Genomic DNA, 72089 nt, shown 5'->3' with positions numbered 1-72089 from the left:
AATATAGCGCTTCTTCCCTTCTGAGCTTTCCACTGTGCCTCAAAAGTAGTTTTTGACCACATATGGGGTATTGGTGTACTCAGGAGAAGTTGCGTTACAAATTGAATCATTCATGTTCTCCTATTACCCCTTTTGAAAACTAAAATCTTGGGCCCAAAGCAACATTTTAGTGGAAAAAATGGTAATTTTTTATTGACTCAGCCCAATGTTATACAATTCTGTAAATCACCTGAGGGTTTAAAATGCTCACTACAACACTAGTTGAATTCCTCAAAAGGTTTTGTTTCCAAAATAGGGTCACTTTTGGGGGATACCCTCAAAGTCACTTCCAATGGGATGTGGTTCCTAAAAATATTGATTTTGTAACTTCTGCTCTAGACAGCACTAGTATCAAGCTTCACTAACTCTGCTGGAGATATCTTAATTAACACAAAGTTAATAAAATAATACTGTAGCCTTAAAAGATAATGAAAGAAATCAATTCACTAGTAAAATTAAATTAACACAAATAATTTGCTGGTGACAGAACTACTAGAAATCATGAATTGCATTAACAATTAAACATTTCAAAATGTCACTGTGGGAAAAGTATGCTTATTGCAATTTCCATGAATACATCACTGGCAAGCAAGAATATCAATATCTTAATTCAGTGTTGAAGTTTTCATACTAATCCATGAATGGATGATAATAACGCAATTTCTTCACCAGCAGATAGATGTTAATCATTCCTTGAAGCTTTAAGAGCATCTTGTTTAAACCTCTTCATGACCGACAATTTTCCGTTTTTGTGCTTTACATTCGTCCAAGATCCATAATTGGCTGTTTTTTTTGTGAGACAAGTTGTAGTTTTGAGTAGCAGATTCATTTTACTATATAATGTATGGAAAAACAGAGAATTTTTTTGTGGGGAGTGTAGCGACCGTACAACTGAAATTATGGCATTTTTTTTTCAGCATTTATTGTATGGTATAAATAATTTTATATTTTGATAGATCAGACTATTTCGGCTGTGGTAATTCCAAATATGTTTATTTTTTATTTCTATATTTTTTGAATATGAAAACAGGATGATTGAAAGTTTTATATTTTTAAACTTTTTTTTTGTTATTATTTTTTAAGCAACAAAATATAAGGCATTCCTGCTTTGCGAGTTTACAAGTAGGGTTCTAACCCAAATTCAAATAGTACGAGGGACATATATTTGCTCTGTATAATGTGGAGAAAGATTTTATTGTGATAATCAGACATTCATCAGATATTGAAAATAATACCTAAAGAAAAAACTGCTATGAATACATGTATGTGACATTTAACTATGAATGCCAAAGAACAATACAACAAAGAGTAATTCAGACATGATTTATAGGCATGATGGTAACTGGACAGTAGTGTGGTGATATGAATTTAGAGTCATATATAAAAAACATGATCATAAATTGAGCAATAGAACAATAGAAGCAACTAATAAGGAGCAATACATTTAGGATTTATTAATAGGCATATTTATAACTAAATTGTAATCTAGTGGTGTACAAATGGAGGCATATATAAAAAGAATAATGTATAGAACAATAGAACAGTAGTAGACCTACTAATGTAGCATGCATAGAAGTTAGGTAAGGATCACAGAGTAGTTTTCATATCCATGGAACATTAGGGCATATAGAAATAATATCTTGTACATGATGATGAGTGCTTATAATGGGAAGCGGGAATAGATTAAAACTGAGGCACTTATCGTTGGATGGCGCAGTTGAAATACTTCCGGTGGCCAGAATTGCCCTCTAACCTGTGGCTCTCCACCTGCTCCTGCATGGCATGCAGCTTTAAGGGTACATTCATAATAGCAGGTTTACACTACAAGAGATTGGGTCAGAGTCAGTCTGTTGCTGTTAATGTACAAGTGAATGTTCTGAAACAAAAGAAAATCAGAGTCTATAAAAGCCCCAGTTAAAGTTGCTAGATTTTTTATTTTTATTTTAATTAACATAGTGATGTGTAAAAAAAATTGATACAAATAAAAAAAAACATTGATTTAACACAAAAACCTAACTGAGACAAAAATTCATTTTTTAATCATTTAAATTCCATTTAAAGGCAATCTATTAGCAGGTTTTTGCTATTTATTCTGCAAGTGAGCCTGATTCCAACTATGTATCACTTAGTTTACTGGGTGCTGCAGTTGTGACACAGAGTTTTTAGATGTAGCATGAAGCAGAGCTGAGAAAGCTGACCAAGCCCATACCACAGCTTTCTATGTACATTGTATATTGACAGTGAGCTGCTTATCAGAGGAGGGGGTGTGGTGAGACCAGGGCTCAGGCAAGCTGAAAACTAGTCAGTGATAATCTCCTGGTGATAAAATATTCATTGTATTGAAACAACAGCACACAGCCTAATAAGTAACACACCCCTAAAATCTGTGTCTCTGCCCCTACCTTATGCTGTCAACAGATTAAATAGAAAAAAATCTGTTGACAGATTCCTTTTACTCATGTGAGTTTGCTAGGAAATCAAGAATCTTACAAAAAGGATCGAAAGTGAACACTTTTGTCCACTTTTATCTATCCAGCCAAGGTAAAATGAAAGGACACCTATCACATGATTTCTGCTACCCAGCATGAATTAGAGCCTGATGATTGCTGCCAGGTATAGTTTGCTCTGAAATGCTTTTGCGTTTTAGAGAAAATATTGTTAGGGGATCCAGCCAGGAACCATATGAATAGACTAGATTGGCAGATCACTCCCATAGTGAGACTTGTCAATCACCTCTAGCAGCACTGGGAGAAGGCGGCCAGAGGCAGCGCTGGAGTAGTCTCTTCTATTCCTAAGGTCCTTGGTCAGATCTTCTAACTATATTTAGTCTGAAGTTCTGGAGCATGAAGCCAGACTGTAATTCATGCTGTCTGTGGTGTGGTGACAGTTTCCCTTTAAATGTTCTTAGAAAGAATTGTAAAAAAATTCTTTATTTAACTACAATGATGCAAATTTAAGAATAGCTATTTTAGATAACAGATTACAGTTCCAGTGAAACAATTAGTTCTTACAATGTAGCCTTGCAAGAGGATGCTCTGCTTCACTTCCATGTCTGCCTGTGGTCTGAATACTAGTTCTATTCATAGAGATAAATCATCTTCATCTCGTCGTTTCTATTTGAAATATCTTGCGACTATTTTTAATGAGGAAACTGCAGGATCAGATTTGACGAGCACGGTCAGTTCAGGTTTATCAATCAATTTGATCTCTTCATTCCTCATACACCCAGAGGACAGGCTCAATGCCCAAAGACTGACAGCCGACCATGACTGCTTGGTATTAAAGAATCATTGACCTACAAACTCTTTGTTCACTGGTATCAAGTGATCTAAAACCTTATTAAAATGTAGTAAAAGAATATCTTGATTTACTTCTCAAGGCTATCTGGGGATATGTCAACTATAAACACTCTATACTTTCAACCATAGATTAATATGGGAGAGATTGCAGATTAATCTGTATATTAATAATAACATTAACATAAAATGTCAAGTAATGTTCCTTCATAAAATCTAGAATTTATTGCAAAATATGGAGTCTAAAATCTCAGGAAACAGCAGCACTGAGCATTGGAGGAAAGCCTTTGATTTTCGATGCAGAACATTTAGCACAATGAAGAGTGTTTGGAATCGAGCGTGCCGTGTAACCCATTCTGTGCTGGAGCTTTCTATACATTCATTAGTCATTTGTCTGTCTATTGATTATTCCAAAGGCGTGACAGCCCAGCAGCTGTTATACATATGCAGTCGTCAAGTTAAACTGGAAATTTCTCTAATATATCCAAAAGAAATATGGGCTAATAATTTTGAGTTAAGACAATGAAATATAGTTTAATAATAATATGACACCATATCAGGAAAAAATTGAATATATTGCAGAAGGTTGGACTAAGGATGTTTTGCCCACCAGAGGAAATGATTGTGAGAATTCACCCTCCATGATAGAGAACATGTACATGTTCATCATTATAATCTTTATCGTTTTCTTAATTCATGAAAAGGAGAAGATCAATAAGGTCTGAGGGGCCCCACACACAATAGATAGCTGTTGGCCAATCTTTCAGGTGATAACTATAGCTCCCAAGTCCGCTATATCTCAGAGCGCTCACTCTGCAGAGTATTCCTGTATGAAGGTGTGGCACCCATGCCTGTAGTGCAACAAAATACCTGCATGTGTAATATAATTATCTGTATTGCCAGCAATGCTGAGGGCTAAATTCTCTGCTGTTATCATTACATACACACATTGTTACATGATCCTTTACTGAAGGACTATGCACTTTTGCCTAAACCAGGAAGTTGTGCACGATTTCTCAGAGAGGGGAGGAGGTGATTCAGTAGTGGTTGTTGTAGTGTGAGGAAAAAGTAGCATCATGGCGTTTCCTGTGCAAGGGAGAGAAGTGTGCTCTCTGCAAGGGCAAACTGCATGAGGCAGGGTCCATTCCTAGAGTCTGTGCTAAACTGTGAGTCTGCTCGGTCTTCATATAACGAGCAGCGAAGTGTTTTCCCGGGAGCTCAGCAACCGTATGGAATCAAAGACACTGCTGCAAAAGAAAGTGAGTGTTCTGACTGGATTCATGTTGCCTGCTCACTGGAAGGGATCACAGATCCAGTAACTGTTTACCGTGGATCCCTGGGATTCCAAGGAATCATCTACCAAAGGTGTAATTAGCAGCAGGAAGGCTACACAACCTCACAGCAGAGAATCTGAACTCTCACCATGCAGGTATGACCTGAACCCTGTATGTGAACTGTATAGAAGCTTCTGGAACTGTTTGCAGAGCTCCAGTAAAAGGTACAAACTGGTTATTACTCTGTCTCAAGCTGATTATTCCCTGCTGCGCCATTCCTGCTCCAACTCCCTTGGGAGCTAGCCCTGGTTGGGAAGGGTTAATCATCTGGCACTGCTCATCACCACCCAACTCCCAAGGGCCCTCAACAGTGCCCGGCCATACCAGGCTGAACATCCCAACTGGCTTCATGAACCTTTTTATTATTTTATTATTATTAACCCCAACAATTGACAAAGACTGTCGCGCATCCCTGGTCGGATCAGACCAGCACTTGGACAGCAGTGAACTAGTAACGTGACAACAGTGGCCAGGCCGGTGATATGATCTGCAACATGAACTAAGGAAAGATAGGGGAAAGCTGTCCCTACAGTAAGACTAAGCTGAATCCCTACGATGTAGCGGGCTGCCTGATCCTAGCGAACAGACCCGCCTTCGTCCTCGGCTAGTCTGAACAAAGACCTATAGCATAAAGTGAGGGGTCCCAAAAAGAACTAAGGACTGGGACAAAAAGGGACACCTCCTAAACAGAGAAGTAGTTGCAGAACACAAAAAGACAAACTCACAAAAGGTACTAGAGGTCCCAGAAGGACCAAGAAAACTGACAGAGAAAGGCACTGAAGCACCTGGCTAGAGAAACAGTCAAACACTGGAGTCCAGCACAGCCAAAAGGGCGGAGCTGGAATATAAAGGCAGATTGTCACGTGACCGTAAAACACAAGATGGAAAAAACAAACAGGAGGGTTCTAACAGCCGGGGGTGGCACAGACTCATTCCTGGTATCACGAACAGGATCCTGTGTGCCTATGGACCCTAACTCTTCTAAAGAACTTCTGTTTTGTTTCAACCCTGCAGCAGCAGGGGAGTTCTGGTGATAGACTGTGCGTGCAGAGGCTTGACTCGTGGCGGGTGGAGCACTGCTAGCTCACACCGCTCAAGGTCCGGCTACCCGGGATCCCACCGGAAAAGCATCAGCTTAGTAAAGACCCACAGCAACAGGAGCGTAAGGCCCAGCTGCACATGACGTCGCTGCAAAACCCAGATGTGGACTTTGCTCAGTTCAATGACAGGTCAATCCGTATATTACGAGAATCCACCTATATCTGCAGTGAGCCAGTTAAACACCCAGCAGTTATGTACCACCAAGGGGCTGTGTCCTCCTCCCAAGTGCCTGAGGTACAGTACACCCAGACCCAAGTTGATGATCCTTCTGCAGATTTACTGCTACAAGTACTGGAACTGACTAAGAGTGTGACTGCTTTATGTAAAACTGTGCAGACTCTCCAGGCATGTTCCCCCGCAGAGAGGATCCAATTAGCCTCCATCCCGGTTGATCTTCCATGGCAACAGCAGACGAGGATCCCAGCATGGCAACGAAGGCTGATCCACACTGGAAGGACATCTATTGATCAATTTTACTGCACAGGGACAGACCCTTTCTTGCTATAGGAATGATTCATTGAGCAAGAAAGACCAATAAGTAGATTTGATTTGTATTTATGTTGAACTATGCTTTATGTATCGTTAATGAAAATGTTGAAAGAGATTTGCCCACATGGACTAATGTGAGATTTCAAAAACCGTTACGCTTTCTGTTACTACAAGAACTCTTGTAAGGACTTATGAACTGAAATGAACTCGGCACATCGTGCCTTCGTCAAGGAGCCATCCAAAACAGCTAGTGCAGTGAATTCTATATTATGGTCTGTGTGCCCCGCAGCTGCACTCTAGGACGATCAGGAGTGGTTTTGGGCTGTAATCCACAACTAGATTAATATGACTATTTATATATGTTCAGGTTAATGATATTTTGTTTTATTATGGACTGCCTATCGGCTAAGTAGCCTGAGGACGTGCCACTTTTCACTAGGGGGGAATGTGGTGCCCATGTCTGCAGCGCGACAAAATGCCTACATGTGTAATATAATTATCTGTATTGCCAGCAATGCTGAGGGCTAAATTCTCTGCTGTTATCATTACATACACACATTGTTACCCGATCCTGCAAGGGAGAGAAGTGTGCTCTCTGCAAAGGCAAGCTGCATGAGGCAGGGTCCATTCCTAGAGCACAGAGACTTCCAGAGTCTTTGCTAAACTGTGAGTCTGCTCGGTCTTCATATAACGAGCAGTGAAGTGTTTTCCCGGGAGCTCAGCAACCGCATGGAGTCAAAGACACTGTTGCAAGAGAAATTGAGTGTTCTGACTAGTGTTGAGCCTCCCCCGTAGTGTTCGAGTTCGGTTCGGTTCGTCGAACACCCTTGTGTTCGCCGAACTGTTCGTCGAACTGTTCGTCGAACACCTTCGAACACCGTTAAAACCAATGGCAGGCAAACACAAACACATAGAAACACATAGAAAACACCTTCAAAGGTGTCCAAAAGCTGACAAACTGCTCAGAAGACATAACTAACACATGGAAAAGTGACAAGTACATATAGTCATGCGAAAAGAAAAGAGGTGGAGGAGTAAAAGGAGGGGGAGACACAGATATAGGCATGTCATGCCCTTCTAAAATCCAAAAAGAGAGAAGCCGACACGACCAGTCCGTTCCTGCCCGTGCCACCTCCGTGTCGCTGGGTTTGTGCCAGAGCCGCGGTGGACCCTGACGGCCAGCCCCCCTCTCCCAATACTGGTGCCTGTACGCTGGTGGGTCGAGCGAGCCCCCTGTGGTGGAGGCAGGTCTAAGCTTTTTAATTTAAATTGTCTCTCTAATTTGAATGAATACACTTTAAATCCTTTTACAAGGATCTATTGGAGGGCAAGTCTCATGCCAGCAGCCGCGTAATTCCAGCTCCAGTAGCGTCCACTAAAGCTGCTGCAGTTAAAAAGCTTTTATAAGGATCGAGCTCGGCGGTCCACCGCAAGGCGTCCTATTGCCAGTCCCAGCCCCTATGCCTTGGGGTGCCTCCTGATGCTCTTCACTGAGTATCCCGGGGTTTTTCTTTTGAAAAAATTAAGTGTCCAAACTACAGGTGGTGTATCTTGCTTAACAGCTGGGATAATCCGCTGACTAGCAGACACTGCTACTAGGCACAAAGTATTTCCTGGGCTAGATGCAGTTAAAAATTTGTAATTAGATACTCTCGTTGGATGCTGAGAAAGCATTCCATAGAGTCTCCTGGCACGCCATATATTATTCTCTTAAAAAGCTTGGGGTAGGGGTCTAGGGGACCCTTTTATAGCCAAGATCACGGCCCTGTATTGCAATACGTCACCTAGGCAGAAGATAAATGGAACTGTAGCACACCGAGGGCTTGGTTGCTACAGAGGTATTGCACCTCACCCAGAGGTTTGATATCTCACTCTCAGGTAAGGATGGAGTGTGGATCAGGACCCCGACACCTGCATGCATTACACCACATTGCCGTGGGGCAGGGCGACCAATATGCCTCTGAGATGGGCACGACAGTCCCTGTCCCTGGCTGGAGTGGGGGGAGGGAACACTGGGGAAGGGGAACCCTGTAGTGCAGGAGCAGGGAGGAAGCAGTTCCTGGGTGCATTGAGAAGGAAGTATAAAAGGTGGGCAACATCTTAGTTCAGTGCAGAAAAGTCTGAGCAGAAGTGACAGGGAGCAGGGGCTCTGCATGAGCTCTGCTCCGGAGGCGGGCCTAGTAACAGAGGCCCAGGCCTGGAAGAGGGAGAAGGAAGGAAGAGGAGCAGAGAAGGCTCCAGGAACGAGGAACGAAGGGATCCCAGGGGTGCGGACGGGCGAGTCGCCACCGCACGCCCGAATTCACCTGCGTGGAGGGGTCAGGCCAAAGGGGGAGACCGGTCCCCGAAACTAGTGAAGGCGGGAAACGACCCTCAGCTAGAAAACGGAGGCTGTGACATTTTATGTGGCGCAGCCCCTCGCTACACCCGCTAGGAAGGCACCACATAGGGTCAGGGAAACTGGCGCCAAGTTTACCAAGAGGAGGCCCGAGGCAGCCGGACAGAAGCGTTGGTAAGCAAGGCCAGACAAAGGACACACAAAGGGGGTCCTGTGAAGCGCTCCAAAGTTATCTGGGAGTTGTCTGAGCCCCTCACCTGGTAAGCACAGTACGACGTGGGCAGCCGTTACCTGCAGAAGTGGTCTGGATAATAAGAACTGTGAGTAAAGGCCTTGGACTGCATCACTCACTCTGTGTCGTTACTGCTGCTGCCCTGCACCATCACCCCCATCCTCCGCATACACTGCCCTGAGGCTATATTCCTCCCGTGGGGAGTTATGCTACGCTCTGCTGCACCCACAACACCAGCCTCAGCGGTCTGCCCTGCAGCGGCAGTTCACTCTGACCGCAATCCACGGGTGGCATAGTCAGACATTTAAACATCAAAACCACATAAATAGTTCCGCCACTGGTTTGACCGCCCTGAGCCACGGAACCGGGTCGCCACCACGGAGACTACAACCACCAGCATCCACCAAAAAGAGTCCGGCTCCGGGTGTCCCAAGGCCCAGGGGGCGCGTCAGAACATTTTCATCACCTTTCATAATCACCAATGGGACAAGGCAGGGATGTCCTCTGTCCCCTCTCTTATACATCCTAGTGACGGAGCACCTGCTCTCATCAATTCGCCACAACCCCAATATTAGGTGGATTGAGGTGGGAGGCACCGAGTACAAGTGCTCTCTATTTGCTGATGATGTCCTAGTATATATCACTCAATCACATATATCCATCCCTGCTGTTATGGCTGAAATAGATCACTTTGTTACATGGTCAAATTTTAAAATCAATGCAGCGAAGTCTGAGGCCCTCGATGTCTCCCTCCCAAAATCCATACAGGATTCCATCCAGTCCAACTTTCCCTTTGCCTGGCCCTCACAGGGTATCAAATACTTAGGAATTCCTATTCATAGAGACCTCTCCCGTCTATGTTATCTTAATTTTGGGCCCTTTGTTGAACAACTCCATACAGACCACGGTTGGCAAGTTAGAACTGTAAGATTCACTACGTGAACCACTGGTGTTTTGTGGAAAAGCACATGTACACTGTGTTCCAAATTATTATGCAAAAAGTGTTTAGGAGTGATAAGGGAAGAATTTGTTTGTTTGTCAGTTAAACTCATTGATGGTGATGTGTGTCAGGGCTCTTTATATCACTGTAAGCAATTGCAGACACCTGTGCTAATTAGTTTGGCAGGTGTGTCCAATGAAAGGCAAGACTACTTAAGAAGGCTGTCCCACATTATTAAGCAGCCTACATTTTCTGCCAAAATGGGAAAGAAAAAGGATGTGTCAGCTGCTGAGAAGCAACAAATTTTGGAGTGTTTAGGTCAAGGCATGACTACAATCAACATTGTGCGATGATCAGGATGAAGTGTCTTGGCAATCAAGAAGTATGTAGCTGATTCACAGTACACATGTGTGCGTGCTGATAAGGGCAAATTGAGGACTCTTTCCTACAGGCAATTACGTCAGGTTAAAAGAGCAGCGACAAAAAAGCCTTGTCATAGCAGCAGACAAGTTTTTGAAGCTGCTGGTGCCTCCAGCGTCACCCCAACAACAAGATGCAGGGTCCTTCAGAGGTTTGCAGCTGTGCGTACGCCATCCTGTCGACCTCCTCTATCCACTTCACACAAGCAGAAACGGCTCCAGTGGGCCAAACATTACATGAAGACTGATTTCAAAACTGTTTTGTTCACGGATGAGTGCCGTGCAACGCTCGATGGTCCAGATGGATGGAGTGGAGGATGGCTGGTTGATGGACACCCCACGTTAACAAGGCAACAGCGCCAACAAGGAGGAGGTGGAGAAATGTTTTGGGCTGGAATCATGGGGAGAGAGATTGTCGGCCCCTTTAGGATCCCTGAAGGGGTAAAGATGAACTCCATAATGTATGTGGAGTTTCTCAAACAGCACTTCCTGCCATGGTTCAAGAAGAAGAACCGTGTATTCCACAGCAAGATCATATTTATGCATGATAATGCACCGTCTCATGCTGCACATAACACATCTGCATCTCTGGCTGATATGGGCATAAAAGAGGACAAACTTATGGTGTGACCCCCATGCTCCCCTGACCTCTACCCCATTCAGAACCTCTGGAGCATCATCAAAAGGAGTGTCTATGATGGTGGGATGCAGTTCACATCTAAGCAACAGCTCTGGGATGGTATTCTGTCCTCATGCAAAACAATTGAAGCAGAAACCATCCAAAACCTGACAAATTCAATGGACGAGAGAGTTAAGAAGCTCCTTTCGAACAAGGGGTCCTATGTGCAAATGTAACATCACCTAGAATAAAGTTTTGAGTTGAAAACTGTTTGATTTCAGTTTCTAATAACCTTCTAATGCTTATAATTTCAAAAATAACCATTTTTTTGGTCTTTATTAAAATGAAAAGGTTGATGGAAGAGTGTGGGGGATCTAAGAGTGTGGCAACCCAGTAGTCAGGATTACTTCGAATTCTGACAATCTGAGGGTCATGTTGCAGGTAGTGCAGCAAGAAGGCACTGATGTGTCTTGCGCATCTCGGAGCCCCAAAATTATTTTCCGGGCTAGATGCAGCTAAAAATTATTATTAATTTTAAATCTGGTGGAGCTTAGTATAGATGGCCTAATAGAATCAGTACTGCACACTGCTACAAAGCCCAAATTATTTTCCAGCCAAGATACAGATAAATATGATTAGTAATTTTAAATCTGGTGGAGCTTAGTATAGATGGCCTATTAGAATCAGTGCTGCACACTGCTACAAAGCCCAAATTATTTTCCAGCCAAGATACAGATAAACATGATTAGTAATTTGAAAGCTTAAAACGGTTGGTGAGGTGATTTTAACCAATCATCCAGCTTTTACTCTCCCCAGGATGACACAGGGGTAGAAAAGTCGTTTCGGATCCATGATTTGTTCATCTTTATGAACGTGAGTCTGTCTACATTATCAGTGGAGAGCTGCGTGCGCTTATCTGTCAGCCCACCACCAGCAGCGCTGAACACACGTTTAGACAGAACGCTGGCTGCGGGGCATGACAAGATCTCCAAGGCGTAAGTGGCGAGCTCCGGCCATTTATCCAGATTGGAAGCCCAAAAAGAGCAAGGCTCCAGTGACACAGTCATGGCTTCAATGTTTACTTAGAGATACTCCTGTACCATCCTCTTTAGGCGTTGACTATGTGTCAGACTTCTTGTCTCCTGTGGCCTTGCAAAAGATGGGCTAAAAAAGTGGTGAAATGATTCCGCAAAATTGATGTTACCAGCAGATACTGTGTTTCTGTTACGGTTTGAGTGCTGAACACTCGACGGTCCCACGGTTGGCAAGTTGGAACTGTGAGATTCACTACGTGCACCACTGGTGTTTTGTGGAAAAGCACATGTAAGATTCTGCAACAGTCCCTGCTGATACTCCTGCATGCGTGCATCCCTTTCTATGGCAGGAATAAGTTCTGCAAATTTACTTTTGTACCGGGGATCTAACAATGTGGCAACCCAGTAGTCAGGATTATTTCTAATTCTCACAATTCGAGGGTCATGTTGCAGGTAGTGCAGCAAGAAGGCACTCATGTGTCTTGCGCATCCAGGAGCACCAAGTCCCTGTTGTGTTGGTGGCGAGGTAACAATCATGCTCCCTTCCTCTGTCCTCTCCCCCCAACCTCGCACAACAGAAATGTGATCAAGGTCTCCCTCATCTGATGAGTCTTCCATCAGTTCGTCCTCCACTTCCTCCTGGGCTCCTGCACCTTCCTCACTAGTTTGGCTGCTACCATGCGCCCTGGTAAAACCATCTCCCCCACCCTCACATGCCTGCCGCCTTGGTGCTGCCGACCGTCTGGACCTTGCAGATGTTAGCCCTTCCGCATACATCTCCTCCTCCTCTACTTCCTCCACCTCCTCTTGTGCCACCACCTGACTCCGAATTCTGTTTAACCTGTGCTCCAGCATGTAAATCACCGGAATAGTCATGCTGATTATGGCATCGTCAGCAATAAACATCTTCGTTGCCATTTCAAAATTGTGCAGAAGAGTGCATAGGTCCCTGATCTGAGACCACTCCTCCAGCGTGATTTGCCCCACCTCTGGATCTCGTTGGCCCAGGCTATACGTCAGAACGTATTGCACCAGGGCTTGTCGGTGCTGTCACAGTCGCTGCAACATATGCAGAGTTGAATTACACCGGGTAGGCACATCGCATTTTAGCCGGTGAAGTGGCAGGCCCAACGACTTCTGTAGAGATGTAAGTCGCTGAGCTGCGGGATGCGAACGGCGGAAGTGAGCACACAGCGACCGTGCCCTCTGCAGAAGGCCATCTAGTCCGGGATAGTGGGCTAAAAATTGCTGGACAACCAGGTTCAACACGTGAGCCATACTAGGCACATGTGTGACATTGCCCCGGCGAAGGGCCGCACCCAGGTTTGCAGCATTGTCGCACACGGCCTTCCCTGGTTTCAGGTCCAGTGGAGACAACCATTCATGAAATTGGTTCTCCAGAGCTGACCACAACTCCTCAGCTGTGTGACTCACATTTCCCAGACATTTCAAAGTAATAACCGCCTGATGACGTTGAGCCCTACTGCCAGCATAGTAAGGAGGTGTGCAGGATCCCTTCTGCGCAGTTAGAAAGCTTGTGGCATGACCAGACAGGCTTTGGGTGCAGGTGAGGGACCGAGAGGAGGTTGAGGAGGCAGAAGCAGTGGAGGAACTTTGAGATAAAGAGGATTGACGCACAACTCGTGGGGACGGCAAGACTTGGACAGCAGCCCCTTGTCCTGCTGTCACCATAGTTACCCAGTGTCCAGTCAGCGACATGTAACGCCCCTGTCCATGCCTACTCGTCCAAGTGTCTGTGGTGAAATGCACCCTGTCATACACAGAGTTTCTCAAAGAAGCGGTGATGTTGTGTGCGACATGCTGGTGGAGCGCAGGCACACCTTTCTTTGAGAAGTAGTGCCAACTGGGCATCTGGTACTGGGGCACTGCGACGGACATAAGGTCTCGAAAATCCTCTGTGCCCACCAGGCGGAAAGGCAGCATTTCTGTAGCCAAGAGCTTGCAGATGGTGAAATTCAACCTCTTAGCTTTCTCATGGCTAGGAGGAAATGGTCTTTTACTTGTCCACATCTGAGGGACCGAGGGCTCACTATTGTGCTTAGACGGGGTTGATAAGGGTGTCCCCGGCAAACTGCCGGTCTGTGAGGAAGATGCAGGCGGACATGTTAGGTTGCCTTGATCCAAAGGTGGTGCTCTCGATGTCGGACAGCGCTGAACACCAGCTGGTGTTACCACCTCTATAGAAAATGATGACCTGCCAATCACGCTGGCTGTTGCTGGTAAAGAGGTGGCAGGTCTGCGTCCCAAAACAGGTGTGACTGCTGTCCCCCCAGTCACAGAGGATGAAGAGGCCGCAGATGCACAAGATATGGCAGACGGTGGTTGGCCCGGCCGGCAAGGCCGCATTGTAGCACAGTGAGCTTCCCACTGCAACTTATTCTTCATGTCCATGTGCCGGTTCATGCATGAAGTACTCAAACTATGTATTTTTTGGCCTCTGCTTAGCTTTTGCTGACAAATGTTACAGATAACACGAGTTTGGTCATCTTTATCGATCTGAAAAAATGCCCAGGCTATGCAAGGCTTAGCACCCATGCGACCTGAAGAGCCACCACGACTTGTGGTGAGAGGCAGAGTTATGTTTGAGGATGCAGTTGTTGACGTGCTTCCAGTACTACGTCTCTGTCCAGGAAGGCGCAACCTGACCTCGTCGTCACTAGCATTCTCCTCCACCTCCTCTGCTGACCTCATCTCTTGGCTGACTGTGGGTTGACAGTAAGTGGGATCTCCAACCTCATCATCATCACCCTGTGCGTTATCACACCCATCGTCCTCAGAGCCAACCTGTTCCTGCCCTGGCAAAAAACTAAAGTTGTCGCTCTAATCATGTATTTGAGTCTCATCATCGTCTTCCTCATTGTCTCCACCAACATGAGTTACAGTTTGGGAATGAGGGTCTACATTATGGTCAGAACCTTCAGCGTCTGGTCCTGGATCCGACTCATAAAGATTCTGGGCATCAGTGCAAATCATTTCCTCGTCTGGATTCACAGAAGCACTGGAGCCGACCTCTGATTCCCAGGCTATAGTATGAGTAAACACCTCTGCAGACTCAACCATCTGTTCTAACTCATACTCAGACGGTCAGCTGTAGATTTGGGAGCTGTGATAAAGCAAGTGCGATTGGGGTGACACCTTTGAGGACTGGAGTATTTGTAATGTTGAAGTTGATGTGGAGTAGAGCACACTTAAAGGAGCACTTGATATCCGTTGAAGCACCTGCTGTTTTTGTGCCTCATCTGGAATTTGTAGCGATTGGCGTGGCCGTAAGAAAGGGATCTTATCACATTGTCCGCTAAAAGAAGTAGACATTTTAGTTTGGCTGGAAGATGATCTTTCTTCTGCAGATGTTACTGTTGCTTTAACACCTACCCCAGGGACACAACCTTTTTTCCCCTTCCCAACACGCCTATTCCCCTTTCCACCAGCAGCAGGCCTTTTTCCACTCATTTTGGTGGTTAACTAATTCACAACTCTGGAGTTGTTTGCACAAAAAAACAATGGATGGGAACTGAGCAGAGCTGAGTGGCCAAACTGTGGTATTAGGCCAAAACTATTGGCTGGGTTAGATGCAGAAAAAAATTATATTCAATTTGCAACCTGATGGAGGTCAGTATAGATGGACTAATAGACCAAGTCCCACACACTGCTAGAAGCCCAAATATTTTTTCAGAGCTAGATGCAGAAAAAAATTATATTCAATTTGCAACCTGATGGAGGTCAGTATAGATGGACTAATAGACCAAGTCCCACACACTGCTAGAAGCCCAAATATTTTTTCAGAGCTAGATGCAGAAAAAAATTATATTCAATTTGCAACCTGATGGAGGTCAGTATAGATGGACTAATAGACCAAGTCCCACACACTGCTAGAAGCCCAAATATTTTTTCAGAGCTAGATGCAGAAAAAAATTATATTGAATTTGCAACCTGATGGAGGTCAGTATAGATGGACTAATAGACCAAGTCCCAGACACTGCTAGAAGCCCAAATATTTTTTCAGAGCTAGATGCAGAAAAAAATTATATTCAATTTGCAACCTGATGGAGGTCAGTATAGATGGACTAATAGAACAAGTCCCACACACTGCTAGAAGCCCAATATTTTTTCAGAGCTAGATGCAGAAAAAAAATATTTTTAATTTGCAACCTGATGGAGGTCAGTATAGATAGACTAAAAGACCAAGTCCCACACACTGCTAGAAGCCCAAATATTTTTTCAGAACTAGATGCAGAAAAAAATTATATTCAATTTGCAACCTGATGGAGGTCAGTATAGATGGACTAATAGAACAAATCCCACACACTGCTAGAAGCCCAAATATTTTTTCAGAGCTAGATGAAGAAAAAAATTATTTTTAATTTGCAACCTGATGGAGGTCAGTATAGATGGACTAATAGACCAAGTCCCACACACTGCTAGAAGCCCAAATATTTTTTCAGAGATAGATGCAGAAAAAATTTATATTCAATTTGCAACCTGATGGAGGTCAGTATAGATGGACTAATAGAACAAGTCCCACACACTGCTAGAAGCCCAAATATTTTTTCAGAGCTAGATGCAGAAAAAAAATATTTTTAATTTGCAACCTGATGGAGGTCAGTATAGATGGACTAATAGAACAAGTCCCACACACTGCTAGAAGCCCAAATATTTTTTCAGAGCTAGATGCAGAAAAAAATTATATTCAATTTTCAACCTGATGGAGGTCAGTATAGATGGACTAATAGAACAAGTCCCACACACTGCTAGAAGCCCAAATATTTTTTCAGAGCTAGATGCAGAAAAAAATTATATTGAATTTGCAACCTGATGGAGTTCAGTATAGATGGACTAATAGAACAAGTCCCACACACTGCTAGAAGCCCAAATATTTTTTCAGAGCTAGATGCAGAAAAAAATTATATTGAATTTGCAACCTGATGGAGGTCAGTATAGATGGACTAATAGAACAAGTCCCACACATTGCTAGAAGCCCAAATATTTTTTTAGAGCTAGATGCAGAAAAAAATTATATTGAATTTGCAACCTGATGGAGGTCAGTATAGATGGACTAATAGACCAAGTACCACACACTGCTGGAAGCCCAAATATTTTTTCAGAGCTAGATGCAGAAAAAAATTATTTTTAATTTGCAACCTGATGGAGGTCAGTATAGATGGACTAATAGACAAAGTCCCACACACTGCTAGAAGCCCAAATATTTTTTCAGAGCTAGATGCAGAAAAAATTTATATTCAATTTGCAACCTGATGGAGGTCAGTATAGATGGACTAATAGAACAAGTCCCACACACTGCTAGAAGCCCAAATATTTTTTCAGAGCTAGATGCAGAAAAAAATTATATTCAATTTGCAACCTGATGGAGGTCAGTATAGATGGACTAATAGAACAAGTCCCACACACTGCTAGAAGCCCAAATATTTTTTCAGAGCTAGATGCAGAAAAAAATTATTTTTAATTTGCAACCTGATGGAGGTCAGTATAGATGGACTAATAGACCAAGTCCCACACACTGCTAGAAGCCCAAATATTTTTTCAGAGCTAGATGCAGAAAAAAATATTTTTAATTTGCAGCCTGATGGAGGTCTGTATAGATGGACTAATAGACCAAGTCCCACACACTGCTAGAAGCCCAAATATTTTTTCAGAGCTAGATGCAGAAAAAAATTATATTCAGTTTGCAACCTGATGGAGGTCAGTATAGATGGACTAATAGAACAAGTCCCATACACTGCTAGAAGCCCAAATATTTTTTCAGAGCTAGATGAAGAAAAAAATTATTTTTAATTTGCAACCTGATGGAGGTCAGTATAGATGGACTAATAGACCAAGTCCCACACACTGCTAGAAGCCCAAATATTTTTTCAGAGCTAGATGCAGAAAAAAATTATATTCAATTTGCAACCTGATGGAGGTCAGTATAGATGGACTAATAGAACAAGTCCCACACACTGCTAGAAGCCCAAATATTTTTTCAGAGCTAGTTGAAGAAAAAAATTATTTTTAATTTGCAACCTGATGGAGGTCAGTATAGATGGAATAATAGACCAAGTCCCACACACTGCTAGAAGCCCAAATATTTTTTCAGAGCTAGATGCAGAAAAAAATTATATTCAATTTGCAACCTGATGGAGGTCAGTATAGATGGACTAATAGAACAAGTCCCACACACTGCTGGAAGCCCAAATATTTTTTCAGAGCTAGATGCCAAAAAAAAATATTTGTAATTTGCAACCTGATGGAGGTCAGTATAGATGGACTAATAGACCAAGTCCCACACACTGCTAGAAGCCCAAATATTTTTTCAGAGCTAGATGCAGAAAAAAATTATATTCAATTTGCAACCTGATGGAGGTCAGTATAGATGGACTAATAAACCAAGTCCCACACACTGCTAGAAGCCCAAATATTTTTTCAGAGCTAGATGCAGAAAGAAATTATATTCAATTTGCAACCTGATGGAGGTCAGTATAGATGGACTAATAGAACAAGTCCCACACACTACTAGAAGCCCAAATATTTTTTCAGAGCTTGATGCAGAAAAAATTATATTTACTTTGCAACCTGATGGAGGTCAGTATAGATGGACTAATAGAACAAGTCCCACACACTGTTAGAAGCCCAAATACTTTTTTCAGAGCTAGATGCAGAAAAAAATTAGATTCAATTTGCAACCTTATGGAGGTCAGTATAGATGGACTAATAGAATGATGCTATGCCCAAAAGGTTTTACTTCACTAGGTGCAGTAAAAAAATTGTTATTCTATACACAGGTGATGTAGCTTGCAACACAGATAGGCTACTCCACTGACTAACACACTCTGCAATAGGCCAAGAAGGATTAGCTTTGCTAGATTTAGCCAAATGCTGTGAAAAAAACTTGCACAGCACTGGCACAGACCTGCCTGGCAAAAACTGATAGGAACTAATGTAACTTAGTCCTGAAAAGGACTGCAATTACAATTAGTCTTTACTCCCAACCTATCTATTTAAGAGCACAGACCTGCCTGATAAAAGTCGTAGGAAATGCTGTAACCTAGTCCTTAAAAGGACTGTAATCACAACTCTTCCCTACTCCCAAGCTATCTGTAGATTTGTGCGAAAATTGGCTTTAAATTAACAAGGTATAGCGCACACAGCAACAGCGGTGCCGTCTAACACGCAGCTGCAGCAGTGAGAAAATGGTGGCGACGGAGAAAATGGCTGGGTCTTATAGGGCAAGGACATGTGACATACACTGCCAAGGACACATGCCCTTGCTTGTGTGAAAAAAAGCAGTTCGCTCCGTGTGTGCGCTGCTGATAGGCTGACAGATTGCACCTCCCCACTGCAAATGCGGGAAAGAGAAAAAAAAATGGAGATCTTCATTATTCCTGCAGAGATCCATCCCCTGCCAACCCCCCGCCCCGCTGAACACTCAAACTGCATATTAACATTAATTTTCAGCATTACTGAGAAAAAATCCAGTTATGATTTTGGTGCACGAACAGTTATCAAACATAACCTCGAACAGCCGAATTTTTTTCAAATTGTTTGTGTTTGCCGAACGGCTCGAACACCGCCCAAAACAGCTCAAATTTGAGATTGGCGAACACTTCGAGTCGAACAACTCTCATCTCTAGTTCTGACAGGATTCATGTTGCCTGCTCACTGGAAGGGATCACAGATCCAGCAACTGTTTACCTTGGATCTCTGGGGATCCAAGGAATCGTCTACCAAAGTTATAATTAGCAGCAGGAAGGCTACACAACCTCACAGCAGAGAATCTGAACCCTCACCATTCAGGTCTGAGCAAAACCTGTATGTGAACTGTATAGAAGCTTATGGAACTGTTTGCAGAGCTCCAGTAAAAGGTACAAACTGGTTATTACTCTGTCTTAAGCTGTTTATTCCCTGCTGCTCCATTCCTGCTCCAACTCTCCTGGGAGCCAGCCCTGGTTGTGAAGGCTTAATCATTTGGCACTACTCATCACCACCTAACTCCCAAGGGCCCTTAACAGTGCCTGGCCATACCAGGATGAACATCCCAACTGGCGTCACAAACCTTTTTATTATTTTATTATTATTAACCCCCACAATTGACAAAGACTGTCGCGTGTCCCTGGTCGGACCAGACTAGCACTCGGACCGCCATGAACCAGTACCGTGACCGCAGCGGCCCAGCCGGGGAACAGCTGCCTCTGGTGGAGGATTATCTCTATCAGAACAAAAGGGTTGGTAATCCAAAATGAATCCTGCCAGATTGTTATCTCTCCCGACATCATCTTTCACCGAAGAGACGGTAGGCCCCCATGCACACCAGTTTGTTAGCAGAGTTCACCAGTATTGGCTGGTTCAGCCGACACTAGATTAATGTGTATTGAAATTAAAGCTGGTCATATGCCTCATGCTGCCCAAACCACAGGCAACACGAATCAGAACCTGTCTGCATGATTGCAGCCAGGTATATTTTTCTCTGACATCGTCTATCATTCATGAGCAAATATAGTTAGAAGATCAAACCGGGGACTATAGCCAGAGACTAGACGGGTTTGGCTCCACCCCCGGCTGGCTCGTTCCATCACTGGTAGAGGTGATTGACAGGTCTCTCTCTATGTATGCTCAAGGAGATCTTCAAAGTATATTTTCAAATGCCCCAACGTCTTTTGTGGCAGATATTCTGTAGACATTAGTACAAGACAATTGGATAAGATTTGAAAAACTCTAACTAACCACACACTGCAGACACTTTCCACATGGGGACCTGAGCGTGCTGCAAAATCTACAGCATATTCTTTTTTGTTGTAAAAATTCAGCAGTTTTTCACTGTGGACTACGCCAAGTAAAAACAGTTAAACGTAAAAAGCAACAATAAATCACTAAGCAACATGAAAATTGCTTACAATGTAACAAACATATAACACAAAGTATATGAACCTCAATATTAAGTAATTGATATTAGTAAATTGCACATTCCAATCTGGAAGTCAACTAATCTCCTTGGCATTTTTCTTGTAAAACTTGCAGTTGTGTCCTGCTTTTGCTTGTACCAGGATGCTCCTTAGGACCCCAAAATTTAGGCAGCTCTATTTTATTTTTTATGGTACACTGAATGTAATGGACCTTGATTAAATTACTGTCCTCTACATAAAAAGTGATTTATAAACAAATATTTATATACAGGATGGGCCATTTATATGGATACACCTAAATTAAATGGGAATGGTTGGTGATATCAACTTCCTGTTTGTGGCATATTAGTATATGGGAGGGGGAAAACTTTTCCAGATGGATGGTGACCATGGCGGCCATTTTGAAGTTGGCCATTTTGGATCCAACTTTATTTTTTTCAATGGGAAATGCTAGCACAGGCTTCCAGTATCCGTTGTTTCAGATGCTGCACATCTCGTATCTTCACAGCATAGACAATTGCCTTCAGATAACCTCAAAGATAAAAGTCTAAGGGGGTCAGATCAGGAGACCTTGGTGGCCATTCAACTGGCCCACGACGACCAATCCACTTTCCAGGAAACTGTTCATGTAGGAATGCTCGGACCTGACACCCATAATATGGTGGTGCACAATCTTGTTGGAAAAACTCAGGGAACGTGCCATCTTCAGTGCATAAAGAGGGCAACACATCATCATGTAGCAATGTCAGATATCCAGTGGCATTGAGGTTTCCATTAATGAAGAATGGCCCCACTATCTTTGTACCCAATATACCACACCATACCATCAAGATACGAGATGTGCAGCATCTGATACTATGGATACTGGAAGCCTGTGCTACTATTTCTTCTGTGGTGTTGCTATCAGTGTTAAGAGTGGGAGAAGAGGGTTGCATTGACAATCCAACACAATGGGCAGCACTTTGAACACATTTTATAAGTGGTCATAAACTTAAAAATAACTCATGAAAGAATAAAGTTACGTTAAAACGAAGCACACCATTGTTTTTCTTATGAAATTCTCAATAAGTTTGATGTGTTACATGACCCTTTTCCCATTGAAAAAAATAAAGTTGGCTCCAAAAGGTCTGACTTCAAAATGGCCACCCTTGGTCACCACCCATCTGGAAAATGTTTCCCTCTCCCATATACTAATGTGCCACAAACTTAGGTGTATCCATATAAATGGTACACCCTGTAGAACACTTAGGAGGCTTTATTTTTTTGTAAGTTGAAGGCTATGCTCATATATGTGTTCTCACTGGCGGACACAGACAGAAAAGGGTCCCTGTGCAAGAAGATTATATAGGTTCTTTGCAGTCCCATAACTCATCATAATGAACAATTCCACCTGCTTTGGAGGTTGAAATGAGCCCCTTAAATCATGGGCCCCTGTACTGCTCTACAGGTTGCACCAATGAAGTGGTCACCCCTGTGTGTTCCGGATTGCATCAATCACATTTGATGGCAAGAATACGGCAGCATGCTGCAAAATTCTTGCCATCAAAATTACAGTAACTGTGAAAAAAACCAACAAGCCGCCAAATCTCTATGCTGAATCCATCATGTCATGTCCATTATAAACACACGCAGATGTGAACAAAGCCTAATATTGAGCATAGTAACATGGTAACAGAACAGTTGTCTCCATTCTGCCTCCACATACCAGACAAAAAGATTTTTCAATATGGTGTCTCTAATGCTATATCCTAATGCTTAGTTTATCTGTTTATAAAAACAAATTGGTGGAGAAGATCTTCATACACATTGTAATGCATTAGACATTTTTTGTAAAAAGGTCACATCTCATTGTGAGTTTATGAATAGTCAGTGTTCTATGCAGAATTTGTCAAATGATTACTGCACATTGTAATGCATTAGGAATTTTTGTGAAACGGTCACAAATAATTGTGAGCTTCTGAATAGTCAATATTCTATGCAGATTGTATCTAATGCTTAGTCCATCCATGTATATATCAGGAAGAGAAGCTCTTCGAGCACATTGTAATGCATTAGGTATTTTTCTAAAGAGGTCAAACAATTGTGAGCTTCTGAATAGTCAATATTGTGGGCAGAATATATCTTTTCCAATGCATAAAATCCTATTAACTATTCAGCAAATCCCAGAAATGAAATGTTAGCTATTCAAGGTTAATGTGCTATTATTATTTGTAAAGTGTCAACACTGTAGCGCAATAAATTGCCAAAAATCCAGCAATTATTGGCCAAGCAGTAACAACAGCACAAAAATACAAATGTTATCAAATGTGGCTCAAAATATTCTAGTACATGCAGGATTAAATGGGGTCAATGACCCCCTAGTCTTAGACATTTATGGCACATTCAGTATTGTGTTATATTATGGATACAAGCCTTGACCTTGGATTTGCCTTGCTTCAGATTAAAGATCTAGCAAAATTCAGACGAATTCTTAGCACAAATGTTTATTTAGTGCATGTTTTATCTGCAGGAAAACTGTTTAGTGCAGCTGCCTCAGTCTAAAGTAAGTGAATGACTGCACTACTCAGGTTTTGTTGTACCATGATGCCAGTATAGCATGCTACAGCACCATCATTGGCGCTTGCTATATCTGTATTGCTTCAAGTACCACACTTCTTAAATACCCATCTCACTTTAAAAATACCTTCTAATAGCCATCAACGCTAGCAATAAGAAACTATACCAGATCCGGCATATCATTGATGTAACCAGTTCAGTCACACAGGGGCTCAAGAAGTAAAGGGGCTCACTTCCAGTTCCTAAACAGGTAGAAATTTGCATTGGACTGCAAAGGGTCCGCACACTGTTCTTGCACAGAGGCACTCTTCTGTCTGTGTCTGCCAATGGACCATACCAATGCAAAATGACTATTCCCAACACAAGGTCCGTGGCCAAAAAAAGGGCTAAGCTGAATTCTGTCAAGAGGACTGACCCAGAGGATGTGACATCGAGGACATGTCACATCTGAGGTAGGGTCCTCGTTGTTTGAGATACACAGATCTACAAGCATACAATAATTTTGAATATTCACTAATTATTTTGCGGTGTTACTAGGAAGATGAGAGGAAAACAATGGATAATTAGCAAATTATAGGATAACCTAGAAAGGGCTGCATGTTTGATTGGCAGGTCTTAAGGTGATAACAAATGTTATGTCTGGCTGAATGCATGGAAAATTGCACCCATTATACTGCCTAATAGTCAGACCAAACTGTGTGGTTATTGGGTTTAATACTGGGTAGAATTCCAGATGCATGGAGCCGGAAGTAGCATGTGATATCACCCTAATTGTGGCATATTACACACTGTGAAAAGCTAAGTGGATGAGAGAAAGGCATCTTTATTCACACCGATGTCTGTGAGTCCCATATCAAATGGCTGGTAGATCAGTTTAACAATCTCCATAGTACTAGAAAATATTTAGATTTGTCAAGCTGATTAACTTTAGTATTCATAATCTCGCCAAACTTTCAACATCAGTTTTAGATTTTTATGGTATTTTGCATTTTATTCAGATGTTTCAGACTCTATTGTTTATTAGATTCTTGTGTTTTCTTGATGAGGTATTCCTTCTTTTATATGCTTTTGTATATATTTTCTTATCTTACAGCTGTTGTGCCTTATCTATTAATAAATAATGCAACAGCTCAACGTTTCATGTATCTGACAATAAATAATTCATTTTGTCTTTTTCAGAATGCTAAATGATTATATGACAATTAATTCTACGTAATTTTGCTTTCTGTCTCTGACACCAGTAATGAATTCGAGTTGAAGAATGCTGCCTCATATTATTGTTGGTGATATTTTCTTGTTACTGTATTACCTTCTCTGTTTATTTGGCAGCATTGCAAAAGCTTCAGCTGTTGAATTCACTATATATATATATATATATATATATATATATATATATATATATATATATACAGTGGAGAAAAAAAGTATTTAGTCTGCCACCAATTGTGCAAGTTCTCCCACTTAAAAAGATGAGAGAGGCCTGTAATTGACATGATATGTAGATCTCAACTATGACAGAGGCAAAATGAGAAAACAAATCCTGAAAATCACATTGTCTGATTTGGAAAGAATTTTTTTTCAAATTTTGGTGGAAAATAAGTATTTGGTCAATTACAAAAGTTCATCTAAATACTTTGTTATATATCCTTTCTTGGCCATGACAGAGGTCAAACGTTTTCTGTAAGTCTTCACAAGGTTGGCACACACTGTTGCCGGTATGTTGGCCCATTCCTCCATGCAGATCTCCTCTAGAGCAGTGATGTTTTGGGGCTGTTGCTGGGCAACATGGACTTTCAACTCTCTACAAAGGTTTTCTATAGGGTTTAGTTCTGGAGACTGGCTAGGCCACTCCAGGACCTTGAAATTCTTCTTACGAAGCCACTCCTTCGTTGCCCTGGTGGTGTGCTTGGGATCATAGTCATGCTGAAAGATCCAGCCATGTTTCATCTTCAATGCCCTTGCTGATGGAAGGAGGTTTGCACTCAATATCTCACGATACATGGCCCCATTCATTCTTTCATGTACACAGATCAGTCATCCTGGTCCCTTGGCAGAGAAACAGCCCCAAAGCATGATGTTTCCACCCCCTTGTTTCACAGTAGGAATGGTGTTCTTTGCCTGCAACTCAGCATTCTCTCTCCTCCAAACACGCCGAGTTGTTTTTCTACCAAACAGTCTACTTTGGTTTCATCTGACCATATGACATTCTCCCAATACTCTTCTGGATCATCCAAATGCTCTCTAACAAACTTCAGATGGGCCCGGACATGTAATGGCTTAAGCATGGGGACACGTCTGGCACTGCAGTATATGAGTCTCTGGCGGAGTATTGTGTTACTGATGGTAGCCTGTGTAACGTTGGTCCCAGCTCTCTGCAGGTCATTCACTAGGTCCCCCCGTGTGGTTCTGAGATTTTTGCTCACTGTTCTTGAGATCATTTTAACCCCACGGGGTGAGATCTTGTGTGGAGCCCCAGATCGAGGGAGATTATCAGTGGTCTTGTATTTCTTTCCTTTTCTAATTATTGCTCCCACAGTTATAGTCTTCACACCAAGCTTGCCTATTGCAGATTCAGTCTTCCCAGCCTGGTGGTGAGCTACAATTCAATTTTGTTTCTGGTGCCCAATGACAGCTATCTGGTCTTCACCATACTGGAGTTTGGAGTGTGACTGTTTGAGATTGTGGACAGGAGTCTTTCATACTGATAACAAGTTCAAAGAGGTGCCAGTACTACATGTAATGAGTGGAGGACAGAGGAGCCTCTTAAAGAAGAAGTTACAGGTCTGTGAGAGCCAGAAATCTTGCTTGTTTGTAATTGACTAAATACTTATTTTCCGGCAAAATTTGAAAAAAAATTAATTCCAAATCAGACAATGTGATTTGCAAGATTTGTTTTGTCATTTTGTCTCTCATAGTTGAGGTCTACCTATGATGTCGATTACAGGCCTCTCTCATCTTTTTAAATGGGAGAACTTGCACAATTGGTGGCTGACTAAATACTTTTTTTCCCCACTGAATATATATATATATATATATTTGTTGTTTTATATCTTTCTGCTACCCTGATAGCATCATACTGTGTGTATGCAGTCATATTGTTTGAGGAGCTTTGGTGCATCATGCTATTTGGGGACCTCTGGGGACATCATACATTATGTGGTCGGTGGAGAGAGCCATAAACTGTGTAAAGGGAAGTAGGGCCATCATACTTGGAGCGGGATGACTGTTAGGGCATTATACTGTGTGTGGGGGACTGTGGGGGTCAAGACACTATGTGAGATGTTGTGGGAGCCTTGATACTTTGGATGTTTGGCTACAGGGGCCATCATACTTTGTGGAATGCTGTGGGGGCCATTATCATACTGAGGGTAGGTTGATTGTCGGGGAATCATACTGATGGTAGGTTAATGATGGGGACATCATACTGTGTGGGGGCACTTTTGTGGTATCACACTGTGTTGGCGGGCTAATGGTGATATTATACTCTGTTAGGGGGCAACCATAGCTTTACAATGTGCTGGGGGTCACTGCGGGGACATTATACTGTTGTGGGAGATATAAAGCAGCAGCATAATTTGTGTGGGGGGGTACTGTTGCAGAATTATATTGTATTAGTGGTACTGTGAGACTATCAAACTTAGCTGGGGACACTGTGGGGTAACCATACTGTGTGTGTGGGTTGTATTCTGGAGCATTTTGTGTGGGAGAATTCACTGTGGGTGTATTGTACTGTGTGTGGGGGCATTTTTGGGGACATCATGCCCAATGGGAGTTATTAATGGTATATTGTAGTCAGGGAGAACTCTTAGAGGTTTCAGTAGGGGTACAATTATTGTGTTATTACTGCAATACATGTCCCTCTTAATGTCATTAAAACTTGGGAAGTATGCCCTTCTGTGACTGTGCCTATGTGCTGTGACAATGCCTACTCACACATATATATATTTTTAGGGGGTAGAGAGCGTGGAGATGTATGGGCCTAATTAATTCTTTGGTATGGGGCCACATGATTTCTGTGTTCTCCCTTGATTGCCCATCATTTACTCACAATCATATGTTGCAACAACAGCAAAGGTTGAAAGACTGATGAATCTGTTTTAAATTTTTATGAATATCAAAAAAAGAAAAATTAAAAAATTACTAAATTTTAACATTTATGTTAACACTAAAGCGTTCACTATCATCACAGTAAAAATAAATATTTGCACACTAATTATACTCAGTTGTTTTAAAATATTAGATTTATATACTTTGAAAAAAAATGTATAAATATCACTACAATGCATGAGGGAATCTGAATTAATACTAATGGAATTGAATTTGGGATTGATATTCCTATCTTGTTATTCAGAATTGAATTTTGAAATAGGAGTAGTCAGCTGTATTCATGTGAGGAAAATACCTCATTCATTTGCATTTGATAATTTGCATACTGCATGCATTTGTAAAACTGGAGCCAATTTTGGAACAAGTGATTTTATACAGAATGAAGCGCTACAGTAAATTAAATTTTGTCCCTCTTATTCTCTGTTTGTTTATTTAATAGTTGAAGACTTGAAAGATTGTGTATTTTGATAGCAAGAAGAATATCAGGTAGATCTATATAATTATAGATGAGAGAACCTTTTAAAATTAGAATTTGCTAGCTTACCGAATATTCCCCAGTATCGAAAAGCTTTTATTTGCATGGAATATATATACGGTATTTTTCGGACTATAAGAAGCACCTAGGTTTTAGAGGAGGAAAATAGAAAAAAAATGTATGCAAACAATGTGCTCATTATGCACTGTTAAGGGGGAGGGGGTCTGCTGCTGACACTGTTAAAGGGGTAATGTCCCCCAATTCTGTTAATATCCCCCATCCTAGTATATATGTCCCCTTCCTTCCTGTTATATGTGGCCCCCAACCCCATATGCAAGGTTCCCCTTGATCCCCATCCTGGTATGCAAGGCACCCCCTGATCCCCATCCTGGTATGCATGGCACCCCCTGATTCCCATCCTGGTATGCCTTGCACCCCTGATCCCCATCCTGGTATGCATGGCACCCCTGATACCTATCATGGTTTGCATGGCACCCTTAATCCCAATCCTGGTATGCATGGAACCCCTTGATCTCCATCCTGGTAATGCATGGCCCCCCTGATCCCCATCCTGGTAATGCATGGCCCCCTGAACCCCATCCTGGTAATGCATGACTCCCCTGATGCCAATCCTGGTAATGCATGGCCCCCCTGACCCTCATCCTGGTAATGCATGCCCTCCTGATCCCCATCCTGGCAATGCATGGCCCCCCTGATCCCCATCCTGGTAATGCATGGTCCCCCTGATCCCAATCCTGGTAATACATGGCCCCCCTAATCACCATCACACTTTCACACACAAAAATAAACAGTTATACTCACCTCCTCTCTCCTCCAGCCCTGGGTCCTGCTCTGCTGCCGACACTCTCATTGTGTGAGCCGCGCATGGCAGGGCGCGCATGGTGTCCCTGCTATGCACCCTCACACTGAGATGCTGTGCTGGAATAGTCACTGCTCCCCACGCTAGGACTGTATATATTGTAGGGATTCACTGGTAGGCATTAGGCCTTAGGTAGCATTCATACAGATAATGCAGTTTTTATTGCTTTCCACAGGTGGCACAGCACCAGAACAAAAAAATCATAAACATAAATCCCTAGCCTTGTCCATGCGCTAACTAAACAGTATAGACCCTGACTACTTCAGACATCACTGAGCTATCCCCAGTTTGGTCAAACAAAACTGCTGTCGTTCATAGCACCATAGCTACCACTGATACTTGAAGTTTGATGGACATGGCTTGTGCAGACTCTTCTCAAAGAGATTCTGGCTTGTTTCTCTCTCCAACTTCAAGACACATCCAGTCTGCTCAGCTTCCTCAGCAGACTGACTTAGATGAACGAACACCTCTCCCTTCACTTTGTCCCTACAACACAATAAATCATTATGCCTGGCCACTTGCCGAAACCAACTATTGGCTCCCGTGTCCTGAGGAACTCCATTTACATTTTCCTTGGTATCTTTTACTGTTAAGTCTTTGAGGTGAGCAGTCCCAAAGTTGTGCTGGGATTCCTCCAGGTCAGAGATATTGGCTTCAGGGGATGCTTCCTCATCCTCCTTTCTGGCCAGTACAGTGAACGGAAATTCAAAGTTTCCCAGGTCGACATACTGGACAACTGAGTGCTACAGCTTTAGCCCATAAGTCCCAGAACAAAGGAAAATCTTGACCAATAACAGTAGCATGAAACAAGTCCTTGACCACTCCCACTTGGTGTGATAGGGAATCAGTGCATATGTCGACCTGGGCCATGGGATAGTTTTTGGTGTCTCCATGGATACATCTTACTTCCACCCCTTTCCTAGGGACTAGCACATGTGGAAGTGTGGCCTTGTAAGTCCAAAAGTCCCATCACTTAGACATCGTTCACAGTCACCTGGCATTCCAAGATGAGGAACAGCACTGGAGGCAGGGCAGGCAAATTAGGAGTAACGCCGTCCTACGCTGTAGTAAATTGGCTTTGTGGTCAAGGTAAAAATGGCTGATATATGACCCGGGACTCAACACATCTGTGACGAAACAGCTTTCTATCTTAATCAGCCAGACCTCTAGATTTGTTAAGCCAAGAGAAATACACTATTGTGTTTGTGTTGACTTGTGAATGTACAGTATGTGCTTTTTTCTTGGCTGGTCAAGGAGGACATATTATTATGTGTATAAACCTGAATGTTGACTTCTTTTGGTTTTGAAACAATGATGTTTGTTACTATGCTAATTGCATATTGTACTAAAGCCAGCTAGATGTTGACTTAAAGAGACCCCTGCTCTACCAACTATGTAAATTGATTAAATGCTCAAACAATAATACCTGAGCGCTGCACCTTTCCCCCCTACCTGTGACTAATGACCTTAGACACATATGTAAATATAAAAAGGATTTTTCTATCCTGCTAGAAGGAGAATCAGAGAATCAGAAATACATTCTTTAGGACAGCAGATGGTAGCATGGCTTTATCGAGAGAGACGCAGATTTGGTTTCTACATGATTCCGGCCTAAGGATACACAGCCCTGACTGGAAGGTTCCGGATCTGCTCCATTGACCATCAGAGAACCCATGGATACTTTTAGGGAGACCAGATTTGATGATGAAGTCACCTGGCCACATGGATATGTTGTTTGGGGTTGCCAGGTAGGACCCTCTGATCACTTGGAACCCATGGAGACATTCAGAGAAGCCAGATTGGGACCAACCGGTCATCTGGCCCCCCCCATGGAAACTCTCGGAGAGGCCAGGGATGGACCCTCGGGTCTCCTGGCCTTGTACCTCGATGGACTGTCAGCTTCCCAATCTTGTCACTACCTCCTCTCTGTGGTGGCCCTCCAATAGCGGGGGCCACTGGTTGAGGTACTTAGCCCTGGAAGTTCCAAAGTTGCAGCTGTTCTATTCCCAGGTGGGACAGCGGAAGGGTGAGACTGTGTAATGGTTGCACCATCTTGGGTATTTGCTGGGATTGTTCTATGTGTTTATTGTTCTTTTGGTGGTTCAATAATGTAATGCCACACTGTTTTACTCACATTTTGTGTTGTCTGAGTAGTATTACGCCCACGGAAGACCCCGGGTCTTCACATTTTGGTGGCAAAAGTCGGATACTACTCAGCCCAGCAGATCTGGGGGAGCTGCAAGAGGACTGGTGTTAGCACACGCTGTCCAAGGGGCTTCACAACCAGGGAGGCATATAGACAGACCCAGCAGACCATAGGTGAGGCATACACAGTGGGTTTCGGATGCTACCATGTCCAACCCCACCAGCCCGGCCTTGGGAGGAGGACCAGAGAGGATATACAGCGGCAACCAGAAACGGCAACTGCAGGAGCTGTACCAGCTTCAATGGATTGAATACCAGGCCTCCGACACTCATCAGATTTAATTCAGGAACCACAGGATGCTGAGGATGGCATGTGTGGACACAATGGATGAATTGGGTCTCGTCAATTACATGTGGAGTTTATTTGCAAGGAAGACATGGAAAATGCACTGGAGAAACTGGATGATGCAAAGTTTTGTTCTCATGAAGGTGAGACCTCTTACATTCGTGTCTGTGCTTAAAGACATGTTGATGAACTGTCCCCAATAAGTGGAGAAGGATGACTGGGATCCTATCATGTCTGGCTAATTAAAATGGGGGAGCAATGTGATGAAACAGCTTCTTATCTTAATCAGCTGGATCTCTAGATTTCTTAAGCCAAGAGAAATACACTATTGTGTTTGTGTTGACTTGTGAATGTATGTGTTTTTCTTTGGCTGGTCAAGAAGGACATACTATTATGCGCATAAACCTGAATGTTGACTTCTCTTGGTTATGAAACAATGATGTTTTTTACTATGCCAATTGCATATTGTACTGAAGCCAGCTAGATGTTGATTTAAAGAGCCCCCTGCTATACCAACTATGTAAATTGATTAAATTTTCATACAATAAGACTTGAGCGCTGCACCTTTCCCCCCTACCTGTGACTCATGACCTTTGCAACATATGTAAATATAAAAAGGTTTTTCTATATTGCTGGAAGGAAAATCAAAGAGTCAGAGAATCAGAAAGACATTCCTCAGTACAGCAGATGGTAACATGGCTTTATCCAGAGAGACACAGATTTGAATTCTACATGATTCCGGCCTAAGGGTACACGGCCCTGACTGGAAGAATACGGATCTGCTCCATTAGCCATCAGAGAACCCATGGATACATTTGGGGAGACCAGGTTTGGATCATGAAGTCACCGGGTCCCATGGATATGTTGTTTGGGGTTGCCAGGTGGTACCCTCCGGTCACCTGGAACCCAAAGAGACATTCGGAGAAGCCAGATTGGGACCAGCCGGTCATCTGACCCCATGGAAAATCTCGGACAGGCAAGGGTGAGACACTGGCCTTGTACCTCGATGGACTGTCAGCTTCTTAACTTACCACTACCCCCTCTCTGTGGGGGCCTGCCAAAAGCGGGAGCCACTGGTTGAGGTAGTTGGCCCTGGAAGTCCCAAAGTCGCAGCTGTTCTATTCCCAGGCGGGCCAGCGGAAGGGTGAGACTGTGTAATGTTGCACCATCTTGCATATTTGTTGGGACTTTTCAATGTGTGTATTGTCCATTTGGTGGTTCAATAAAGAATTGCCACACTGTTTTACCCTCACACTGTGTTGTCTGAGTAGTATTACGCCCACGGAAGACCCTGGGTCTTCACAAAATCCAACAGATAATGGTATGAAATGTAATCTTTGAAACTGACTCTGATCCCTCCTGGGTCTTTGTGTGCCTCTCAGATGTTTCCCTGGGCCCCTTCTTTTGAGTCTCCCAGAAATGTGATCTTAAGTTGCCTTGATTGCTCAGTGATCTCTCCATGGCCAAGTATCTTCCCACGAAGCTCACAAGGTCATCTGAGGATCTACTGGGCAACCCAACTTTGCACGTATTTCAGTAGTGATAAATTGGTCCAACACCACTCTTTCCACCATCTGAGCTGGAGAGCATGTCTCGGGCTGGAGCCATTTTGGCACCAGGTGTTACAGGTTGAATATCTGGGACCGGAGATGATTGACCCTTTGGTAGTGCCAGCGGTGCACCCGTTGTGCTCGGACTGCCAGTGTGATTCCCAAACATGTCATAATCTCCACCTTCAGTTTGTCATACTCCTTGACATTCTGTAGGGCAAGTTCATGTTAAGCTTTCTGTTGTTCCCCAATAAGGTATGGAGCTAGGACCTCTGCTTATTGCTCTGGGGACATTTTCTGTCTGCCATCCTCTCAAATACAGTCAAGAAAGCCTCAACACCATCCTCCATAGTCACCTTCTGTAAGGCCTCCCATTCCAATCGCCTTATCGACTTACCTTTGCTTTTGCTGGCAGGTGGTGCCATCTCCCTGGCCTGGTGAGTTTCTGCCAGGAGAGCCATCTGCTGCTGATGCTGCTGCTGAACCTGCTGTAACTACTGCTGATGCTGTTGCTGCTGTTGAAACTGATGGATCAGTAGTTTGTTGGTTTCCTGTTGGGTTGCTGCTGCTTCTGGTGCTGCTGTATTTGATGCTGGTACTGCACCTGGACTAATTGCTTAACAAGCTCACCCATGCTCTTAGACTGTGTTTGCAATGCTGTAGCTGCTATTACCCAGGACATTCAATCTTTACACTGCAATTGCCTGTGCTCTCTGGGACTTCATGCCTGTATTCTCCACCAACTGTAGGGATTTACTCACTCTGGTAGGGAAAAGGCATTAGGCCTTAGGTAGCATTCACAAAGGTAATGCAGTTTTTATTTCTTTTCACAGGCTGCACAGCACCAAAACATCAAAATCATAAGCATAAATCCCTAGGTTTGGCCAGAAGCTAACTAAACAGTATTGACCCTGACTACGTCAGACACCACTGAGCTATCCCAGTTGGGGCAAACAAAACTGCTATTGTCCACAGCAACCACTGATACTTGCAGTTTGGTGCACATAGACTGTGCAGACTCTTCTCAAAGAGATTCTGGCTTGTTACTCTCTTTAACTTCAAGACACATCCAATCTGCTCAGACTGACTTAGAAGAACACAGCCTGTTTATATGCAGAGATAGCCAGGTCTACTAATCAAAGCCTGCAGAGCTAGGATTTAACCTTAGCCTACCTGGTTTTGATACAATATATACTGTATATAGATATATACCATATATATATATATATATATATATACAGTCATGGCTGAAGGTGTTGGCACTAGTGTTGAGCCACCCCCGTAGTGTTCGGGTTCGGTTCGGTTCGTCGAACACCGGGATGTTCGAGGAACTGTTCGTCGAACTGTTCGTCGAACACCTTAGAACACCGTCGAACACCGTTAAAACCAATGGCAGGCAAACAAAAACACATAGAAACACATAGAAAACACCTTCAAAGGTGTCCAAAAGCTGACAAACTGCTCAGAAGATGCTCTCTTTAAAAAAGCCGGCCGGCAATTCAGCAGCGGCATACACCGGTACCCGACAATTTAGACAAGAAGGAATGGAGCATCACACATAGATTAGATAGATAGAAACATGTCAGTCACACATATAAGAAGCACAGTGACAGTGTTGCTTACTGTACTTGACATTTAGTGTAAAGGATTTATTTAAAAAAATAATAGTGTTTTCGTGCACCGTCTCTTTAAAAAAGCCGGCCGGCAATTCAGCAGCGGTACCCGACAATTTATAACAGAAAGAATAGAGCTTCACACATAGATAGATATAAACATGCCAATCAAATATATAATAAGTACAGTGATAGTGTTGGTTACTGTACTTGTCATTTAGTGTAAAGGATTTATTTAAAAAAATAATAGTGTTTTCATGCACCGTCTCTTTAAAAAAGCCGGCCGGCAATTCAGCAGCAGTACCCGACAATTTAGAACAGAAAGATAGAGCATCACACATAGATTAGTTAGATAGAAACATGTCAGTCACATATATAAGAAGTACAGTGACAGTGTTGGTTACTGTACTTGTCATTTAGTGTTAAAATAAAGGATTTATTAAAAAAAAAATTGGCGTGGGGTTCCCCGTAATTTTAGGCTCTAGCGGAGGTTAAGTAGACGGCTGGGGCAGATGTTTGAAGTCTGGGAAGGGGGTAATACCCACGGAGCTTCCCAGGCTACTAATATCAGCCCCCAGCGGAATACCTAGCCTTTACTGGCTATTAAAATGGGGGACCCCCCAAAAAAATGACGTGGGGTCCCCCCTATTTTAATAGCTAGCAAAGGCTAGGCAGACAGCTGGGGGCTGATATTAATAGCCCAGGAAGGGTGCCATGAATATTGGCCCCCTCCCAGGCTAGAAACACCAGCTGTCAGCCGCCCCAGAAATGGCGCATCCATAGGATGCGCCAACTCTGGCACTTAGCCTCGCTCTTCCCACTGCCCTGTAGCGGTGGCAGTGGGGTAATAGGGCTGGGGTTCATGTCAGCTTATAATGCCAGCTGACATCAAGCCCAGGTTAGTAATGGAGAGGCGTCTATAAGACACCCCCATTACTAACCCCATAGTCAAAGTTAAAAGAAAACACAAACACCCAGAATAAAGTCCTTTAATTGAAATAAAGACACAATCCTTTATTGTTCTAAATTAAACCATACTTACCACCACGCCCATTCCAGCTGAAGCCAACGATCTCCTGCAATAAAAGTAAAATAATAAAGCAACCTCATCCTTACCTTTCCATGGTTCCCACGATGGCTCCAGCTCTGCTACATCGAGATGACAGGCTGGACCGCAGCAGAACGCTGCCATCCAGCCTGTCATCCCGCAGACACTGAGAAGCGCAGGCATGCTTGCGCTTCTCAGTGTCTCGCTGTGACGGCATAAAGATGAGCCGAGGTCATGTCCAATGAACTCGGCTCACCTCATGCACGTCACTGACAGCGTGGGAGAATTCTCCTGCGCTCAGCGCTTCAGCGTGAGAATTTTCCCACGCTGTCAGTGACGTGCATGAGGCTGATATTTAATTTTGGCGCACAAATCGGTGATTGGTCGCGGGCAGCGTCCGCGACCAATCACCGATTTGGGCGCTACATTTAAATATCGGCCGCGACCAATCAGCACAGCGTTGTTTAAATGTGGATCCAAGATCGGTGATTGGTCGCGGCCGATATTTAAATTTGGCGCACAAATCTGTGATTGGTCGCGGGCAGCGTCCGCGACCAATCAGCACAGTAGTGTTTAACTTTGGCGGCAAGATCAGTGATTGGTCGCGGTCAAGACGGCGACCAATCACCGATTTGTGCGGCACATTTAAATAGCGGCTGCGACCAATTGGATGTCAGCGCCGCTCCCCGATCCTCCCTTGACACCCTAGCCGCATGGATGTCAGCGGCGCTGCCTGTGCGGCTACTTCCGCTGCGAGAACCCGGGACATGAGCGGGCGCTCGCAGTAGAAGTATCCCGATCCGCAGCGCCGCTCCCCGGTCCTCCCTTCACACCCTAGCCGCTGATGTCCCCACAGTATCCGCATGGTATTACAAAGGTCCGGACATTTGTGTTAAAAATCGCTGATTGGTCGCTGGCGCTGCCCGCGACCAATCACCGATTTGGGCGCCAAATTTAAATATCAGCCGCGACCAATCACCGATTTGGGCGCCAAATTTAAATATCCTCCGCGACCAATCACCCATCTTGGCTCCACATTTAAACACCGCTGTACTCATTAGTCGCGGACGCTATTTAAATGTGGCGCCAAAATCGGTGATTGGTCGCGCCCAGCGTCGGCGACCAATCAGCACAGCGGTGTTTAAATGTGGAGCCAAGATTGGTGATTGGTTGCGGCCGATATTTAAATTTGGCGCCCAAATCGGTGATTGGTCGCGGGCAGCATCAGCGACCAATCAGCGATTTTTAACACAAATGTCCGGATCTTTGTAACACCATGCGGATACTGTGGGGACATCAGCGGCTAGGGTGTCAAGGGAGGACCGGGGAGCGGCGCTGCGGGTCGGGATACTTCTGCTGCGAGCAGTCACTCATCTCCCGGCTTCTCGCAACGGAAGTATCCGACCAGGCAGCGGCGCTCCCGGGTCCTCACCAATACGATTAGCTGATTGGTCGCGCTCTCCGCACGCGACCAATCAGTGATATTGGCGCTAAAGTTAAACTCCGCTCTGCTGATTGGTCGCAGAAACTGCCCGCGACTAATCACCGAGATTGGCGCCAAATTTAAACCCCGCTCTGCTAATTGGTCGCGGATGCCGGCCGCAACTAATCAGCATTATTGGCGCCAAATTTAAACACTGCTCTGCTGATTGATCGCGGTCGCCGTCCGCGACCAATCCGTAGTATTGGCGCCAAATTTAAACCCTGCTCGGCTGATTGGTCACAGTTGCCTTCCGCGACCAATCAGCGATTTTGACGCCAAATTTAAACACCACTCTGCTGATTGGTCGCGGCCGGCGATTGCGACCAATCAGCATTATTGGCGCCAAATTTAAACCCCGCTCTGCTGATTGGTCGCGACCGCCGGCCGCGACTAATCAACATTGTTGCCGCCAAATTTAAACACCGCCCTGCTGAATGGTCGCGGTCGTGACCAATCACCGTTATTGGCGCCAAATTTAAACACCGCTCTGCTGAATGGTCGAGGTCGTGACCAATCACCATTATTGGCGCCAAATTTAAACACCGCTTTGCTGATTGGTCGCGACCACAAACTATCAGCATTATTGGCGCAAAATTTAAACCCCGCTCTGCTGATTAGTCGCGACCGCCGGCCGTGACCAATCAGTGATAGAGTCGCCAAATTTCAACACCGCTTTGCTGATTGGTCGCGGTTGCTGGCCGCGACCAGTCAGCGATTTTGGCGCCAAATTTAAACACCGCTCTGCTGATTGCGCCGGGTCTGCCGCATACATATTCTAGAATACCCGATGCGTTAGAATCGGGCCACCATCTAGTTTCATGAAATAATTTTAAAAAAAATTGACGTGGGGCTTCGCACTATATTTGTGTCCAGCCAGGTACAGCAGGCAGGAACGGGCTGCCCCCAACCACCAGCTGCCTATTTGTACCTGGCCGGACACAACAATATAGGGAAGCCCTTTTTTCCTTAATTATTTCATGAATTTCATGAAATAATTTAAAAAAAAAATACGTGGGGCTTCGCCCTATTTTTGTGTCCAGCCAGGTACAACTAGGCAGCTGGGGGCTGGAATCTGCAGCTCAGGGAGACCCAAGCTTTCTGGGCCCCACCCGCTGCAAATTGCAGTCCGCAGCCACCCCGGAATATGGCGCGTTCATAGAAGCGCCATCTTCTGGCGCTGTACCCAACTCATCCAGGGCCCTGGTGCGGTGGCTCACTGGGTAATAAAGGGGTTAGGGCCAGCTTGGCATTATCAGCTGGCCCTAAGCCCGAAATTCATGGGGTCACGCCAATATTAGACATGACCACCATGAATTTCTAGTAAAGTATTTTAAAAAAACACAACACCCAGAAAAAAGTACTTTAATTGAAATAAACACACAATTCTTTATTGTTCTAAATTAAACCATACTTACCGTCACGCCCATTCCAGCTGAAGCCAACGATCTCCTGCAATAAAAGAAAAATAATAAAGCAACCTCATCCTTACCTTTCCATGGTTCCCACGACAGCTTCAGCTCTGCTACATCGAGATGACAGGCTGGACCGCAGGAGAACGCTGCCATCCAGCCTGTCATCCCGCAGACACTGAGAAGCTCAGGCATGCTTGCGCTCCTCAGTGTCAGGCTGTGACGGCATCCAGATGAGCCAAGGTCATGTCCAATGAACTCAGCTCACCTCATGTACGTCACTGACAGCGTGGAAGAATTCTCCTGCACTCACCGCTTCAGCGTGAGAATTCTCCCACGCTGTCAGTGACGTACATGAGGTCAGCTGAGTTCAATGGACATGAATGAGCTCACCTCATGCACGTCACTGACAGCGTGGGAAAATTCTCCTGCACTCAGCGCTTCAGCGTGAGAATTTTCCCACGCTGTCAGTGACGTGCATGAGGTGAGCTCATTCATGTCCATTGAACTCAGCTGACCTCATGTACATCACTGACAGCGTGGGAGAATTCTCACGCTGAAGCGGTGAGTGCAGGAGAATTCTCCCACGCTGTCAGTGACGTGCATGAGGTGAGCCGAGTTCATTGGACATGAACTCGGCTCATCTGGATGCCGTCACAGCGAGACACTGAGGAGCGCAAGCATGCCTGCGCTTCTCAGTGTCTGCGGGATGACAGGCTGGATGGCAGCGTTCTGCTGCGGTCCAGCCTGTCATCTCGATGTAGCAGAGCTGAAGCTGTCATGGGAACCATGGAAAGGTAAGGATGATGTTGCTTTATTATTTTACTTTTATTGCAGGAGATCGTTGGCTTCAGCTGGAATGGGTGTGGTGGTAAGTATGGTTTAATTTAGAACAATAAAGGATTGTGTCTTTATTTCAATTAAAGGACTTTATTCTGGGTGTTTGTGTTTTCTTTTAACTTTGACTATGGGGTTAGTAATGGGGGTGTCTTATAGACGCCTCTCCATTACTAACCTGGGCTTGATGTCAGCTGGCATTATAAGCTGACATCAACCCCAGCCCTATTACCCCACTGCCACCGCTACAGGGCAGTGGGAAATGCGAGGCTAAGTGCCAGAATTGGCGCATCCTATGGATGCGCCATTTCTGGGGCGGCTGACGGCTGGTGTTTCTAGGCTGGGAGGGGGCCAATATTCATGGCACCCTTCCTGGGCTATTAATATCAGCCCCCAGCTGTCTGCCTGGCCTTTGCTAGCTATTAAAATAGGGGGGACCCCACGTCATTTTTTTTGGGGGGGGTCCCCCATTTTAATAGCTAGTAAAGGCTAGGTATTCAGCTGGGGGCTGATATTAGTAGCCTGGGAAGCTCCGTGGGTATTACCCCCTTCCCAGGCTTCAAACATCTGCCCCAGCCGTCTGCTTAACCTCCGCTAGAGACTAAAATTACAGGGAACCCCATGCCAATTTTTTTTTAAATAAATCCTTTATTTTAACACTAAATGACAAGTACAGTAATCAACACTATCACTGTACTTCTTATATATGTGACTGACATGTTTCTATCTATCTAATCTATGTGTGATGCTCTATCTTTCTGTTATAAATTGTCGGGTACAGATGCTGAATTGCCGGCCGGCTTTTTTAAAGAGACAGTGCATGAAAACACTATTATTTTTTTTAATAAATCCTTTACACTAAATGACAAGTACAGTAAGCAACACTGTCACTGTACTTCATATATATGTGACTGACATGTTTCTATCTATCTAATCTATGTGTGATTCTCTATTCTTTTTATTCCAAATTGTCGGGTACCGCTGCTGAATTGCCGGCCGGCTTTTTTAAAGAGACAGTGCATGAAAACACTATTATTTTTTTTGATAAATCCTTTACACTAAATGACAAGTACAGTAAGCAACACTGTCACTTTACTTCATATATATGTGGCTGACATGTTTCTATCTATCTAATCTATGTGTGAAGCTCTATTCTTTTGGTTCTAAATTGTCGGGTACCGGTGTATGCCGCTGCTGAATTGCCGGCTTTTCATGTTTCACTGTTGGCACTGTTCCCATCGATTTGGGCAATCACTGTAATGCCACAACCACCATGGCTGTGGCATTACAGTGAGTGGCAGACAATCCCTGCATGATTGGTGCTCTAAATAGCGCCAGACATGCAGGACACGCTTTTGGTGCACGAACAGTTATCGAACATAACCTCGAACAGCCGAATTTTTTGCAAATCGTTCGGGTTCGTCGAACAACTCGAACACCGCCCAAAACAGCTCGAATTTGAGATTGGCGAACAGTTCTAGTCGAACACCGCTCATCTCTAGTTGGCACCCTTAAAACTGTTTCAGAAAATGAAGCATTTCTCCCAGAAATGTATTGCAACTGCACATTTTGTTATATACATGTTTATTTCCTTTGTTTGTATTGGAACAACACAAATAAACAGATAAAAACATAATTTCACACAAAACCCCAAAAATGGGCTGGACAAAATTGTTGGCACCCTCAACTTAATATTTGGTTGCACACCTTTGAAATAAATAGCTGCAATCAATCTCTTCCTATAGTCATCAACAACTTCTTTAGCAAACTGCTCGAGGTTTGTCATATTTGAAGAGTGCCTTCTCCCAACAGCAGTTTTAAGATATCTCCACAGGTGTTCAATGGGATTTAGATCCAGACTCATTGCAGGCCACTTTAGAGCTCTCCAGCACTTTGTTTCCATCCATTTCTGGATGCTTCTTGAAGTAGGTTTGGGGTCTTGTCCTGCTGGAATCCCCGTGACCTAGGATGCAAATCCTGCTTTCTGACAATGTGTACAACATTGCAACCTAAAATCCTTTGGTAATCTTCAGATTTTATGATGCCTTGCACACAATCAAGGCATCCAGTGCCAGATGCAGCAAAACAACCCCAAACTTCTTTGAACCTCCTCAATATTTGACTGTCGGTACTTTTCTTTGAAGGCCTCATTCCATTTTTGGTAAACAGTAGAATGATGTGAAAAAGAAAAGGGAAATCCACCGGCACATCCAACAGGAAATAATTAACAATTGTTCTTTATTGAAAAAAAACTAAAACATGCTAAAATGAAACCTCAGAAACCTGACGCGTTTCTGGTGTATACAACACCCTTATTCATAGGACGACAGTGCCGGTGGATTACCCTTTTCTTTTTCATTTGCTTGTGATCACCAATGGGTGCGGCACCCTCAGGATGGATTCCGGCTGACATATGGTTTTGAAATCGACAACGTGGTAAGCTTTCTACATTTTCCCTCCCTTCTACGCTATTCTCGGTAGAATGATGTGCTTTACCAAAAAGTTCTATCTTGGTCTCATCTGTCCACAAGATGCTCTCCCGGAAGAATTTTGGCTTACTTACATACATTTTGGCAAACTGCAGTCTAGCATTTTTACATATCTGTGTCAGCAATGGGGTCCTCCTGAGTCTCCTGCCATAGTGTTTCATTTCATTCAAATGTTGACGGATAATTTGTGCTGACACTGATGCACCCAGATCTTGCAGGACAGCTTAAATTTCATTGGATCTTGATTGGGGTTGCTTACCCATCATCCGGACTATCCTAAGTTGCAACCTTTCATCTATTTTTCTTTGCCGTCCACAGAGATTATCTTCAGTGACATGGGTTGTAAATGTCTTGATTATTTTGCCCACCATGGGCAAAAGAACATCAAGATCTCAGGAGATGGACGTAACCTTGAAATTGCTGATATTTTTCAATAAATATGGTTCTCAAGTCCTCAGACAGTTTCTTCTCCTCTTTCTGCTCTCCATGTTTTGTGTGGCACACACAGACACACAATGCAAAGATTTAGTCAACTTCTCCCCTTTTTATTTTATTTCAAGTGTGATTTTCATATTGCACACACCTGTTACTTGCCGCAGGTGAGTTTGAATGAGCATCACATGCTTGAAACAAAGTTGTTTACCCACAATTTTGGAATCGTGCCAACAATTTTATCCAGCCCATTTTTGTGCTTTTGTAAGAAATTATGTCCTATTTGCCATTTTTTCTCTGTTTTTTTGTGTTGTTTCAATACACACAAAGAAAATAAATATGTGTATAACAAAACATGTGTAATTGCAATGATTTTCTAGGGGAAATACTTCATTTTCAAGGGTGCCAACACTTTCGGCGGCCATGACTGTATATATACAGTACAGACCAAAAGTTTGGACAGACCTTTTCATTTGAAGATTTTTCTGTATTTTCTTGACTAGGAAAATTGTACATTCACACTGAAGGCATCAAAAATATGAATTAACACATGTGGAATTATATACTTAGCAAAAAAGTGTGAAACGACTGAAAATATGTCTTATATTCTAGGTTCTTCAAAGTAGCCACCTTTTGCTTTGATGACTGCTTTGCACACTCTTGGCACTCTCTTGATGAGCTTCAAGAGGTAGTCACTGGAAATGGTCTTTCAACAATCTTGAAGGAGTTCCCAGAGATGTTTAGCACTTGTTGGCCCTTTTGCCTTCACTCTGCGGTCCAGCTCACCCCAAACCATCTCGATTGGGTTCAGGTCTGGTGACTGTGGAGGCCAGGTCATCTGGCGTAGCACTCCATCACTCTCCCTCTTGGTCAAATAGCCCTTACACAACCTGGAGGTGTGTTTGGAGTCATTGTCCTGTTGAAAAATAAATGATGGTCCAACTAAACACAAACCGGATGGAATAGCATGCCACTGCAAGATGCTGTGGAAGCCATGCTGGTTCAGTATGCCTTCAATTTTGAATAAATCCCCAACAGTGTCACCAGCAAAGCACCCCCCTCACCATCACACCTCCTCCTCCATGCTACACGGTGGGAACCAGGCATGTAGAGTCCATCCGTTCACCTTTTCTGCGTCGCACAAAGATGGAACCAAAGATCTCAAATTTGGACTCATCAGACCAAAGCGCAGATTTCCACTGGTCTAATGTCCATTCCTTGTGTTCTTTAGCCCAAACTTGTCTCTTCTGCTTGTTGCCTGTCCTTAGCAGTGCTTTCCTAGCAGCTATTTTACCATGAAGGCCTGCTGCCCAAAGTCTCCTCTTAACAGTTGTTGAAGAGATGTGTCTGCTGCTAGAACTCTGTGTGGCATTGACCTGGTCTCTAATCGGAGCTGCTGTTAACCTTCGGTTAACTGTTGGTCTTCCTTTCCTGGGGCGGTCCTCATGTGAGCCAGTTTCTTTGTAGAGCTTGATGGTTTTTGCAACTGCACTTGGGGACACTTTCAAAGTTTTCCCAATTTTTCGCACTGACTGACCTTCATTTCCTAAAGTAATGATGGCCACTCGTTTTTCTTTACTTAGCTGCTTTTTCTTGCCATAATACAAATTCTAACAGTCTATTCAGTAGGACTATCAGCTGTGTATCCACCTGACTTCTGCACAACACAACTGATGGTCCCAACCCCATTTATAAGGCAAGAAATCCCACTTTTTAAACCTGACAGGGCACACCTGTGAAATGAAAACCATTTCCAGTGACTACCTCTTGAAGCTCATTAAGAGAATGCCAAGAAGGGGAAATAACTATTTGATCCCTTGCTGTTTTGGAAGTTTGCCCACTGACAAAGACATGAGCAGTCTATAATTTTAAAGGTAGGTTAATTTTAACATTGAGGGATTGAATATCCAAAAAAAATCAAGAAAATTACATTGCATAAATTAGATATTTTTTTTTGCATTCTGCAGTGAGAAATGAGTATTTGATCCCCTATAAACCATTATGAGTTCTGGCTCCTACAGACCAGTTAGACGCTCCTAATCAACTTGTTACCTGCATTAAAGACAGCTGTCTTATATAGTCACCTGTATAAAAGAATCCTGTCCACAGACTCAATTAATGCAAAAATTATTTTGTAACCTTGGCTAGATCTGTGCCTTGACACAATTTTGTCTCTGAGCTCCTTGGGCAGTTCTTTTGAGCTCATGATTCTCATTTGGTCTGACATGCACTGTGAGCTGTAGGGTCTTACATAGACAGGTGTGTGCCTTTCCAAATCAAGTCCTATCTGTTTAATTAAACACAGCTGGACTCCAATGAAGGAGTAGAACCATCTCAAGGAGGATCACAAGGAAATGGACAGCATGTGACTTAAATATGAGTGTCTGAGCAAGGGGTCTGAATACTTATGACCATGTGATATTTCAGTTTTTCTTTTTTAATAAATTTGCAAAAATTTCTACATTTCTTTTTTTTTTAAGTCAAGATGGGGTGCAGAGTATACTTTAATGAGAAAAAAAATGAACTTTTTAGAATTTACCAAATGGCTGCAATGAAACAAAGAGTGAAAAATTTAAAGGGGTCTGAATACTTTACATACCCACTGTATATTCCCTATCTGTAAGGATGGGCTTAGGTTTTTGTCCTTTTATTGTTAGGCTAGACTGTGTGATGTAAAAGCTGCAAGGCATTATGGGGAAGACTCCACAATCACACCTGAACTCATGTCAGCTCACTGTCTGACTGATGCAACCTTCAGCATTGCATGAAATGACAATGGGCTTTTTTTTTGTGATCCTTGCTAATTGAATCCCAAATTATTTGAATTTATGGGAACATGCAAATTGTAAGAAATTTTAGTCAAAGTCTATTCGCAGTGGATCAATCCAATCATCCCTATTTTATAATGCTATAGTATTTAATATATGTAGCATCGGCGTCTCAGCCTTCTGCCCGGCAGAGACGCCGTCCCCCTTACCGCCGCGGTCCTGCTCCGGCGTCTTCTGGCCTCCCTGCAGCTGCTGCTGGTGCACGCAGCTTCCCCGACTCTGTGCTTAGGGCGCGTGCGCGCACGCTCCCTCCCTCTTAAAGGGGCCGTGTGCGTCGTCCTAAAAAGTCCCCGGCCAATGGCCTGAGGACTTCCCCTATAAAAGGCACCTCCTCCAATATGGAGGTGCCCGTTCAAGGTTGTAGCTTTGTGTGTGATACTCTGCTTCAGCCCTCAGGTCCCGCTGCTAGCCTGACTACCAGTCCAGTCTGTCAGCCAGACTACAAGTCCAGCCCGCCAGCCAAACTACAAGTCCAGCCTGCTTGTATACCCTCCAGCCCGACAGTCTGTCTACAGTACAGTCCGCCAGTCTGTCTATGTGACGCACCCCCAGGGCCGTGGGGTGCTCGGCAGCCGGGCCTCTGCCTCTGGTTGCCGGAGGATATCACCGTGGCTGGCCCGGTCCGTGACCCAGGGCGGTCAGTAAAAGGGGGGATATTTGTTATAGGAGATTTAAGTGTTCGTGACGCCACCCGTGGATTGCGGCTAGAGGGAGCCACCGCTGCGGAGCAGTCCTCTGGAGCTGGTGTTACGGCAGCAGGGATGGTGTGGCTCTCCACTCAGAGAGCTAGGTCCCGGGCAGTGTAAGATGGTGTGGTGGTTGCGCTGGGCGTTGTAGTACAGGGAGGGAATGATGGTGCAGACGAAATAACTGGACAGAGGCGGTGCGTTGCAGTCATCCGTGTCTTTACTCACAGTTCTTTAGTTCCACAGGGTGCACTGTCAGCTTACAGCCTCCCACGTTGCGCTGCGTTCACCAGACTGGGGTCCAGCTCTTCCTCAGGGGTTTGGGAATGCCTGACAGAACCCCACTTTCTCTTGTTCCTCTCTAGACCGACTTCACACTGGGTCTTTCTCCCTCCTGCCCTGCGCTGCCCACTGTCAATCCCGCTCGGGTGCTCTGAAGTCCTTCCTGTACGTCGGATCCTGGACCTGCTTGACCCTCTTGGGGATTAGAATGCGGCTTACGATCCCCCTGTCTTCTGACAGACGCAGGCATACGGGTGCCTTCCTGCACTCGCCGTACCCCCTAGGATCCCTTCTTAGAACGGAGCCTACTCCCTGCTCCCCTCCAGGGCCTCCAGACTTGGCCCTACTTGTGGAGCAGAGCTCCTATTAAGACTCTGCTCCCGGACTATTCTTCTGAGCTGTCTCGAGCTGTTCTTCTGAACTGCTCTCCTCCTCTACAGAACTCCACTCATCTCTACTGCCACCCTAAGATGGCTTCCCTATTTTATACTCCTATCAAAGTGCTCCCTTAAACTACTTCCTCCACCCACACCAACTACTGGTTCCCCCCTACCTTTGGGTTCCCCCCACTCCAGCCAGGGACAGGGCTCAGCAGCTGCGCTCTGCATGTTGCCCCTCCTGCCGGCCTGGAGCAGTGTAGTGTTGGATGCAGGTGTTTGGGATTCCGAGCAACACTCCATCCTTACCTGAGAGAAGAGAGACACCACACACAGTACCTCTGTGGCGACTGTACCCTCAGGGGCGCCACATATGGGCCTGCCAGCCCGCTTACCTAGAAGCACCTGGCTGTTACCAGCTGTGCCTACCAGCCCGCCTACCTGGAGGCTCCTGCATTTTACCTGCCATGCCTGCCAGCCCGCTTACCTAAAAGCACCTGCCTGTTACCAGCCGTGCCTACCAGCCCGCCTACTTGGAGGCTCCTGCTTGTTACCTGCTGCGCCTGCCAGTCCGTCTGCCCGGATCACCCATCAGCCTGCCTGCCATGTTCGTCTACTGTAGCGGTCAGTCCCTGCCTTCTGACCCGTGGGAGTTACCTGCTCTCATACAAGGTCGGTCCCCAGAGTAGCACCTGGTCCCTCTGCTCGGTCCCTCCTTGGTCACGGAGTTGATTGAGCTGCCGTACGGCCTTGGTCGGTCTGAGTTGATACCTAGTTACACCTCTCTGGTCCCTCCTTGCACCGCAGCACAAAGGTTCCACCACCCGGATCCGTGACAATTATACACTGGCTTGCGAAAGTATTCTACCCCTTTGGCTTTTTACCTATTTTGTTACATTACTACCTGTGTTTAAATATTTTTGTAATCCGATTTGTTTATGATGCATCAGCACTAAATAGTCTAAGGTGGTGAAGTGAAGTGAGAAAAATATAGGCATGAATTAAATTTATGGGATCAAATAACTAAAAATTGGCATGTGCATATGTATTTACCCCTTTTGCAATGAAACCTCTAAAAACAGCCAGGCATGGTCGTGTGTGACAATGGTCAGAATCTGGTGGCGGCTCTGAGGCGAGGCAAGCTCACACATGTACCATGCCTGGCCCATGTACTTAACCTCATGGTTCAGCGGTTTCTCAAAACCTTCCCGGATCTGCTGGATCTACTTGTCAAATTACACCGCTTGTGTGCCCATTTAAGAAAGTCAGGTACAGCTTCCACCGCCCTTGCCGTGCTTCAGCAGCGTTTGCAGCTTCCATCTCACCATCTGATCTGCTATGTCTCTACGCATTGGAACTCTACATTGCAGATGTTGGGAAGGATTTGTGAGCAGAAGAGGGCAGTTGTTGACTGCCAGCATCAACAAGGACATCGGTATACAGGTCAGACTCCACACATAAAACCTCAGGAGTGGACATGGATGTCAGACATCTGTACTATCCTCCAAAACTTTGAAGACTCCACCAAGATGGTGAGCGGCGATGACGCCATAATTAGCGTCACCATCCCACTGCTCTGTCTTCTGAAACGCTGTTTGCTCTCAATAAAAGAGGATGCATTGCAGGCGGAGCACGATGAGATGCAGCAAGGAACCAAACAGAGTGATTCCACACAGCCCAGCCTCATCTCACCCCAACGTGGATTGGGTGACAATGAGGAAGAGGAGGAGGAGGAAGAATAGGATCTAGTTTCATGCACTATAGACGGTACTACCTGCACAACTGTCTGTTCAGCGTGGATGGCCTGAGGACAGGGAGGAGGAGGAAGAGAAGGAGGATGAGGAGGAGAGAATGGTCAGTCATTCTCTTGGTGAGGACACGAAAGTCTTGCCTCTTTGCGGTCTGGCACACATGGCTGAGTTTATGTTACGCTGCTTTTCCCGTGACCCTCGTGTTGTCCAAATTTTGGGTGACAGTCATTACTGATTGGTGACGCTTCTAGACCCATGCTACAGGGAGAACTTTATGTCTCTAATTCCCTTGCAGGACATGCCTAATAAAATGGTGCAGTACGAGAAGGCCCTTGTTGCGGAATTATTTAAAAAATTCCCATCTGAAAACGCTGGCAGCAGAGGTCACAGTTCGTTGGACAACCTAGAAATACAGGTTAGAGAGACACAAATGCAATCCAGCAGAGGCAGGGGAACACTGTCAAAGTTCTGGGATAGTTTTCTCAGATCCTCTCATCACACAGGCCCTGAGGCGCGGGGTACTCTCACAAGAAGTGGAAAGTTTCGGAAGATGATGAGGGACTACCTTGCCGACAGTACCAACGTCCTCCGTGATTCCTCTGTGCCTTATAATTATTGGGTATCCAAGCTGGACATGTGGCATGAACTGGCTCTCTACGCCTTGGAGGTCCTGGCCTGCCCTGCCACTAGCGTTTTGTCAGAGCAGGTTTTTAGTGCCGCCGGTGGAATTATAACCGATAGGCGCATCTGCCTGTCAACTGAAAATGCTGACAGGCTGATTCTTATAAAAATGAACAAGGGATGGATTGGGCCAGACTTCTCAACACCACCGAATGAAAGCAGCGCAACATAAACTCAAATACAGTGTCTTTTTTTGGGGAGGTCTAACTCTATTCCAATGCACCTCCGTCTTCACACCCATACATGGGAATACGCTTCCTGATTTTGTCTATTTGCTCTTGTCCTCATCCTTCTCCACATCCTCATCCTCAACCACCATATCACCACCATATGTACCCTATCAACATATCTACGTCTCTTGCAAGGGGCATTGGAGTCCCTCCAAGTTTTTGACAGCTGTTGCTTCAGTGCATAGGCAAACAGTATGGGAGATCCACTTCCTAATAATGGGAACACTGTTTTCAGGCGGCCCTCCGACCTCTACGTCTCTTGCAAGGGGAATTGGAGTTCCTCCAAATTTTTGACAGCCGTTCCTTCAGTGCATAGGCAAACAGTATGGGATACCCACTTCCTAATAATGGGAACATTGTTTTCAGGAGGCCGTCCGACCTCTACGTCTCTTGCAAGGGGCATTGGAGTTCCTCCAAATTTTTGGCAGCCCTTGCATTCACTGCATAGGCAAACAGCATGGGAGACCCGCTCCTTTCTAATCGGAATATGTCGTTACTGAGACCCATCTCTATGTGTCTTTAAATTGTTAGTGGGGTTTTTCCTAAATTTTGGCAGCCATTGTACTCACTGCATACCCTATAACTGTATAACAGACCCGCTCCTTTCTAATGGAAACATGTCGTACTCATTACTGTGGCCCAGCTCTATGTGACTTTAAATTGTTAGTGGGGTTTTTCCCAAATTTTGGCAGCCCTTGCAGTCACAGCATGGGCATTACCACTATGGGAGACAAGCTCCTTTATAATGGGATTTTTTTTTTACTGAGACCCTCTTCTATGTCTCTTCCAAGGGGTACTGGGTTACGTCCAAATTTTTGGCAGCCCTTGCAGTCACTGCATACGCTATAACAGTATAGGAGACCCACTCGTTAATAATGGGAACAACAAAGCATAGCTGGCTGATGGCTCTCTAACAATAGCGAGGGCAGACTGCTGGCCCTTTAGAAATAGTAAGGGCCGCCTGATGACCCTATAAAAATAGGCGTTTTGACTTTCAGAATCCCTCCATCATAAATGAAACCGGATGTGTCTGATGATGTGTCACACAGCACATGGCAAGATAAGGTTGTAAAATGTTAAAATGACATTTCCCGGTGAATGCATTTGTCTTAAAAAATAACGTAAAACAAAAAAAAATAAAAAAAATAAAAACACAGTAGGATATTTGGTTAGTATAAAAACCAGACTCGCCAATGTAACCTCAATGTAATCACATTGTTCAGCTCCGGCACCTCCTCCTCCAGTTCGGCCTCCATCTCTGAAAAGACCACATCAGTCACAAGCTGAGAACACTGCAGCACTGCCTTGGCCAAGCGGCAACAGGCTGTGCTGAAGATAACATGCTTAATGCTTAGGTGACAAACCGCCCACCGCTGCAGAGTTGTTGAAAGCTGTAACACAGCAGCATGATCTGTGGCTTTCACTGCTGAATATACAGCCAGGCATGGTCGTGTGTGACAATGGGCAGAACCTCGTGATGAAGAAATGACAGCAGGAGTATATACGGTTTCCCTCCATGCCAGTCCTTTCACCAAGCCAAAGAATATGGCTGTGGTTTAATACAACTTCCACTGAGAAGCAGTTTCAAACTGAAAAACATTGGGCCCACCAGAGAATTTGATTCTGAGGGCTCACCTTTCTCCCACGCTCAAGAGCAGCTCCAAAGTTTGCGCTATCATGAACTTTCCTGATGGGGAAGCCAGGGCTCACCCGAGTTTTCTCTGTTGGGACCGTCCAACCCTGCCGATTAGCAGTCCTCGCTAAGAAAAGTGTGTGGGAAGGTTCCCGGATACTCTATGGCTCCTTTTTTACTGTTGTGGAAACCCACGCAAACACCGGGAGAACATACAAAATCCTTGCAGATGTTGTCCTTGCTGGGATTTGAACCCAGGATCCCAGTGCTGCAAGGCTTCAGTGCTAACCACTGAGCCAATCTGCTGCTGTTCACCCTTTGATATCTAACAGGCAGGAGAAACTTGCACCTACTGCCACTCTATCTTCAGATCCTTTGTGAGAAACTAATGTATTGGGCAGCCACTCAGTCTTCCAAATAAAATTCCTGAGAAGGAAATTGGGGATGGCTTCGCTACTGGTACTGGGGGCAGTGCTAATACCATGGCGTCATACCATAGTTCACTGGAAATATTCCAGGCTGGTAGTATTCCCACAGAAAAGTACCAGCCGTAATTTTCAGGGATCCTTGATTGTGGAAGGCGGAGATGATACAGGGAGAAATAGTGGCGGCTGGGGACCGAGTATGGACACCCGGCTATCACCGCCACCGCTATGAGGTTGTGAAAAGCTTCCGCCTCCTCAAGCCTAAAAGGCCACATTTCAAGTGCAAATAGCTGCCCAGAAATGTGGCAGTTTAGTATTGCTGCCTGTGGGTGGGTGGTTGGCTGGCTGCATACTTGCGCTTGCATTCCAAGTAACAGAAAATTAAGTAGATGGTGGCCTCTATCATCATCATCATGGCCTCACCTCGGCACTATGAACTCTCCCGATGGAGAAACCAGGACCCACCGGAGGAGTTTCGGGTTCTCTAGTGGGCCCGTCCAACACTGCTGAGAAGCAGCCCTAGCTAAGAAAAGTGTGTGGCAAGGTTCCCAGACACTCTATGGCTGCTTTTTTTAATGTAGATTGGATGTGCTTAATTGCATGTTATTTCTGAAACCGCATTGCAGATCAGGCCATTGCCCAACTCTGTAGTCATGAAATTAAAGAGCAAAGAAAGGTGTTTGTGTGTGGAAGCACCACTGACAAGTGCGAGCTGATGTTGGATGGGCTGCTGCCATTGCTTATGCGCCAAGCTGCATTTGAGGACTTCCTGGGAGAAATGACAGCTGGAGTAGATACGGTTTCCCAAAAGTCAGTCCTTTCACCAAGATAAAAAATATGGCTGTGGTGAAATACAACTCTCACCGACAAGCTGTGAACTGGCTCCGTACCGTCCCTGGCCATATTTACTTGTCCATGTGTTTGTGGTTAGGCGGTCCTTCCCAGTAAGTGCACTGGGGAGGGCATGGGTAATGTTGTGGGACCCACGCTTGTGGAAGGCGAAGACGATACCAAGAGAAATAGTGGTGGCTGGGGACCGATTATGGACACTCGGCGGCCGCTGCCATGAGGTTGTGAAAAGCTTCCGCCTCCTCAAGCCTAAAAGGCCACATTTCAAGTGCAAGCAGCTGCCCAGAAATGTGGCAGTTTAGTATTGCCTCCTGTGGGTGGGTGGTTGGCTGGCTGAATACTTGCGCTTACATTCCAAGTAACAGAAAATTAAGTAGATGGTGGCCTCTATCATCATCATCATGGCCTCACCTCGGCACTATGAACTCTCCCGATGGAGAATCCAGGAGGACCCACCGGAAGAGTCTCAGGTTCTCTAGTGGGTCCGTCCAACCCTGCTGAGAAGCAGCCCTAGCTAAGAAAATTGTGTGGGAAGGTTCCCGGACAATCTATGGCTGCTTTTTTTAATGTGGATTGGACGTGCTTAATTGCATGTTATTTTTGAAACCGCATTGCAGTTCAGGCCATTGCCCAACTCTGTAGTCATGAAATTAAAGGGCAAAGAAAGATGTTTATGTGTCGAAGCACCACCGACAAGTGTGAACTGATGTTGGACTGGCTGCTGCCAATGCTTATGTGCCAAGCTGCATTAGAGGACTTCCTGGGAGAAATGACAGCTGGAGTAGATACGGTTTCCCAAAAGTCAGTCCTTTCACCCAGCTAAAAAATATGGCTGGGGTGAAATGCAACTCTAACCGACAAGCTGTGGACTGGCTCCTTACCATCCCTGGCCACATTCACTTGTCCACGTGTTTGTGGTTAGACGGTCCTTCCCAGTAAGTACACTGGGGAGGGCATGGGTAATGTTCTGGGACCCGTGATTTTGGAAGGCGGAGACGATACCGGGACAAATAGTAGCGACTGGGGACCGAGTATGGACACCCGGTCGCCGCCATGAGGTGGTGGAAAGCTTCCGCCTCCACAAGCCTAAAAAGCCACATTTCAAGCAGCTGTCAAATATTTGGCAGTATAGTATTGCAGCCTGTGGGTGGCTAGCTGCATACTTGCGCTTGCATTTCAAGGAATGGGGTAGAGACAACTGAAGGCTGTGCTGGGACAAGGATGTTGATGGTGATTGTTGCAAGTCTGCAATGACAGGTGCATGGCTGGAGGCATCTTCGCATGCGCCAAGGATCACTTATGATGGGCACACTTTTAGGCAGTGACCTGGGAGTCAGAGATGCTTCCGAGGGTCTTCCCCATGCTGTTCCCATGTCTTTTCAGTACTGTATGCATGTGTCTGATGATGTGTCACACACCATATGGCCAGATAAGGTTGTAAAATGTTAAAATGACATTTCCCAGTGAATGCATTTGTCTTTTTTGAAAGCAATGCAAAAGTGCAAAAATGCATCAAAAATGCTACATGAGAACATAGCCCAAGGTGTGGAGGAGTATTTTTGTTTTTGTTTATTTATTTTGCCTTATATACAAGTCATTACCCTGGAAAGGATGTTCCTTAACATTTTTCCCAGGAAAATCCATTTTGGTTTCGTTTGTGCATGTTTTATTGTGAGTCTGTAAAAGTGGCATAATACCTCTGACAACATTGTTGACAGCAGTGATATGGGCATCCAAAATGCTTCCAGGGGTCTTCCCCGTGCTGATCCCATGTCATTTGAGCACTGTTCCCATCAATTTGGGCAATTTTTAGGCCCTCTGCAGACCACCGGGGGGAGCCGCCGAAAAAATTCTCGAGTTTCCCATAGACTTACATTGGGCTCATTACTAGGTCCGAGCACTCGAGCATTCCAATTTGCTCGACTCGAACAATGATTACCCGAGCATTTTAGTGCTCACCCATCACTAGTCACATGGTCTGTCAGTGTATAAAAACCGGTTCTCAGCTGGTTATTAAAATTTCGGGGGACTCCACGCAATTTTTTCCTTAAATTTATTGAATTATTAGCTAAGTACAATACAGACCAAAAGTTTGGACACCTTCTCATTTAAAGATTTTTCTGTATTTTCATGTCTATAAAAATTGTACATTCATACTGAAGGCATCAAAACTATGAATTAACACATGTGGAATTATATACTTAACAAAAAAGTGTGAAACAACTGAAAATATGTCTTATATTCTAGGTTCTTCAAACTTGCCACCTTTTGCTTTGATGACTGCTTTGCACACTCTTGGCATTCTCTTGATGAGCTTCAAGAGGAAGTCACCGAAAATGGTCTTCCAACAATCTTGAAGGAGTTCCCAGAGATGCTTAGCACTTGTTGGCCCTTTTGCCTTCACTCTGCGGTCCAGCTCACCCCAAACCATCTCGATTGGGTTCAGGTCTGGTGACTGTGGAGGCCAGGTCATCTGGCGTAGCACCCCATTACTCTCCTTCTTGGTCAAATAGCCCTTACACAGCCTGGAGGTGTGTTTGGGGTTATTGTCCTGTTGAAAAATAAATGATGGTCCAACTAAATGCAAACCGGATGGAATAGCATGCCGCTGCAAGATGCTGTGGTAGCCATGCTGGTTCAGTATGCCTTCAATTTTGAATAAATCCCCAATAGTGTCACCAGCAAAGCACCCCCACACCATCACACCTCCTCCTCCATGCTTCACGGTGGGAACCAGGCATGTAGGGTCCATCCGTTCACCTTTTCTGCGTCACACAAAGACACGGTGGTTGGAACCAAAGATCTCAAATTTGGACTCATCAGACCAAAGCACAGATTTCCACTGGTCTAATGTCCATTCCTTGTGTTCTTTAGCCCAAACTTGTCTCTTCTGCTTGTTGCCTGTTCTTAGCAGTGGTTTCCTAGCAGCTATTTTGCCATGAAGGCCTGCTGCACAAAGTCTCCTCTTAACAGTTGCTGTAGAGATGTGTCTGCTGCTAGAACTCTGTGTGGCATTGACGTGGTCTCTAATCTGAGCTGCTGTTAACCTGCGATTTCTGAGGCTGGTGACTCGGATAAACTTATCCTCAGAAGCAGAGGTGACTCTTGGTCTTCCTTTCCTGGCTCCTCATATGAGCCAGTTTCTTTGTAGCTTTTGATGGTTTTTGCAACTGCACTTGGGGACACATTCAAAGTTTGCCCAATTTTTCGGACTGACTGACCTTCATTTCTTAAAGTAATGAAGGTCACTCATTTTTCTTTACTTAGCTGCTTTTTTCTTGCCATAATACAAATTCTAACAGTCTATTCAGTAGGACTATCAGCTGTGTATCCACCTGACTTCTGCACAACACAACTGATGGTCCCAACCCCATTTATAAGGCATGAAATCCCACTTAATAAATCTAACAGGGCACACCTGTGAAGTGAAAACCATTTCCGGTGACTACCTCTTGAAGCTCTTCAAGAGAATGCCTAGTGTGTGCAAAGCAGTCATCAAAGCAAAAGATGGCTACTTTGAAGAACCTAGAATATAAGACATATTTTCAGTTGTTTCACACTTTTTTGTTAAGTATATAATTCCACATGTGTTAATTCATAGTTTTGATGCCTTCAGTGTGAATGTACAATTTTCAAAGTCCTGAAAATACAGAAAAATCTTTAAATGAGAAGGTGTGTCCAAACTTTTGGTCTGTACTGTACATGATCATTAAACTACACACGCGCTCCACAAATTATATACGTCACTGACATCTTTCTGTATATCTATTCTATGTATATATATATTCTAACTATTCTCTTCTGTTGGGTAACACTGTAAATTTACTATACTTGGTTGATGGGGCTTTTCTTGGAGATGAGCGAGAAAAATTGTATGGCACATGCATGGTTCGAGTGGCGTGCGATTTTTTTTATCGCACCCATTTACTTGCATTGGCGAGTCTCGTCTGATATACGCCGCCACTCGCAGCATGCTGTGATTTTTTTCTCAGTCCGATCCGAGTTGAGAAAAGAAACGCAGTTGAGCAGGGAATCATTGAATAACATTAGACAGAGTGCAATCCGATATTTTATTGGATTTCACTCGTCCTTTTTTCTTGCAGATGAGTATGAGCCCTAATAAAGATGATCAAAACTGCCAAGATACGATTTATCAAATTGTGCAGATTTTACATAGATATACAATTCACAGCAAAATTATTCTCTGTGAATTAAATGTTGATTATTATCCTCTGAGCTCTTTCCGCAACAACATGGCAGGCTGTAACATCCAAGGCCATGTTGAGCAAGAAACCACAGCCTGGATTGAAGAGGCTGAAGAGAATATGAGTGAAGAGGGAAGGGGAAAAGAAAAGCTGTGAGGGACCAGATGGTGTGCTGCGGTGATGGAGGGACACATGAGCAGTGAGGTGAGTTATTATTATTATTTATTTTTTAACCATTACCTCTCTACAGTTCATCAAAAAGGCAGCCACAGCTGGCTGCCATTTTGCTGAATTCACACCCAGCAAATAGCAAAAATCCGTATTATGAAAAATATACATTTTGTGAAATTCAATGAGAATTCAGTTCCACTTGAATAAATTTGCTCATCTCTATTTTGTGGCCAATAAAAATATTTATCTGTATCTTAAAGGGAAAAAGGTAATCTCCAGTTTTTCCTGAAATACTTTAATCCTGTGAGCCACTGACTCAGAGCTATGACCTAAACATTGGATTGAGAATGAGTTGAGACTAGGCATGACCTGTTGTAGTAACAAAAAGAGAGGGCTACATAGTATTCACTTCTGTGGTAAGCATTGCTGCTTTTCAGCGCTGGGGTCCTGGGTTCAGATCCCACTATGGACAACATCTGCAAGGAGCTTGCGTGCGTTTCCTCAGGCTTCTCTGGTTTCCTCCCCCACTCCAAAGACATACTGCTTAGGGAATTTAGATGGTGAACCTCAATGGGGACAGTGATAATAATGTCTGTAAAGTGCTATGGAATATGATGGTCCTATATTAGCAAAACATAATAAATTAATAAATACATTCATAAGGACTTTAAATTGACCATAAATGTCAATCATGTTCATGTTGTATAAATCGTATGAATAATCTTTTTATCTAAGTATTTATGATGATTCATTAATCTTCCATAATATTCTATTGTATTGTAATGTCAGGATTTCTACAATAAGCAGGAAAAGAATAAGCCAGAAAGAATAGTTCACCTATAGTACCTCTCTTTCTTAGAACTTTGGCCATAGGTGAGCTACTCAACTTGTCCAAGAACTTAGGTGTTATAAATTGATCAAGTGTCTATCACAAACACTCCTTCAGGATCATGATCTCAGGCTTTCAATGGAAAAAAATGATCAAAAGGGTTGATTTAAATAGGTCACCTTTGAATTTGGTTGGCTGGATTGCATTGCAAAGATTCATAGTGGTGAATAAGTGCCACTGAAACCTGGAAAAGTAAGTGATGTTTATGGAAACATTCATATTTCCTTTGGCCTTCTGGTTTAATCATAATGTAAAAATGTAATTATTTAGAGTTACCCATTAAATTTATTACATTTAGAAGCTCGGGTTCCAGATTCTCATACTTTCTCCATAGCAATACTACAGGTCCAAGTAAAATGCTTAAAAAGAGTGAACCCTCCCCTCCCCCTTTCCCTGCCTGAAAGGATGAATGCTTGGCACATACACTTGACACTTCATTAATCAGCATATGGACAGGTTTAGATTACAAGATTAGTGTCTTTACAGAGTTTACTCTGCCATTCTGATTATACTTTGAATGTCATTGTGTTCAAATGTCATCTTCTCCCTTTCCTTCCCTGTATATGTTAACCTAGAGTCTGTATTCATTGGAGCATGCAGATTATATTACTTGATTTTCATGTTGTCCTTATGGCTGAAGACTCTCTCGAATAATACTGTATTGGAAGGAAAAAAATACCCAGTAGGAAATAGTTTTATGCAAAGAAACAGTTGATGAATGATCATGATACAGCGTCTGAAAGGATGTGCCATTAAATATTAGTCACTTACTGTGCTTTGCGGGAGAACTGTATAGCAATGTATCTTTTCACGTTGCGGTGGATGAGAAGTCAGGATGAAAAAATATTATGTATGATGGTATTATGAAAAAGGTGAATTTATGATAAATCTTGCCTTGAAATATTTCATTACATACTGACACTGCAGAGATTAACCTCTGTAAATCTCGGCAACCAGTAGGCAACAATAACTCCTCAATTTTATTTCGGAATGTGTGCTGACTGATAAGAACATATACATTTATAGTCGAAGAAAATATGGCTATAGTAAATTAAAAAAAGGGTGATTGAATTTTGGGAGAAAAATAAATCTGCTGACTTTCCAATAATATTTCGTTACAGAAAGTTTAGAATTTGCAGTGATGATACCCAATAATCCTGACAAGAAAACATAGTATTTTATTTTAGGAGTACACTGTAGTACTTGAATTGCTTTTCCTGAAAAAAAAGCAGTTTTTCCCCAAAAAATTTTTGGACATAAATATAGTAAGCCAAATCAAAGTAAATTGTAAGTTTATTACTTATCAACATATATTCACTGCAAAGTTATAAAGCATCCGATACAAAAAAACAAATACAAATATAAATAAATATTAAATAGTATCTTAATAAAAATTTAAATACATGATAAAAACTGAGACATGATGCAGAAACTACAGATACACTGCTTGTATATGTGGATCCTTGAGCTGAATGTCAATGCATAGACTAATATCTTTATATAAATCTGTAAGGAGAAGAAACACAAAATATGTGCACCATGCCAAACTACTTGTCAGGGGTTCTATGCATAGGACGGGGCTGAGTAATTGGCTAATTCCAAAAAAGCAAGTGCATAATCCACACCTCTCGGCCACATGCACAGTACTCGAAAGACAAGTGCTTGCACTAAATATAAAGGTAATTAAGATAGCGCCAGAGTTAGGGCAAAGTAATAATTTAAGGAAGTGCATAATGCATTTTCCTTCCCCCAATTACATGCAGTCTCTTAAATATACATGTTTCCAAAAAAATGCGCAAGAATGGTTAAAATAAAGCATACATAGTAATAGTGTTAAGTTAAGAAAGGTTGTCCACTATTTTTACTGTGATGGCCTATCCTCAGGATAGGTCATCAATGTCTGATTGGCTGGGGTCCAACACTCAGCACCCCCACCGATCGGCTGTTGTCAGTGTCTGCAGTGGCAGTCGCCAGCCAGAAGTACTCACTTGCAGAGCTGGCCATCTCCTGGCAGTGGTTGATGGTTGGTACTCCACATCCGCCTCCTGTTCAAATCAATAGGAGGTGGATGTGTAGTACCCTGCGGCGGCCACTACAAGTAGACTGAGCAGCTCACAGGGATGATGGAATTTAGGGATTTATTTGTAAAAACTCAGATTTTTTTGTCAATAATCTGTTTATGGATATAATGGTCAATGATTCAATTTTCTTTTTTATTATCTCTGACGGATTATAAGGAGACTGGCGATAAATCATCCATTGATTTTGTTTATCCCCTCCATCTCATTTCTGTTTTATTTAATTTTAATATTTATTTTTTATTTTTCAATTTTATTTTATTTTATTTTTTTTAATTTTTCTCATTTTTTCTTTTTCTTTCTTATTTTTATCATTTTTATTATTTTCTATTTTGTATTTTTATCTATTTATTTGTATCTATTTATTATTTATTTTTTATTGTTTCCTGCGTTTTCTTTTTTCCTTTTTTCTTTTATTTCACTTACTTCTTTTCACATTCTTTTCATCTCATTTCACCTTTACCTAATCAGTCCTAAATTTCACGTATAACAGTTGTCCCTATTTATCTTCTTTCACAACAGTTTTTCCCACATTTAATTGTTTCATTCCTTCTGCATCATTTCAACTATGTGATCACAAAGTGTGCACACCATTTTCTGCTAACCACTACCACATGGTGCGGTCATCGCGGTATGTCACTTTTGGTTTCGGAACTGAAGGTGACTCCTCTGCAACTATTTATACCCACATATAAGCAGGGTTGAGCATGCAGGCACAAGTCCTCTCACGTCACACATACTCCTGTCTGTATCCTCATATTTGTAAGACCAAGTTTATTCCACATGTGCTTTTCCCCATATACTTCTTTACTCACATAATATTATAATCACTATATGCAGCAGATCTCTTTTCCATACAGAACCACTCATTCCTGGAACATATTTAGGTAATAATTTTGAATATAACTCTACAGCTTTGATAAACAAACAATGAGTCAATTCCCATATTAGTATACTTTATTGTTACATAGATACGGTTGAAACCATGAAATCAGAATAAACCTTTCCCATTTTAGATCAATTAGGATTACCATAATTTTTAATATGCCAGAATAATGAGAGAGAATGTTTTAAGGCATTTTTATTACTCACTGCAAAATCAAAAGTTTACATACACTAAGATTACTATGCATTTAAACAATTCTGGACTACCCATATGATGATGTCATGTGTTTGGAAGCTTCTGGTAGTTTATTTGGCAACATTTCAGTTAATTAGAGACCGATCTGTGGATGTATTTTAATGCACACCTGAAACACACTGCTTCTTTGTGTAGCATAATGGGAAAGTCTAAAGAAATCAACCAAGATATCAGGAAGAGAACAGTGGACTTACACAAGTTTGGCTCATCCTTGGGTACAATTTCAAGATACCTGAAGGTGCCTTGTTCATCTGTACAAACAATTATGCGCAAGTACAAACAAGATAGGAATGTCCAGCCATCACATCGCTCAGGAAGGAGACGTGTTCTGTGTCCCAGACATGCATATTAACCCAAGGACAAAAGCAAAATACCTTGTGAAGATGATGGTGGAAGCTGGTAAGATTGTGTCAATAACCATAGTGAAACGAGTAGTGTATCAACATGGGCTGAAAGGCCACTCTGCCAGGAAGAAGCCATTACTCCAAAAGAAACATAAAAAAGCCAGATTAATGTTTGAAAATGTGCACAGGAATAAAGACCTTAATTTTTGTAGACATGTCCTGTGGTCTGATGAAACTAAAATTGAACTATTTGGGCATAATGACCATCGTTACATTTGGAGGAAAAAGGGAGAAGCTTGAAAGCCTAAGAACACCATCCCAACTGTGAAACACGGGGGTGGCAACCTCATATTGTGGGGTTGTTTTGCTGCAGGAGGGACTGGTGCACTTCACAAAATAGATAGCATCATGGGAAAAGAAGATTTTGTGGCCATACTGAAACAACATCTGAAGACATCAGCCAGGAAGTTAAAGCCTGGGCAAAAATGGGTCTTCCAAATATATAATGACCCGAAGCGTACTGCCAAAATGGTAAGAAAGTGGCTTAAGGATAACAAAGTCCATGTTTTGGAGTGGCCATCACAAAGCCCTCATCTCAATCCTAATGAAAATTTATGGGCAAAGCTAAAAAGGCAGGTGCGAGCAAGGCGAATCACAAACATGGATCAATTACACCAGTTTTGTCAGAAGAAATGAGCCCAAATTCCGACCAACTCTTGTGAGAAGCTTGTGGAAGGATATCCCAAACGTTTTACCCAAGAGATTCAGTTTAAGGTCAATGGCACCAAATACTAATGAAACATATGTAAACTTTTGACTTTGCAGTAAGTAATAAAAATGCCTTAAAACATTCTCTCATTATTCAGGCATTTGGCAAATATTAAAAATTATGGCAATCCTAATTGACCTAAAATGGGAAAGGTTTATTCTGATTTAATATCAGATATTGAGAAAAACATGCATATGTGTCTTTTTATATAGTGTATGTAAACTTCTGGTTTCAACTGTACATTCTACTGATTCCTTTTCTTTTCTTCTAAATATTGGAACTGTGAACATAGGACTACTTGCTGGCACTTTTTTCATTCGTGCTGTTATGGACTATGTTATCTCTTTTTATGATCCAATTAACTATAATCAATTGTAAAACAAAAAATATTTTCTATATACACTTGTGTCTCTTTTCTGTTTAGATACAAAGGTTGTGCCTTAGAAACGTACTTTGAATTTGCTTTAAAATAACCAGATTGAATATACTCTGGTATGAACTGTATACATTTTTTGTACCAATGATTGTTATATTTAATTTTCATCTTACTGATTTGTTTAAATTTTTTTGTTCATCAATTTATTTGTTGTTTTTTCTCATGGTGTTTGTTTGACGAAGGTTAAACGGGACCAAAACGTATTTTTTTTCATACAGGACTTAGCCATTGAATACAATAAATTGCATCATAAAAAGAGTGTCGATTCCTTTTGTATTCGATTTTGCTTAAGGATCCACATATACAAACCGTGTATCTATAGTTTCTGCTTCTGCATCATGTCTCAGTTTTTATCATACTTTATATTTTGTTAAGAGACTATTTACTGAAGAACAAAAAATGTTTCTAAGATATTTGCTAGAGTCTGTCTTTTTCTTTAGGATACAAGACACACTCCATATAATTATTATTGACCTATTTGATTGATAATGTTATAAAACAAATGGTAAAAATTAACGAATGTGAAAAAAGCAAAAATTAAGTTAGTGGCAGCATTCTGCATTGCAGCACAGAAAAGCTCTTCGCAATGATGTATATTTAGTCAAAGGTGTGAAATTAATTTAGAGACTAATGACAAGAAATATTTTCACACTTTTAGATCTTAATCATTAAAAATATAAAAGTGTGACCACAATATTGTCGAAAAAAATGTAAATTGTATTCATTGGTATTTGATAGTTTTATTGAAAGGTGTATTGAATTTCGTAGTTCGGACTGATCTGGATTTTTTTATACTAAAAATAAGCAAAAAAACCCCACTCTTTTGGCATAAATTTATCTAATATAATCTATGTATATTTATTGAGACAATACACCACAATTTAACTTCATTTATTTATACTTGCATATAATATATACTTACAAAAATAGAAAAATACAGTACTTTCAATAGTATATTAGTGTTTAGTCAAACATCAAAATCAGCCCCAAATACAAAATTAAATGCATCTTTCAATAAAACTGTCTGTCAAATAGCAATGAGTACAGTTTTGATATTTTATGTTTTTTTTTTACTTTGTAGCAAATCGCTAACTGACTCAGCTCTTGTAAGCAGCACTTGTCTCCTCTGATCGCTCACTGACAGGTGATCAGAGGAGAAACTGTTTTTATGAGGCAGATCACCTGGGAAAGTTTGTTGCTACAACAAACTTTCCCAGTGATCGCTCTTATTGGCTGGCATGATGCTGACATCATCAGAACATGAACCAATCAATGATTAAGAATTAAAAGTGTGAAACTCTTTCTTATGTTTTGTGTCCATGCCAAGTATTTCAAGTAACTCAGTGAACTCCTTTGACATCATCACCAAAAGCCTTTTAAGGCTTACTCAGGCATCTACGCGCTGTCTGATTATTAAGTTAGCTTTGCATTCAGTTAACATGTATATTTCTGGAGTTTGCCTCAGCATTAGTGATGGGCGAGCAATAAAATGCTTGGGTGCTCTTTGCTCGAGTCAAGCAAATCATAATGCTCGGGTGTTCGACTCGAGCAGCGAGTATAATGTAAGTCAATGGGAAAATCGATCAATTTTCTTGCGCACCCTTCTCCCGCAGGTCTGGATGGAGTCTAAAAATTGATCAAACCATTGGAAACAGCACTGAAATGGCATGGGAACAGCATGGGGAAGACCCTGGAAGCATCTCTGAATCCCAGGTCGCTGGTGGGAACAATATAGTCAGAGTATTATGACACTTTTACGGACTGACAATAAAACATACAAAAACAAAGATAAAATGGATTTTACTGGAAAGAATGTTAAGAAATATTCTTTCCAGGATAATGACTTGTATATAAGGCAAAATAAATAATAATAAAAAAAAATGCTCCTCCACACCTTGGGCTATGTTCACACGTAGTGGTTTTGTGGTGTTTTTGCATATTCGCATTGCTTTCAATGGTGAAAAAAACATTCACCAGTAAATGCAATTTTAACATTTTACTACCTTATCTGGCCATGAGAAACAAAAAACACTGAATGTAGAAGCACAGGTCACAGACCATAATTAAATTCCCAAATTGCCGGGTCTTAACAATACCAGTTGCTTTATGTATGGACCAATGAGGAATGGCAGACTATTTGGTAAAACACACGAAAAAAGAGAGAACCACCGAATGATAGGTCCAATTAGACAAAGGAATTGAATAAATAGCCTTTATTAGTGTTGTGGTAAAAAGTGGCACTACATGCAGAATGAGGGCCGCACTGTAGTGTCCAGACACAATGATATACAACATCATAGTAGTTACATTTGGTGCTGCACTGTGAAATCTATACAAAATAATGGGACAACAGGTACATATACCTAGCAGCATTAATGGATATATATATATCATATATGGTAAAGGTCACCTGAAAGTCCAGAATACATGGCAGGTGAATGGCCAGCTAATATGAGTAAAGAAAAGAATGCCATGTGCAAAATAATTATGACCATTCCTGTGCCAAGTACATCTGGACCACTGGTGCTACGAAGTCAGGACGAAGGACGTGTGTCCGAAACGCGCGTCGTGGTTGGCCGCGTGGTGCCACTCACTTATGCTGCTTAGTACACAGGTATGCAATTCATCTACCGATTGATTGCTTGTTGTCACTCTTGGCATGTAGCACCAGTGGTCCAGATGTACTTGGCACAGGAATGGTCATAATTATTTTGCACATGGCATTTTTTTCTTTACTCATATTAGCTGGCCATTCACCTGCCATGTATTCAGGACTTTCAGGTGACCTTTACCATATGTGATATATATATATACATTAATGCTGCTAGGTATATGTACCTGTTGTCCCATTATTTTGTATAGATTTCACAGTGCAGCACCAAATGTAATTACTATGATGTTGTATATCATTGTGTCTGAACACTACAGTGTGGCCCTCCTTCTGCATGTAGTGCCACTTTTTACCACAACATTAATAATGGCTATTTATTCAATTCCTTTGTCTAATTGGACCTACAGTGCTGGCCAAAAGTATTGGCACCCCTGCAATTCTGTCAGATAATACTCAGTTTTTTCCTGAAAATGATTGCAATCACAAATTCTTTGGTATTATTATCTTCATTTAATTTGCTTGCAAGGAAAAAACACAAAAGAGAATGAAGCAAAAATTAAATCATTGATCATTTCACACAAAACTCCAAAAAAGGGCCGGACAAAAGTATTGGCACCCTCAGCCTAATACTTGGTTGCACAACCTTTAGCCAAAATAACAGCGAACAACCGCTTCCGGTAACCATCAATGAGTTTCTTACAATGCTCTGCTGGAATTGTAGACCATTCTTCTTTGGCAAACTGCTCCAGGTCCCTGATATTTGAAGGGTGCCTTCTCCAAACTGCCATTTTGAGATCTCTCCACAGGTGTTCTATGGGACTCAGGTCTGGACTCATTGCTGGCCACCTTAGAAGTCTCCAGTGCTTTCTCTCAAACCATTTTATAGTGCTTTTGGAAGTGTGTTTTGGGTCATTGTCCTGCTGGAAGACACATGACCTCTGAGGGAGACCCAGCTTTCTCACACTGGGCCCTACATTATGCTGCAAAATTTGTTGGTAGTCTTCAGACTTCATAATGCCATGCACACGGTCAAGCAGTCCAGTGCCAGAGGCAGCAAAGCAACCCCAAAACATCAGGGAACCTCCGCCATGTTTGACGGTAGGGACCGTGTTCTTTTCTTTGAATGCCTCTTTTTTTTTCCTGTACACTCTATGTTGATGCTTTTTCCCAAAAAGCTCTACTTTTGTCTCATCTGACCAGAGAACATTCTTCCAAAACGTTTTAGGCTTTCTTAGGTAAGTTTTGGCAAACTCCAGCCTGGCTTTTTTATGTCTCGGGGTAAGAAGTGGGGTCTTCCTGGGTATCCTACCATACAGTCCCTTTTCATTCAGACGCCGACGGATAGTACGGGTTGACACTGTTGTACCCTCGGACTGCAGGGCAGCTTGAACCTGTTTGGATGTTAGTCGAGGTTCTTTATCCACCATCCGCACAATCTTACGTTGAAATCTCTCGTCAATTTTTCTTTTCCATCCACATCTAGGGAGTAGAGATGAGCGTTGTTCTACTCGAACTGTTCGCCAATCTCAAATTCGAGCTGTTTTGGGCGGTGTTCGAGCCGTTCGGCGAACACGAATAATTTGAGAAAAATTCGGCTGTTCGAGGTTATGTTCGATAACTGTTCGTGCACCAAAATCATAACTGGATTTTTTCTCAGTAATGATGAAAATTAATGTTAATACGCAGTTTGAGTGTACAGCGGGGTGGGGGGAGGGGCAGGGGATGGATCTCTGCAGGAACAATGAAGATCTCCATTTTTTTTTCTCTTTCCCGCATTTACAGTGGGGAGGTGCAATCTGTCAGCCTATCAGCAGCGCACACACGGAGCGAAGTGCTTTTTTTCATACAAGCAAGGGCATGTGTCATTGGCAGTGTATGTCACATGTCCTTGCCCTATAAGACCAAGCCATTTTCCCCGTTGCCACCATTTTCTCACTGCTGCAGCTGCGTGTTAGACGGCACCGCTGTTGCTGTGTGCGCTATACCTTGTTAATTTCAAGCCAATTTTCGCACAAATATACAGATAGCTTGGGAGTAGGGAATAGTTGTGATTGCAGTCCTTTTAAGGACTAGGTTACAGCATTTCCTACGACTTTTATCAGGGAGGTCTGTGCTCTTAAATAGATAGGTTGTGGGAGTAAAGACTAATTGTAATTGGAGTCCTTTTCAGGACTAGGTTACATGAATTCCTATCAGTTTTTGCCAGGCAGGTCTGTGCCAGTGCTGTGCAAGTTTTTTTCACAGCATTTGGCTGAATCTAGCAAAGCTAATCCTTTTTGGCCTATTGCAGAGTGTGTTAGTCAGTGGAGTAGCCTATCTGTGTTGCAAGATATACCACCTGTGTATAGAATACCAATTTTTTTACTGCACCTAGTGAAGTAAAATCTTTTGGGCATAGCATCATTCTATTAGTCCATCTATACTGACATCCATCAGGTTGCAAATTAAAACTAATTTTTATCTGCATCTACAGTACCTCTGAAAAAATATTTGGGCTTCTAGCTGTGTGTGGGACTTGTTGTATTAGTCCATCTATACTGACCTCCATCAGGTTGCAAACTGAATATATTTTTTTCTGCATCTACCTCTGAAAAAATATTTGGCCTTCTAGTAGTGTGTCGGACTTTCTCTATTAGTCCATCTATACTGACCTCCATCAGGTTGCAAATTAAAAATAATTTTTATCTGCATCTACAGTACCTCTGAAAAAATATTTGGGCTTCTAGCTGTGTGCGGGACTTGTTGTATTAGTCCATCTATACTGACCTCCATCAGGTTGCAAACTGAATATATTTTTTTTTGCATCTACCTCTGAAAAAATATTTGGCCTTCTAGTAGTGTGTCGGACTTTCTCTATTAGTCCATCTATACTGACCTCCATCAGGTTGCAAATTAAAACTAATTTTTATCTGCATCTACAGTACCTCTGAAAAAATATTTGGGCTTCTAGCAGTGTGTGGGACTTGTTCTATTAGTCCATCTATACTGACCTCCATCAGGTTGCAAACTGAATATATTTTTTTCTGCATCTACCTCTGAAAAAATATTGGGCTTCTAGCTGTGTGTGGGTCTTGTTCTATTAATCCATCTATACTGACCTCCATCAGGTTGCAAACTGAATATATTTTTTTCTGCATCTACCTCTGAAAAAATATTTGGCCTTCTAGTAGTGTGTCGGACTTTCTCTATTAGTCCATCTATACTGACCTCCATCAGGTTGCAAATTAAAACTAATTTTTATCTGCATCTACAGTACCTCTGAAAAAATATTTGTGCTTCTAGCAGTGTATAGGACTTGTTCTATTAGTCCATCTATACTGACCTCCATCAGGTTGCAAACTGAATATATTTTTTTCTGCATCTACCTCTGAAAAAATATTGGGCTTCTAGCTGTGTGTGGGTCTTGTTCTCTTAATCCATCTATACTGACCTCCATCAGGTTGCAAACTGAATATATTTTTTTCTGCATCTACCTCTGAAAAAATATTTGGCCTTCTAGTAGTGTGTCGGACTTTCTCTATTAGTCCATCTATACTGACCTCCATCAGGTTGCAAATTAAAACTAATTTTTATCTGCATCTACAGTACCTCTGAAAAAATATTTGGGCTTCTAGCAGTGTGTGGGACTTGTTCTATTAGTCCATCTATACTGACCTCCATCAGGTTGCAAACTGAATATATTTTTTTCTGCATCTACCTCTGAAAAAATATTTGGCCTTCTAGTAGTGTGTCGGACTTTCTCTATTAGTCCATCTATACTGACCTCCATCAGGTTGCAAATTAAAACTAAATTTTATCTGCATCTACAGTACCTCTGAAAAAATATTTGGGCTTCTAGCTGTGTGTGGGACTTGTTGTATTAGTCCATCTATACTGACCTCCATCAGGTTGCAAATTCAAAATAATTTTTTTCTGCATCTAACCCAGCCAATAGTTTTGGCCTAATACCACAGTTTGGCCACTCAGCTCTGCTCGGTTACCATCCATTGTTTTTTTGTGCAAACAACTCCAGAGTTGTGAATTAGTTAACCACCAAAATGAGTGGAAAAAGGCCTGCTGCTGGTGGAAAGGGGAATAGGCGTGTTGGGAAGGGGAAAAAAGGTTGTGTCCGTGGGGTAGGTGTTAAAGCAACAGTAACATCTGCAGAAGAAAGACCATCTTCCAGCCAAACTAAAATGTCTACTTCTTTTAGCGGACAATGTGATAAGATCCCTTTCTTACGGCCACGCCAATCGCTACAAATTCCAGATGAGGCACAAAAACAGCAGGTGCTTCAACGGATATCAAGTGCTCCTTTAAGTGGGCTCTCCTCCACATCAACTTCAACATCACAAATACTCCAGTCCTCAAAGGTGTCACCCAAATCGCACTTGCTTCCTCACAGCTCCCAAATCTCCAGCTGCCCGTCTGAGTATGAGGTAGAACAGATGGTTGAGTCTGCAGAGCTGTTTACTCATACTATAGCCTGGGAATCAGAGGTCGACTCCAGCGCTTCTGTGAATCCAGACGAGGAAATGATCTGCACTGATGCCCAGAATCTTTATGAGTCGGATCCAGGACCAGACGCAGAAGGTTCTGACCATAATGTAGACCCTCATTCCCAAACTGTAACTCCTGTTGGTGGAGACAATGAGGAAGACGATGATAAGACTCAAATACCTGATTGGAGCGACAACTTTAGTTTTTTGTCAGGGCAGGAACAGGTTGGCTCTGAGGACGACGGGTGTGATAACGCACAGGGTGATGATGATGAGGTCGGAGATCCCACTTACTGTCAACCCACAGTCAGCCAAGAGATGAGGTCAGCAGAGGAGGTGGAGGAAGATGCTAGTGACGACGAGGTCAGGTTGCGCCTTCCTGGACAGAGACGTAGTACTGGAAGCACGTCAACAACTGCATCCTCAAACACAACTCTGCCTCTCACCAAAAGTCGTGGTGGCTCTTCAGGTCGCATGGGTGCTAAGCCTTGCATAGCCTGGGCATTTTTTCAGATCGATAAAGATGACCCAACTTGTGTTATCTGTAACATTTGTCAGCAAAAGCTAAGTAGAGGCCAAAAAATACATAGTTTGAGTACTTCATGCATGAATCGGCACATGGACATGAAGCATAAGTTGCAGTGGGAAGCTCAGTGTGCTACAATGCGGCCTAGCCGGCCGGGCCAACCACCGTCTGCCATATCTTGTGCATCCGCGGCCTCTTCATCCTCTGTGACTGGGGGGACAGCAGTCACACCTGTTTTGGGGCGCAGACCTGCCACCTCTTTACCCGCAACAGCCAGCGTGATTGGCAGGTCATCATTTTCTTTGGAGGTGGTAACACCAGCTGGTGTTGAGCGCTGTCCGACATCGATAGCACCACCTTTGGATGAAGGCAACCTAACATGTCCGCCTGCATCTTCCTCACAGACCGGCAGTTTGCCGGGGACACCCTTATCAACCCCGTCTAAGCACAATAGCCAGCCCTCGGTCCCTCAGATGTGGACAAGTAAAAGACCATTTCCTCCTAGCCATGAGAAAGCTAAGAGGTTGAATTTCACCATCTGCAAGCTCTTGGCTACAGAAATGCTGCCTTTCCGCCTGGTGGACACAGAGGATTTTCGAGACCTTATGTCCGTCGCAGTGCCCCAGTACCAGATGCCCAGTCGGCACTACTTCTCAAAGAAAGGTGTGCCTGCGCTCCACCAGCATGTCGCACACAACATCACCGCTTCTTTGAGAAACTCTGTGTGTGACAGGGTGCATTTCACCACAGACACTTGGACGAGTAGGCATGGACAGGGGCGTTACATGTCGCTGACTGGGCACTGGGTAACTATGATGACAGCAGGACAAGGGGCTGCTGTCCAAGTCTTGCCGTCCCCACGAGTTGTGCGTCAATCCTCTTTATGTCAAAGTTCCTCCACTGCTTCTGCCTCCTCAACCTCCTCTCGGTCTTCCACCTGCACCCAAAGCCTGTCTGGTCATGCCACAAGCTTTCTAACTGCGCAGAAGGGATCCTGCACACCTCCTTACTATGCTGGCAGTAGGGCTCAACGTCATCAGGCGGTTTTTACATTGAAATGTCTGGGAAATGTGAGTCACACAGCTGAGGAGTTGTGGTCAGCTCTGGAGAACCAATTTCATGAATGGTTGTCTCCACTGGACCTGAAACCAGGGAAGGCCGTGTGCGACAATGCTGCAAACCTGGGTGCGGCCCTTCGCCGGGGCAATGTCACACACGTGCCTTGTATGGCTCACGTGTTGAACCTGGTTGTCCAGCAATTTTTAGCCCACTATCCCAGACTAGATGGCCTTCTGCAGAGGGCACAGTCGCTGTGTGCTCACTTCCGCCGTTCGCATCCCGCAGCTCAGCGACTTACATCTCTACAGAAGTCGTTGGGCCTGCCACTTCACCGGCTAAAATGCGATGTGCCTACCCGGTGGAATTCAACTCTGCACATGTTGCAGCGACTGTGGCAGCACCGACAAGCCCTGGTGCAATACGTTCTGACGTATAGCCTGGGCCAACGAGATTCAGAGGTGGGGCAAATCGCGCTGGAGGAGTGGTCTCAGATCAGGGACCTATGCACCCTTCTGCACAGTTTTGAAATGGCGACGAAGATGTTTAGTGCTGACGATGCCATTATCAGCATGACTATTCCGGTGTTTTACATGCTGGAGCACATGTTAAACAGAATTCGGAGTCAGGTGGTGGCACAAGAGGAGGTGGAGGAAGTAGAGGAGGAGGAGTTGTATGCGGAAGGGCTAACATCTGCAAGGTCCAGAAGGTCGGCAGCACCAAGGCGGCAGGCATGTGAGGGTGGGGGATATGGTTTTACCAGGGAGCATGGTAGCAGCCAAACTAGTGAGGAAGGTGCAGGAGCCCAGGAAGAAGTGGAGGACGAACTGATGGAAGACTCATCAGATGAGGGAGACCTTGATCACATTTCTGTTGTGCGAGGTTGGGGGGAGAGGACAGAGGAAGGAAGCATGATTGTTACCTCGCCACCAACACAACAGGGACTTGGTGCTCCTGGATGCGCAACACACATGAGTGCCTTCTTGCTGCACTACCTGCAACATGACCCTCGAATTGTGAGAATTAGAAATAATCCTGACTACTGGGTTGCCACACTGTTAGATCCCCGGTACAAAAGTAAATTTGCAGAAATTATTCCTGCCATAGAAAGGGATGCACGCATGCAGGAGTATCAGCAGAGACTGTTGCAGAATCTTACATGTGCTTTTCCACAAAATACCAGTGGTGCACGTAGTGAATCTTACAGTTCCAACTTGCCAACCGTGGGACCGTCAAGTGTTCAGCACTCAAACCGTAACAGAACCACAGTATCTGCTGGTAACATCAATTTTGCGGAATCATTTCACCACTTTTTTAGCCCATCCTTTGCAAGGCCACAGGAGACAAGAAGTCTGACACATAGTCAACGCCTAGAGACGATGGTACAGGAGTATCTCCAAGTAAACATTGAAGCCACGACTGTGTCACTGGACCCTTGCTCTTTTTGGGCTTCCAATCTGGATAAATGGCCGGAGCTAGCCACTTACGCCTTGGAGATCTTGTCATGCCCCGCAGCC

This window comes from Phyllobates terribilis, unplaced genomic scaffold (genome assembly GCF_046119375.1).
Source record: "Phyllobates terribilis strain yellow unplaced genomic scaffold, ASM4611937v1 Scaffold_1__5_contigs__length_1240528914, whole genome shotgun sequence".
In the NCBI taxonomy this organism is placed as follows: Eukaryota; Metazoa; Chordata; class Amphibia; order Anura; family Dendrobatidae; genus Phyllobates; species Phyllobates terribilis.
This window is presented reverse-complemented; position numbering follows the sequence as displayed.